Here is a 72,089-nt window from a genome sequence, read left to right as displayed (position 1 = left end):
AATGCTCTAAAGACAGTGGAGATGGTTGTGGATTTCAGGAAGAACGTAGCCCCACCAGCCCCTATCACCCTGTGTGACTCCCCCGTCCACGCGGTGGAGTCCTTCCGCTTCCTGGGCTCCAGCATAACCCAGGACCTCAAGTTGGAGCTGAACATCAGCTCCATCACCGAGAAGGCTCAGCAGGCAGCTGAAGAAATTCAACCTGCCAAAGACAATGATGGTGCACTTCTACACAGCCATTATTGAGTCCATTTTATATTTCACTTTATTTTATATTTACTTCATTTTATATTTTTCTGTAAATTTTAGTATGTTTCTAGTTTGCACTGTGTTGATTGTTAAATGTTATGCACCTCCCGTCATGTCAAATTCCTTGTATCTTCAACATACCATGGCAATAAACGGTTCTGATTCTGTTTTTCTTTTCGAGATTTACATTCTTTTGCAAAAGTGAAGCTTGGGGGATGTAGTCAGGCTGTCTGAGGCTATCTAGTGAAGCTAAAGTAAAGACCAAGTAATATATTAGTGTCCAGTACATGTGGTTCACTCAGGGCTGAACTCAAGACATAAAAACTACTTGAGATGAACTGGAACCAGACCAATTTGAAAACCTATAGGTGCGGGTTCACACCTAAAGGTCCAGCTCCTGAAGTGAACCAACCTGGAGACAACACATTGTTATAATTTTCTAACTGGTCCTGTTTGCGTTCACAATGAAAAAACTCAAACGCTGCTGAATATGTAAACAAAAGTCATGTTGAAATGTTGTTTGGTTAATGGTGATACAGTTGCTTCAATGCGTTTGATGTGCTTTCCTACATTGTGACAAGAGTGTGCATGAAGCTTTAAGTTGTAAATGTTACTGTATTTAGCCAGCTAGCATGCTAATTCCACCATTCATTCCTCCTACACTGGCTGGTGGTACTGGAGCCATGCAAGTCCACAACCCTGTCCTGCAAATATTTCAGAATGAAAGCCTTATGTTAATGAATGAAGGAGTTCTGTCCACAGAAAGACGCTAGCTTTTATTTTGAAACAAAAACAGGAAGTGTTGTGATATAATATTTATACAAATATAAAATAATGCATAAATATAAAAATAAGTGATCACACTAGAGCAGTGGTCACCAACCTTTTTAAGCCCAAGATCCCTGACCTCTGCCTTGGTGACAGGAAAGATCTACCTATTGAGGCGTTGAGAGAAAAAGACTGTCCAGACTGTACTTACAACTTGAGGCTTTTTATTTGGCCTAATTGTAATTGAATGAAATCAAACACTTTGGTCCAGCTTTCAAATTGATGTGACCAAGAACACACTACATGACTTAATTTCAGTGAAACATAAAAAGAAAATTATTTGTTAATCGCACACAATATGAACAAGAAAAAACACATTTGCAATGAGCAGGCTGGATGAACGACCAATATTAACTGTTGTATTTATCAACTGACGTTACAACACTGACACAATTCTCAGTCAGTGCAACTAATGTAAGTGCAGTTCAGCTCTGTGTCCCATCACAATGCCATCAGAAGTCATGTGACTCAAGTCAGTGTGATGCTGTGACTGAACACTGTGAGTGCCTTGTAGTTCGGCTCATAAGCACAGACAGCCAGTCTGAGGCAGTCTGTGAGGTGTCTGTCTCCTTACCTCCTTATCCCTCACTCCCTACCCTGGTGTTCTCATGTTTCCTTACCTCCTCATTCCTCACTCCCTACCCTGGTGTTCTCATGTTTCCTTACCTCCTCATTCCTCACTCCCTACCCTGGTGTTCTCATGTCTCCTTACCTCCTTATCCATCACTCCCTACCCTGGTGTTCTCATGTTTCCTTACCTCCTCATTCCTCACTCCCTACCCTGGTGTTCTCATGTTTCCTTACCTCCTCCTCCCTCACTCCCTAACTGTCCGTGCTGGATCTGTCCCCGTTGTTGTAAAAAGCTTAATAAGTTGTTAGCATGACATCATCCAGCTAGCCAAACCTGTCTGGTGCAGCTAGTAGAGAAGCTCCATGTTCTGCTTCCCTTTCCCGCTAGTCTGCTGATCTGGGATCAGCTCTTTCACTGCAGAATCTCCTCAAACTTCTCCTCTCAAACGGGTCTTGGAGGAGTAGTGCTCACGCTGGCGCTCGCGCTCGCCTGTAGAGACTTCTCCTGACGAGAACATGCAGCTTGGGGCCAGATCGTTTTGGCCCCACTCTGAATCTATTTGAGGACGCTGATTGGCTAAATTGTATGTCACTCATTTCTATCTTTAATCAGCGATTGGCTAAACTGCTTCATAGACCCGCCTCGGTGGGGCCCACTAGCTGCGCGTTCTGAGACGTGCAAACAAGCGGAGATGATGAGCAGACAGCCTGCAGACAAAATCCCCTTCAAAATAAAAGCACAGGATTTTTTTTTTTCTTCTTTTTTTTTTTTGTTTTATTTATTTTTATTTTATTTTGGAGAGCGACAGGGAAAGTCTCCGAGATCGACCTGTCGATCGCGATCGACGGGTTGGCGACCACTGCACTAGAGAGATGCAGACTGTGAATACTGTCTGGCGTATATGTGGCAAGTTATTTAATCAGGAGATGATGACTTGTCATTTCTTCACAAATAAATTAAGGTGGAAAATAAATCCATAACACCAAATAGAAGACTTGGTTGTGTTCCGACATTAATGATGATGATATATATATTATACCAAACTCTAAGTTACTCGCTACACATTTTTTCAGTAAATAAACATTAAACTTATGTAGTTATTTTGATGTCTACTTTTTTTGTAAAGTATCAGTACTTTTACTTGAGGACAGTTTGTGGCTACTCCGTCCACCTCTGGAAATGAACCGCTTCATGGTTCACTTGAAAGCGGTCCAAGACCAACCCTTCAGAGCGGACCAGAGTACCAAACCATACCCAGGAGGTAAACGCCTCCAGGGGTCAACCGGCCCAAACAAGGCATGAACGTGATTGAGAATGAATTCCAAACCGAGGAGTTGAGAAGTGTTGTGACATCAAAAGATTGTGCAGTTTGAAATGCTGGAAGATGTATTTTTGACATGCTAGATAAATGAAAAATACTGTGGTTTAATACTCTGAATGGTGACCACTACCAAACATGTCCAGTCATCAAACTACTGGAAGGACTTTATGATTTTTGTATTGATTGCCCTTCCCGATCCCACCCTGCACCATACAGAGCCCCACATTCCTATCCTCTTGGGGGAGATTTCTCACCAGGGCCGGAGAGCTGTCTCCCTGCCCTTTTCAAGTGGGAATGAGATTAAGGGAAATTTACGAGGCTCCTTTCAATGAGCCAACACTGTGGAGAAGATGCACGGAGAAGACCTAAAGCAGCATCATAAGATTTCAAACAAGCTCTTCCCAAAGAGAGAGTTAGAGGGTCACTTTGTGTTGTAATGTCCCCCGAAGGCTCTTACTGGCCATCGAATCCCATTAAGTAGCCATTGGATGTAAATTGACTGGGCCCTAAATGTGGATCATGTTCACTTTTATGACGACTCGGCATTCGAGTTCTATTGTTTTAACGTGAAATTAATACCGCAGAGGACCCGGCTTTCAAAGGATTCAATTTCGTCAGTATCTCTGGCGGCACAGACCTGTAAATAACACTTCTATCGGGGAGAGGAGGCCCTGAAGTTGCAGAGAACCGGGAGGACAAAGACGTGGGAGTTAGTGAAAAGAGGAATGAGAAGAGGAGCTAAAAACAGAAGCGCTTGGTGGACTTTGGAGAGTCCTTGACCTCGCCTTAGGGGTCAAGTCTCCTGCATTAGCTCTGTTCAGAACGTGGTAATGAGCAGTCACATACTATAAGGGTTGTTTAGAAACCAGGCCACATCAGGGGGGGAGCTCACACCCAACAAACCCCAGGAAAGACAATCATTGGAAGCGGTTGACACGCCATCCTCCCTGTCTCTGGGCCAAGGTGAGTCACACCACCAAGAAATAAAAACCTCCGGTTTGAGTTGGATATTAGAAGCAAAAGCAGGAGAATGAAAGGACACAGAGAGCCCCTCTATGTTCTTCTATCTTTCTCTGCAAACAACAGACACTTTGTTGTATAAAATATGAGATGGGTGTTTGGAATGGTAGGATTTTTTTTCTCCTTCTCGAGCTGTCACACCAGAGATTTTGAATTCATGACATGGACCCGCATAATGGGTTGCAGGGGACATGGAAAGTGAAAGGGAGCAAAAAGGAAAAATAGAAAGAGACAGACTGAGAGGAAAAGTAAACTCATTTGCAAAGGGGACTACACTTGTAATTAAATTTCAAGCTAAAAGCCCTGTTCATCATGCACTCTCATTTGCATCCCTCTTAAATATGCATGAATTTATTTTGCATGAGCAGGCACAGTGTCTACACACGAGACGTCACACACCATTTGCCGGGAAAAAGAAAGGATAAAGGGGCAATATTTAACTATTTGTTCTGATGTGAGCTATCAGAAAGGCTTTTTGTTTGTCCCACATGTCCTTACATTGTGCCTTCCATTGTAATTTCAGACCACTATTGAGTTATTTCCTTTAGGGCTACATGGATGCTTTATACTTTGTTCATGTATTGTGTATATAACATCAGGAGGTGTGCGGCTGTGAGAGATCAGTGTGCTGTCAAACAGTAGGAACATCAAACCTCGGCCTGCTATAGATCAAATTGATCTTTCTTGCAATATATATTCATGTGTTGCCATGGAACACTCTGCCCAACACCGTGCTGCTGTGTAATTTCAGGTCTCGATCTAATTTCTCACTCGATCTAATGTGCCTTTATAAGAATGTAATGAGCCCCAATTGATTTCTTCAGTGGAAGATTATCAGGGAACATATATTAAAAGACAAAAGAAGAAAAAGAAACAATATTGTTTCACTCTCGGTTAAAGCGTAGGAGTTTCTATGAGGAAAGATACAGTGGTAGAGAGAGCGCAACGCCACTGCGGGTGAAGAAAATGGACAAAATAAAAGCAGGCGATGAAAGTTATTTTGAAGTTACGAGTTATGTCACTTTGTTTAGGTTTTATTAGTTTGCATACTTATTTCAAGCTTAGCCATGATGGTTTTAATTTATTTTAACCCCAGTATTTGTGGAGATATTGCCAGCTTACTAGTTTAAAGTGTGTTCTGGAATCTTCTTTTTTGTTTGTAGGTTGTTATGACTGATTGCTACGTGTTTCTTGAGCCTATATTGCATATGTTGACATTAATGTCTAACTGATGATGCAAAGCTGTCTTTTGTTCTAATTGTGATCGATCTGTCCATCCGTCCGTCTGTCCATCCATCTGTACATCCATCTGTACATCCATTCATCCATCCATCCAGCCATTCATTCATTCATCCATCTATGCATCCATTCATTCATTCATCCATCTATGCATCCATTCATCTGTCCATCTATCCATCCAGCCATTCATCTATCTATCCCTCCATCCATCTATCTGTCCATCATCCATCAGGCTAAGATACACACACAATACTTAGGTTGGATAGGTTGGAGTCTATGCATGAAGAACAGGTTGATTACTGCCAGCCATTTTCTTTAAATTGCAGTGCGTTGAGCTCTGTGGGCCACCATAGAACAAAAAACCCAGACAGAAAAAAGACAAAGGTGGAATCTCATGCGCTGCCAGACACTGAATGAAGAGCATCCCATTGTGGAGTTTTAATAAATCACCAAAGCAAATGCTTTGTGTTCACTAAATGGTCCGCTCTCTCTCTCTATTAGTGTCACATTTTGGACCGGTGCACGTTGTGGATGAGTGCACTCGACACACCAGCATTCCACTGCATATTTAACAGTGTGGGACCAGCGGAGAGAGGATTGCACTCTGTAAATATGTGAGAGAGAGAGAGAGAGAGAGAGAGAGAGAGAGAGAGAGAGAGAGGCTGGGCAGAGTTACATGAGAGAGAGGGACAGAGGGATTATCCGTGGCTAAAAGTGTAACAATACTTCTCTGTTCCAAGTTGCATTATTCAAAAGCCATCCCCGTCCTGTTGTGTTGTGTTCTGCTCTGCTTCAGATCGGGTCCTGAGACGCTCTGCTGAGTTCTCCACGATTGAGCCGTAACTGTACAGACAGAAAGGGAGGAAGCGTCTGGCTCCGTTTTGCTCGGCCCTCGTCGGAGCAAATCACAGTTCCATGTTTACTGCGCAGCAACCTTTTTTTTTTTTTTTTCCCAGAACACACTTTGCATTTTAATGAGGGCCTGGCCCGCATACTAAGTGCACATTAAGCCGGCTCTGTGGGGGTGAGCGCGGCGATACATCACGGGTGAAGCAGCACTCTTGAAATTTTTAAATGAACAAAGGCTGAAGTTTTTCAGTCCAGGGCTGCAGGGGGGAGCGAGGGAGATGTTGTGATAATTTTAAAGAGGTTATTTGGTTGCACTGGAGAGTTTTGGGGGAGGCGGGAAGCAGGGTGAGAGCTGGTGCAGGGGGAGAGCGCTTTAAAGGGATAATAGCAGGGGTGGGGACGTGGAGAAGAGTTAGATTTCAGGGCTTCCTGAATACTTTATTGTGAGGGTGATTACAGCTGAAGTGGCTGGCAGATAGTGTTGGTGATGATGAGGAGGAGAGGAAGAGCGAGGCGCACACAAACTATATATCGAACGAGCCGTTTGACTCATCCATAAACTTGCATACAATATGTTATGCCCACTGATTGTCACAATGTTTGCAGGTATTACAAAAACAGAAAACAAAATTCACCAAGCTGCATCTTTAAGATATCACATATCACTCCATTTACACTTCATACACTTCTGTCATTTCACTATCATTTGTTTTCTTCCTCATTCTGTCTCTATAATTTAGTTTATTTTTAATTTTCAGTTGTCGCATCTGTACCGAAGCTCCTGCGTTTCCATTGTGCAATGCATTGTGGGGCCAATAGTCTGCAACAGCACATTCAAAAATCAAGTCAGCATAATGACTTGGTTGAGTGTACTTCATTATGCACTGCCCAGTGTGGACATGACACATACATAAAAGCTGCTTAGAATTAGTGTATTGGATTGGAATACAGCCAGAATCTCATATTCTGCTCATGATTTAACTGGTTTCCATTTAATCTGATTCCAGTATAGCCAGTCTACAAGCACACATTTTTTCTATTAAATTTATAAAGCACATATAAACCTTAGACCAAGATACAATGTCATCCAAAGAATAGTACTTGTTATAAAGGCACAGCATCTGCTGTCACATAATGTGAATGAGATGTCAGTAGATTTGTATTGTTTGATCCAGATCGGGCCTCATTACAGAAAGATATCCTAACCGCTTGTCCTATTTTAACTTAAGCTTCAAAGATGGATAAAATCCTGTCTCCTTATTACAGAAGCAATTCCAAAAGTCAGGACTGTATCCTGTCTTATCTCAGACCTCCCATCTTATTTTAACTTACAGATATACTAACTATATCTGTAAATGGGATTATTCAATCAGCACTCGGCCTGTCCTGTCATCTTTGATCAGATTGTACCGGTGAGCTACTCAAAGCTCATCAACTATAGCTACAAGGAGTGGGAGGCACACATGGTGTCGGACATAGCACCGTGATAAAATTCAAAATGAGTCTTTCTGGCAGTTGATATAAACCCATTACTACATGGTCAAAGAAATGTAAAGCTTCATCATAGAGTTATTTTTCAGTGTTTGTGTTGTTCTGTATCTAAATTGCAATGTTTTGTCAGTCATCATGAATTTAAGACTTCTAACTCATGTCTAACTTTCTAACAGTTCTGTAATCCCAAAAAAGATTTCGTTAGGACATTTTTTTCTATAATACCAACAATCCTAAATGTCCTCCTGAACTGAGGAAGGAGAAGATCTCAGTTTCTGTAATGAGGCCTGGACACCAAGCTGTCAGGAGTTCAAAGGTTCTGTTATTTGACAGCATGTGCGTATGATGAGTTTGTGTCCAATTTAGCCAGGTTGGGTAGCAACCTACCGACAATCACCATTTAGTCAGAACTGAAACGGGATCAGTATCAATAAACATGAATCAGCATTTGACGCAATGGGAGGAAAATATCTCTCCTCATGTGATCATCTACCAAACAATAACGCACTCGTATTTAGGCTTCAAGAAATTCCTTTAGCAGCATGAATCAATATCTAAATATCCATTAAATGTAGTTATAACAACCTCTGCCTCTCTGCCCTCCTTTCATCCACATTCCTGTTTCCCCCCCAGCTTCAAACATTTCCTAGGAATTCCCTGCACATGCTGTTTTCCATCCATCCAGCAGATGGGACCTTGTACCTGGAACCTAGAACCTGTACCTGAACCCTTCATTACCTGCCTGTCTGCATATCTACACATTTTTCCTGCTACATTCCTAATAACCTGAGGACGTTTACTTCTGTTTGAATGTTCTACCGTTGCCAGCAGGCTTGAATGCCTCTCTGCCCGGATTGTAGGCATTTGGCTCATTCCCTGTTGCCAGCAGTCAATACATTTAAGGCTCACATCAAAGCATTACATTGCAAACAGTGTTTTTATAACCCAAAGTTAGTAGACCTGCAAAGTCCGAAGCAATGCATTGTGTTTTGCTAATGCTACATTTGTTTATTTATGACTTATTGATCGCTATGTGTAGTGTGTGGATCAAGTGCAACATACTGCTAAGCCTGCTGTGTAGCAGACAGTTTCTCCTAATCTATTTCTATTGTATTTAAACCTTTTCTGATCCTACTCTGCATTACTGTCAGACATGAGAAAATGAAAGCCTCCAAGTCAATCTTTTAAAGCCCACTTACAATAAAAGAAAATGCACAAAAAGAAACACATTGTATTAGTAACCTTTCAAAATCGGTCAGCAAATTAAAACTTGAAAGAAGAAGGCACAATATGGCATGTTTTATTCCATTAGTATGACGAGGAAGATGGTTAATTAAAATGTTAGAGACAGTTAGTACATATTTATTTATGATTTCTTTTAACACCAGAGATCAAAAAAGAGAAAAATACACACATGAGATGACCCAGTTCTTACTGTAATAACTACCTCTGTGTCATGTTCACTGCTGTAGCGACTTCCTGGTTCAGTTCTTGGTTGGCATGGCGACAGCATTGACACGCGCCAGGTCTGCTCAGACTCAAGCCAAGTCCTCCGCTGAGTACCGGGAATCAAACCGACACCGATTTGTCCCGTCGCCTAGTGGGAGTCAAACAATATCAACTATTTCCTGGGGCTGTGAGAGTTGTCAGCGCTCAGGAACACATTAAAGCTAAATACTACTCAGTTCAACTCACTGTTAAGCACCGAGGCTTTCTTTCTTTATAATGTATCAGCACGGCTTGGGGCTTGCTCTGCAGCTGTCATACATTTGTGATGTCACAGAGATTGAGGGGGGGGCTGTTCTGCTATGTCAAACTGTATTTTACAGCCATCCTGTGGGCGCTGTAATATAATGAACCTCCCTGATCACTTTACTGAGACAAAATTTCAGCCAGTGCAAGACCCAGTGCCGGTGGTCTGATCCCAGACATTTGTAGGAGACCACAATGTTACGATTAACTTTCATAAGTTGCAAAATGAAAACTGACAACTCCCAGACAGACAACGCTGTGGTAGAAACCTGTCAATCACAAGGTAGCCCCACCCTAAAGCATTCCCTGCTTTATGGACTCTAAATGGACCATCATTTACTAAATGAACATCATGCTGTATTGAAGAAGACTTGAAACTAGAGATTGAGACCATAAACTCATGTTTACAATGTTTACTGAGGTAATAAATCAAGAGAGAAGTAGAGTCATTTTCTCATAGACTTCTATACAACCAGAGGAGTCGCCCCCTGATGGACATTAGAGAGAATGCAGCTTTAAGACACTACCACATCGTCTTGTTTGCACTGGCTGAATTAGAGCTGCTCCAGCTGCTGACTGAAGGTTCCTCCTCCCAGCAAAGTCACAGAGGTAGGGAGTGAGGCGGATGGACCGCGGAGTAATGTTCAGTTTTTGTTGAAACTGTTTTATGGAGATGTTCATTCAATTGTATTGCACTACACAGAGTGGTGTTTGTTAATATAAACAGGGTGGGCTAAATAATATGTAACCGGGCTAGTAGACGCCTTGGCTGGCTTTGTGTTACAGGTCAAATGTCGACAATGCCACCATGGGACTTACACAAAGAATAAAGCTAATAGTTTTTGTTCAACTCATTTTCCTACTTTTAGCTTTCCAACACTGGGGATTCCTACCGACACAGAGAATCTAATTAAGATCAAGGACGTGGATAAGTAGGTTAAACAGAACGGAATTTATTCTCAAATCATTAAAATAATAAAACGTGTCCCTCTTGTCATGATCAACATAAAGTCTTAAAATACAAATGCTAAGAAATGAAAGGACCATAAATAACTAAAACTGAAAATATACAATCTTTAAGATGGAGGGATTAGTACTTGACCTGAACCGCAGACAGCTTAGGTGAGAAGTTACTGATTCCACACATGGCAATAAATAAAACATAATGAAATAAACATAAGGCGAATGCATGCAACTAAAAACAGCGCCACTAAAAACGACGCACAACCTGCATTTAAATAGCTGTGACCACCTCTATAGGAACATATTTACAATCTAGACATTTGTTCTCAAATTAATAATTAGCTGACATTAAAATCCAAATTTCAAAGAAATCTAGTAAAACCAAACAGTAGTACAAATAAAACATCAAATTAAACTATCCAAAGGCCATTAAATAAAAACCTGACAAATATCAAGTCACACAAGTCATAAAAATGAATTCAACTTGAGGGAGGTTTTAATAAAGATTTGACCAGTCGAAGCAGCATTGGCAGTCCCTGCTCTTGGCTGTATGCAACGCTCCAATAATCTGGTAGTATGAAAGAGACACCGCTCTGCACCAGGTGGACATTCAAACCCGGGATACGGCAGCATGTGTGTCACCATGCAGCAGCTGGAGAGAGTCTGTGTTCCAAATCACCTACTAACGAGCTATTCATACCAAATATGACATCACATTGAATAGAGTGTTGACAAGCCATAGTATGTGGATTTTGTGTATGTGAGAAATGCCCGCATGTATACTACGTTATCATTTATCATTTCTAAGTATGCTCATACTGTACAGCCCCAAAATGCATTGCTGCTCTTCAGACTGCAATGACAGAGATTTTGAGCCAGAAGCTAAAAAGCTGTTAATATGTAACTTTATTAAGTTAAAATATTTGTTCATCAAGAAAGTAACATGCACATGATGTGGACAGTTTATCCGAATACCTCATCAAGTGGAGGACTAAAAACTAGGAAAGGTTTAAAGGCACGTGCAATGCTGTGAAAAAAAAATAATTAGATTTTCATGTGCATGGCTCAATATAATATTTTTACCACATGTGACATTATTTTTCATTTTTTTATTTAATCCCTGGATGCCTTAATGTAATTAGAGTACTAGTAGTAAAACGTTTAGCTAAGTATCAGATGTTCTTTGTGCATGCTGTTTTGTAGGAACTGAAGGCATTGAGCACAGAGGGAGGAGAGGCAACTGCTGCCAACTGGAAGTGGTTTACTACCATGGATGAGGTGAAACACCATCTATGAAGACCAGACCCCCATCTCCTCAGCCATGGCACCAACCCCTGCAGCATTGCTCTCTGCTTTTAAAAGTTGTTTGTTTGTCTTGTGGCCAGACCTGACACAGTATGACGTAAGTCTTTTTAAAAATAAGTAGGGCTGCAACTAACGATTATTTTAATAATCGATTAATCTGTAGATTATTTCTTTGATTAATCGATGAATCGGATAAAAAAAACAAAGCATTAATTTTCAACCGAAAAAATGGAGTGACCCAGTCGCGCGATAACCTATCAGCGTTGAGATGTTTCTGTCATCACTGACGTCCTGCCGTTGTTGAATCAGGAAATAAATGCTGTAGACGCCATGTTCACCCAGAGCTCTACGATCCCTCATATCAGTAGAGACCGGACCAAACTATGTGTAGACATGTGTGTGTAAACCATATGGTGCAAATAATGAATAGCCGCTGCCATATTTACATCTAGATGACGTTATTGTGAGTATTTATGGAGCGGCTACATTTAGCATAGAATAGCACCGATCGATCCGAGCTCCATTGAGAAAACAAGTACAAATCGGCATCATTACGTAGTTATTTCGGAGTCCCTTTTTGTCAGTTTATTGCCGTTAAATCACAGACAAGTCAGTTTATTGTGTGTTCATACAGCTGTAGTAAACAGCCGATGTGTGGCTCGCTAGACACAGTGAGCTCGATGAAATCCATGGAGCTCCTCCGGACTATGTTATGAACCAGCGTCATGTTCTCCGGCGCGTCCAGCGTGATTCACGTGAATGAACACAAATAGTCATCGCGCTTGGTGTGAACACGGCATTATTGAGTGGCGTAATAATCGCGCGACAGAACGAATCGATAATGAAATTCGTTGCCAACTCTTTTAATAATCGATCATTATCGATTTTATCGATTTGTTGTTGCAGCCCTAAAAATAAGGCATTATTATGTAGTAATATGATCCGTTTATTGCAACTAAATTACAGCATCAAGCAATTAAGCAAATTATAGCAGCAACAGTGGTTATTTGGGGCAAGATTGATGAAACATTGTCTACATGGAGGTAAGCCCCCCATGCACCTGAGGACCCTGGCATAGTGCACACAGCCAGGGAAGCCTTCAGGCAAAAGCAACCGTTGTGGTCACAGATGGCTTGAAACTGAGTAAATAAAACAATTTCTGGTTGAAATAGTCCGCCTCCAAGTCTAGGACATGGATTAGCCTCCTGACACCTTGGATGACCCTGCTGACCCGATGAACTATGTCATGACAGGTGGTGCGAACGTGATGAAAATTCAGCCGGCAGTACGACCCTCTTGCACTCATTTCTGAAATCATTTTAATTGTCCATTTATGGCATTAATACATTATTTCCAAATAATGTTTATTTGTCTGATTAATTACATATGTGTTTATTTATGCATATCTATTAATGATCACATACATATGTATCAATTTCTATATGTACTGAGGTCTTTTTCACTTTTGAATGTGCTTGATGCATGTTTTCTTTTCATGAAGCGATCACTTACAGTATGCACTACATATAGATTGAGTATGTAGTATGCAGTACATACATACTGAGTTTACAGTATGCAGTACATATACAGTACAGCTTTTTCCATTTATTTGTAGTGTATTGGTTTTGTTGTTGATGAAGTTGAAGACTGGCCAGGGTCCTATTCCTCGTACGTGGCTAACTGAGTTAGCCGGATAATTTCCAGGATGAGATTACATAAGTGAGGCTTTTCGGTTCCTCGAAGCAAGTTTGGAAAAATCACCATAGCAACACATCCATAAGCCTGAACCTGCTCCAGAGCAGGCTTGAGCTAGATCTGCTGGATAAACTGCCACTCCCCCGGAAAAAAGTGTCAGCTCCCTTCCTCAGAGATCCATCGATGAGGAAGCGATATTAGTCAGATTAGCGTTTTATAGGGAGAGAGTTCTTCGAGATCGCCAAGATCCGTTATCACATCATGACGACTTCCTGTACGAGCGCTATCGATTCTGCCGAGCCGTACATTGAACACCACACGCCATCTACTGTCTCACGGACTGTATCACAGCCTCGCGCTGTTTTGCGAGTGGTTCATGTTTGTACAGTGTCGGTGATGCGGAGAACATCGGGAAAGCCGCTCCATGCCGTGTTGTCCATAAAGTTTATTTGGCAATTAAGAAACTTATGGATGTGTTCATTACATCACCATGGAACATGTTGTATTGACTCACCATTCTGAATAATGTTTGTGTGCTCAGTGTTTACTTGCTCCCGTGTCCTCTTGATGGCTGGTTGAACTACATGTTGAAAGCACTCATAATGATATGAATTATTATTAGTACACCATAGATATCATTGTTGTAGAACATGATTAAGGTGGACTCATGATAAGAATAGAGAGAATTACACACAATTTATTTTCACTGCTTATTATGAATAATACACACACACTGATCCGCCCATACACAGATTCACACACACATATTCAAACTCCTAGTTCTATATGTAATCTACACATACATGTACACACACAAACACACACACATATATATATATATATATATAGTACGTGATACATAAGCGCATACAGTACATATATCCTCATAAGTATCTATTAATTGGTATCAGTTAGATCCTCTTTGGGCTTGTTTTTATCTACTTATTCTGAAAGAGTTGATGTAATTATTTTCGCTATAGATCTCATTGGATGATGCGTTCCATTAAGCCTACTGCCAGCAGCACATTTAAAGAAATATCATCTGATTGATTGGGGTGATGAGGCACTTAAAATTAACCCATACATTTTCCCAATACTTGCGCATTTAACGACGTCTGCGATATTTTGCCATGCTTCTTGTCTAGCGTTAGATTTTGCCATGATTATGGTCTTGAATTCCTCATATGCGTTCATGATCATCTCCTGCTCGTCAGCGGAGTAAAAAGAGGCTCTTTCTTTGAGTTGATTTGCCGTTGTACTGTTAGAAAATCATGGTTTCGGTGATCGACGCTTCCCCCTTTTGAAGTAGGACGGACACGCGCAACGATCCTGTTGACTGACGTCTGGTTCGAATTAACGAGACTGTTTGAGCGCGGATCAGCCTTTGAGGAACCGAGATAGCCTGATGTCAATCATCCAGTTAATTTAAGCTGGATAATAGGACATTTGATCGACTTAGTTGAACCACGTACGAGGAATAGGGCCCTGGCCTCATGTCAAGTAAACATGTTGACGCAATAAAGATAAATAAATAAGTCCCACCCTATAGTGCAACACATGCAATTTACAGAAGAGCATAGGATACGTCCATCAAGATCATGCTGTATGTACACACCCACACAGTCCTAAAAAGTGCTCTATTCACATAAGATAAGTGAAAACACCTGTGTGGGTTTACATGAGTGTACAGAGGTTTCGATGTTTGAGCCTTCAGGCTAAATGTCTGACAAAGGGAGTCCCACATGATAAATATATTCATGTATTCACATCATGGGGGTAAACAGGAAAACATTAATACAATTTTTTTGTTTTCAAATGTCATTCAAGCAGTGGTGGGCTGTCAGGGCCAGCAAGGCCTTCTTTGCTGGCCTAAATAGAATCACAAAGTTATAGCTATTTTATGATTTATTAATTTTTCATAAATACTAGTTATTATTTTATTTTATAATTTCTAAAAATATTTTTCCCATTATCTTATTTTCTCATTGCACAGCTACTGGTTTGTTTTAATTAGAGCTTTTATCCAATCAGATTTCACCTCTGTGTCTCTAGGTAAGAAGAGAGGCCCGAGGCCTGCAGACTCACCAGTGAATCCATGTTCAGTTTAAGTGAATGGGGACGATATTGTTGATTGTCATAGTCTTCAACCAATCAGATCTTTAGTTTGACATGTTGGGCGTATTCTTTGACGTGCCAGAGCCTGCTAGCTGGCCTACATGTACACCAGCATTAACGCAGCTGGCTCAGCATTAATGTGCGCCGTGATTGGTCAGTGGGCTAGCGTGACTGTTTTGAAGCTGAAGCAGCTTGCAGAAGTTAGTATTAGTAGAGTTCAAGTTGAAAGATATGTAAGAAGTTTTGACATTGACTTGACATTTTTAGCGTTTTGCTTGGTGTAGATGTTTTTTTAACACTTAATGGCTGAAGGAGGAGAAACGGATTTCTGGAGAAGGACATTTCAGGAAAAGCTGGACAGGGTCGATCAACCCCACAGCTAGTAGCCCTGAACCAGCATTGAAAAGGATTTGTACGAGCGGTATTTCAGCATCGGAGAAGCGTTGCACATTTTATGTCTGGGAATGCTTTTCTATTTGCAACTGAGCAACTTGGTGTTTGGAGCTACGCTACGCTAACCTGAGTTGGCTAACCAAGGCAGCAAAACGACACCATAGTAGGACAGGGCACTTACAAGCTACGGTGCTTTTGAAAACTTTTGGAGAGACCCGGGTGGATCTACAACTCAACGAACACGTTCGCAGGAGGACCTCTGGCTGGAACTGAACTGAACCGAGATTCTGTACAACCGCATCATTAAACTTTTTGTTGACAATGAAAGGAGGATGGACTTTGTCTTTAAGTGAACAGCAGCTTTGGTAAGTGAAGTGCTTTTGTGTTTTTACATCTGCAGTAGCGTTACTACTGTGTTCATTTGTCTATCGTGTCGTTTTGATGATACGGTTGATGTTGTTCCCTCTGATATACTGCCCCTTTAAATTACCCAGCAGGGTATTTCCTTAAAAGACAATATATATATATATATATATATATATATATATATATATATATATATATATATATATATATATATATATATATATATATATCTATATATATCTTCGAACTACTCAAAGCTCTTTAACTTGACACACTTATTCACCCATTCACACATTCATACACTGATGGCAGGAGCTACCATGCAAGGTGCCACCTGCCCATCAGAACTATCTATGCATTCATACACAGGTACAGCTTACGGGAGCAATTTTGGGGTTAAGTGTCACATCAATATGGACTGGCGGAGCCGGGGATCGCACCACCGATCCTCTGATTGACCCGCTCTTGTACTGCGCCACAGTTGCTCTGTATGCGAGTTCTGGCAGGAGTAATGGAGGAGGAAGTCTGCAAAGGGAGGAGTTATGCTCCTTTCACCCAGGAGACTGCTGTCCATGACCTGTGTGAAACCAAAGGACTTCTTTGAAGTTAGGTTATGCAATTTAGCACAACATATTTAACATAAGTTGCTTTACGTGTTACGTAACGTACATAACTATAACAAGCAGACTTATTCTTACCCAAACCACAATCGTTTCCTGAATTTAACCAAGTATTGTTATGTAATCCTAGTCTGACTCAGTGGATGTAGACCAGGGGTCACTAATAGGCAGACCGCGGTCCAGGATTGAGAATTATTACATTTTGACGGACTGCTTCTATTCTAACCGGCGCCAATATTCTAAAGCACAAATATTTTGCACAAACCCACTCACCCACCCACTCACATCTGAAATGAAGTCACAGATAATAAACAACCTAAGAGCTCAATGTGATCAGAATCCTAACACATGAATTCACTGACCGACAATGAAGGAGAATAGAGCTGAAACAAGTGGTTTAATAACCACAGATAAATTCCCTGCTCACACATTTATCTCATTATATGATGAGAAGAATATGATATTTGGCTTCTTTGGTTGTCATCACTTCACACCTGAATGAACTGAATTTAAAGCTGCAGGACAATTCAGTGAAATACATTTTTCTAAAAGTATGTACTTCATTTTAAGAGTCACATTTTTCAAAAGCTTTCTGTTTTTTTTTTTATCTTGCCCTTACTTTACTGGAAACGGGAGAAGATCATTTATTAGTATGTATTATTTATAATTAATACAGTTCATTTTGAAAACTGTTACAGTCTCCCCTACTATATGATTCACTCACATGGTTTAACCTAGAGTGTAAAACATCCTAAATGGCTGGTTTGCATGATGGATCTCTGTTACCAAATGTACAAATGTCCAACAGCAATACAATTCTGATGTTTTCTGACATGCTCATAATTAACGATGTAAATAATGACTCACACTGGAACACCACGTATGAAGATCTTTCACTAAGGACAGCATGAGTTTACTGGCGACTTTCCCTATCTCCACATGCTATCAAATCATGTGTTTCAGATTCCCGGCTGACAAAAATGAACACTATGAACCTGAATACTACTTTATATGAAAACAAATAGCCAGTGGTGTGTGAGTGATTGGGGCTGTAGGTGAAAAGCCAGTGAGGGGGAAGGAACCTGCACTCCCTCTTTTGCTGCCATGTGTTTTGCCAGGAGGAATATCACACATGATTTAACTCCTGAACCACTGGGAGGAAAGTCTGGACCAGAGGGGGGAGGAACTTCTTTGTGTTCGTGTGTGTGTGTGTGCGTGTGTCGATGTCTGTGGATCATATCACGTTCACAGAGAAGTTATGTTGGCCCCGTTTCATGCCTACTCTGCTTTAATCCTCTGTGACAGGCGGTGTGTAAATACCACTGCCGTTTGGAGCAGTTGGAGACGGCTGTGGGTTGAGAGGGGAAAGTTGAATCGTGAGCAGAGAGGTGACGTGTAGGCCATGTCGGAAACAGGCCAGCTCTACGTTCACACAAACTCATAGAGAAGGACAGAGGCCAAAATGGCAAAGAGTAAAAGTTGGGTAAAAAGCCTCTTATTTCTTTGCACTCATGAGGGATTTAGTGGTAATATACAAAAGGCTTCTATTCTCCTCATTTGTCTCCATCAGTGGTGCTGGCTGTGTATAGTAGCGCTCTGCTGTGCTTGCACTGCACCTCTTATAGATCATTTATCAGTAAAGCAGAGTCTTTATTACAGTAGTGTGACATGTTTCTGTGCACTTCTGAACTCCAGTGATTTTTCAATATATATATATATATATATTAGGGCTGGGCAAGTTAACGCGTTATTATCGCTTTAACGCATTCATTAATTTTTAACACAAGAACCAGGCAGCAAGTGGTGAACAGCCATTTGTGTGGCGTCTCTTCCTGTTTCCTTCACCTATATTCCCCTGGGTCCTAAGTCCCTCCTTGTACAGCTTCTTATCACCCTCTATGTACCAACGTACATGTATAACAAATACCAGACCGGTAATCAGCGTTGCATATGTGTCTGACCAAAATACCAAAAAAGCAAAAAAGCAATGATTCATTTATTTTTTTTCGAGTTTTTAAAGTGTTTCTGTTTGGAATATATATAATAAGCATATCATTTAGTTATCTCTAGTGAGAATTTAACAATCATAAAAAAAGAAGACAAAAACATGACGTAGATAGGTTTGCAGTTTGCAAGGTGTATATTTCAAATTGCATCTCTTACACACATGAAGATGAAGTTGTGAACACCGGCTGAATATCTATTATCAGAATCATAACTGTATTATAACTGCTACTGTGTAAAGAGAATACTGCTGTTAAAAATAACCTTATTTGTTTAAAGTGTTTGCAAACCAAATGTTATTGCACTTTTGTTCATATAGCAGTGCTTTTAAAATAAAAGTGTGCAATACACTACTTTTGAATTCATTATTGAATTTTGCGCATAATAATGCAATTAATCACAGAGAAATCATGTGATTAATCGCGATTAAAAATTGTAATCGTTGCCCAGTACTAATATATATTATTGTTATTAAATAAACCATTAAAACTATGCCATAATGATTATTGTTCATTCAATTCTTTCTTATTATTTACAGGCTCAGAGCTAAGATATCTCTTCGTCCAAATACAACCGAAAACTGATAGTGTTTTTTGTTTTAACTTTACCCCTTTACAGATTTACACATATAATAATATTTTCAGTGGGCTCTTAGGCCACATACTATATTATAGTTTAAAAATGTATTCAAATTGATTTTAGGAGCAGTAGATACAGGCACATCAACAAAGGTCTGTCACGTCAAACCTTAAACTGATTAGTAGTGTCATAAGTTGTTTTGATAACAAGATGAATTCTAGAAACACTGGATTAATTGCTGGTTAAATAATTATACATTCACAATGTGACTCTAATGGGAGAAAGCAAGACAGTGTTTTTGTCAGTAATTCTGACTGAATAGGGCCATCTGACCACAATTATAAACTTCTACATGAATCATTTTTTTAGAAGATAATTGACTCATTTACAAATATTTACTGCAACATTCTTGCAAAGAAGTTGTTCTGAAACACAAATTATAAACTCACCACAACACTTAACTGAAGATTTTGTTTCCGCATATTCCTTATAATTAATGCACAACTTCAGAAACTATAGACCCATAAAACTGCACCCACACTGCTGTGTGTAAACAGAGTAAAGAGCACATCTTTATTTACTTTGTGATGATTTTTACTTTGGTTTCCATGAGAGCGAGTTTGATGTAAAAGTGAGAGGAAGGGGTCAAACTAAACTAAACAGGAAGAGAGTTAGTGCCATATACATATAAATAAATGTCATGAATGCAGTGACAGGCAGGAAGGGTGATGATTAAGTACAGTACCAATTTTGTTTGGAGAACCTATCCTAAGATCTGTGTTATTGATAGTGACTGAACTCCATCTGTTCCTTCACTCTATCTCTGTCTCTCCAGCTCCAGGTGTAATTACTGTAATCAACTGGCAGCCTCACATCTCACGTCTGCAGAACATTTACTGTGACCCTGTAACCCAAAATAATGAAACGTAGAGCTCAGAAAACAACAACAATAAAAACGTTTTCAGTTTGCTTTCTGTGAAGTTTCCAAGTCATGAAATAGAAACATCAGAAGAGAGTTTTGAAGTAAAGAGAGAAAATAAAACCATATTTCCATTCATCCCACCTCCTCACCATTGAAAAGGTTACTGTATATTTAGTTGACCGTTAGAGGTCAAGGGAGGTAGAGAGACACAGAAAGAGAGAGAGAGAGAACATTCCTGCCTGGCTTTCCTCCATTTGGGATCAGAAGGCCATGAATCGCCTGAAGAGAACGGCTACGTTATCTCCCTCCACCTACGCCCCTGAACCTGCCACGGCCCCAAAACATACTGGCGGCAGCCCTGGGGGGGGGCGCAGTATGTTTTCAATCATTTTACTTCAAAATAATATTTAGAGTACTTCCTCTACCACTGCCAATACTGACATTCCTAGTTAGAGAGAGGGTGAAAAGTAAGAAACACTGTGTTTGCCCTAAAGCCCCAAATCACTAAATCCGCCCCAAAACACACCCACATCGCAGTTAATCGTGGTTACAAACATCAGGGAAATACACTCTGGTTCACAGGAGAAAACACCAGGGGCAGACTTTACATTTAAGCAAGGCAGGCAACCTGAGCCTGGGGGCCCCCATCTCTATTTATAATTGTGTTTAGATATGAAAAATATCAAATTATTTGACTATACTAACTCATGTTACCCTGAAATGACAAAAATATGCAACTCAGCTGTATACTACCTACTGTATAATGTCCTTTCACTCTTCAAACACATTTCATTTCAGGACTTTTACTGGGCGCTGTTAATAGATTTACGAGTCAATAGTTATTAGATAATTAGAGAGACTTTGGAGAAAAGACTTCACAGAATAGCACAAGTGGAAGTGTATTGGGAGTTAAAACCAACAAAGGCCTCTATGATGAACTCAAAGAAACAAGTGGAGAAGACTGATGTAATACAAGGTTTAAAATGTAGTCCATAGCCTCATCATGATCCTTCTCAAGATGGCGGATGCTGGCAAACTTTTGGCTGCCGCTCTGTACCTGATTGTAAAGTTCTGTTGTTTAATTGGAGACCAACGCTAAAACTTGGCAGAGAAAGTTGAGCTGCGTGTTTGCGGCTATATACTGCCGTGTACCATCCAATCTACACTAACATCTTCACTGGATTAGCCACACCAGGGCCCTATTCCTCGTACGTGGCTAACTGAGTTAGCCGGATAATTTCCAGGATGAGATTACATAAGTGAGGCTTTTCGGTTCCTCGAAGCAAGTTTGGAAAAATCACCATAGCAACACATCCATAAGCCTGAACCTGCTCCAGAGCAGGCTTGAGCTAGATCAGCTGGATAAGCTGCCACTCCCCCGGAAAAAAGTGTCAGCTCCCTTCCTCAGAGATCCATCGATGAGGAAGCGATATAGTTAGATTAGCGTTTTATAGGGAGAGAGTTCTTCGAGATCGCCAAGATCCGTTATCACATCATGATGACTTCCTGTACGAGCGCTATCGATTCTGCCGACAAGGAATCATTTATTTAAAGACCTTCTCGAGCCGTACATTGAACACCACACGCCATCTACTGTCTCACAGACTGTATCACAGCCTCGCTCTGTTTTGCGAGTGGTTCATGTTTGTACAGTGTCGGTGATGCGGAGAACATCGGGAAAGCCGCTGCATGCCGTGTTGTTCATAAAGTTTATTTGGCGATTAAGAAACTTATGGATGTGTTCATTACATCACCATGGAACATGTTGTATTGACTCACCATTCTGAATAATGTTTGTGTGCTCAGTGTGTACTTGCTCCCGTGTCCTCTTGATGGCTGGTTGCAACTACATGATGGTTGAAAGCACTCATAATGATATGACAGTATTATTAGTACACCATAGATATCATTGTTGTAGAACATGATGAAGGTGGACTCATGATAAGAATAGAGAGAATTACACACAATTTATTTTTACTGCTTATTATGAACAATACACACACACTGATCCGCCCATACACAGATTCACACACACATATTCAAACTCCTATTCTATATGGTAATCTACACATACATGTATATACACACACATATATATATAGTACATGATACATAAGCGCATACAGTACATATATCCTCATAAGTATCTATTAATTCGTATCAGTTAGATTCTCTTTGGGCTTGTTTTTATCTACTTATTCTGAAAGAGTTGATGTAATTATTTTCGCTATAGATCTCATTGGATGATGCGATCCTGATGACTGACATCTGGTTCAAATTAACGAGACTGTTTGAGCGCGGATCAGCCTTTGAGGAACCGAGATAGCCTGATGTCAATCATCGAGTTAATTTAAGCTGGATAATAGGACATTTGATCGACTTAGTTCAACCACGTACGAGGAATAGGGCCCAGATCAGCCTACTGTCTCCATCTGCCAAAGTTACCTCCGTGCTAGCCCCAGGACTCCCAGGTTTGGTCCACAGCACTACTTCGTTGTCCTGCTACTGGAGCGGTCAATCTTCTCATCCTTGCCTGCCACATCGCTAGTCGGCATGAGCGGCCAGCACGAGACCACCTGTTTATCCTGCTGGGATCTTTTTGTCCCGGTGTTACGTCCCTACTGGTTTTCAAACCTACTGGTTTCCCTTCCGTGTATGTGTTGTGTTCGCTCAGCAGCAGCTGTTTTCTGTCTCTGTTGCCAGATTCGTCAAACATTCACAAACATATTGCTGGAGATCTATAAACCACATCTCATGTCCATTGCGCGGATTACGATTGTATAAGTGAGCACTACATCACAGCCACGTATGAAGAAATATATTGAAGAAAATATATTTATGGAAAGATCGCATCAACCTGGATTCGAACTCTGTCGAGCAAAATAGTAATATATCTAAAGGCAGTCGATATATGCGTTCTGCCATTTGCTCTTAATGAAGTGTTAGTCATTCACTGATTTATCGATTAAGTCATACCTCGTCAGTGTCCAGGGAACAACTGGTTACCTTTCGAACACTTTAAAACATGTATCAATAAATTGTATTATTATTATCATCAAAATGACCTAACTGTTGGACAGTAGGTCTACCAGCGACAGGGCGGAGTTTTAAAAACGTGGTTAATGTTGTGAACTGAACCCAAACAACTTGGTTCGGTTTAGGAAAAGATCATGGTTTGGTTTAAAATAACTATGTTTGTTACTTACCACATAACTTAGGTTACATGCGAAAGTTAAGTAAGTTAAAATAAGTCAAAATCAACTTTCAGTTTCACACAGGACAATACTTAACAGGAAGTTTATTCTTTGCCAGGTATTTGAATTCAAGCGGGAGTGTTTTAATAGCCAATTTGTCAACTGCCCAAACTTTAGCTGTAGCTAGCAAGGGATGTACGCACCAATGTGTGTTGACAATAAATTATAGAACCACAGGATGAGCTCCACTTTTTCACTCAAGTATTTTTTTACTTTAGGATATTGTAATGAATGTTAACATAATCAACGGTTGCACCTTTATGAATACAGATAACAATATGGACAGTTAAAACAGCCACAGTAAATCTGTTTCCCTGGATCTAACCACATTAAAGGTAGAATTGTGTATAAGATATGTTCAATCTAGCAGATCTTTACTCTCCGTCAGTGACATCTTCCGTGCAACAATACAACCTTTAGTGACACCCATTCAGCAGTAGTTCAGTGAATTTACCTCTGCAGCTCTCTGTATTACTGTTGCTTAAGTGTATGTGTGCTTCCTCAGAGGTAATTCCCTTGTAACTACTTTGCCTCGGGTTCACTAATTGTTCCAGGCAGCAATGTCAGCCAGACTGATCTCCCAAACCAAACTATTACCTGAGAGTTTATCACCATCTATTTCTACCAGAAACCCTGTAATCCTCCAGCTCTTTCTGCTCCTCAGTGGCCCCTCTGGTATGCTAGAAACAATGGTGTGTGTGTGTGCGTGTGTGCTTGCACAGCTTCGCACAATGCTTCTCCCTCTCTCACTTGTTGATGAATAAGCAATGAAGTGCTGAGCCCATCACCGTGGGGAGAGTTTCCCCAAGCAGACCTTCCTACTTGTGTCCATACACACAAACTAGCACAAATGCACAAACAGGCATTTACATGCATATACAGATTCTCACGCACGTGCAAACACAAGCACACACACACACACACACACTGGAGCCTGCTCTCAGGTGGTAATTATGTGAACACTAAACTGTCTCTCTGATGCATCCTGGGGATTATTTAAATGGTCAAATGAAGTGATGTACCACGGACTAAGAAGTAGGCTCAGGGGAACTTTTGGAAACGACAGCCTATGATAATGTCTGTCTGTCTGTCTCTGTGTGTGTGTGTGTGCGTGTGTGTGTGTGTGTGTGTGCGTGCGTGCATGCAAGCAAGCAAGCAAGCAAGCAAGCAAGCAAGCAAGCAAGCAAGCAAGCAAGCAAGCAACCAACCAACCAACCAACCAACCAACCAACCAACCAACCAAGTACAAGCTGCATTGTGTGTGTGTGAGAGTGTCTCTTTGTGCCACCATTTATTTTAAACGAGCAGTGGAGAACATGTTTCTGTCCTCAGGTCCCTGGGGCTCCTCCGTTGTGTTTTCTTTTACAAACAGTGGCCTCTGTTGGTTTCTGCCTCTACTCAGGGACTGAGTTATGACATCATAAAGGAAATGTGTGTGTGTCATACTAATTGGACCGACAAGGCCCATGTTGACCTTTCGTTCAGCTTTTGCATATGGTTCCCATAAGGGCCATCTACCACTGATATGATGGCTATGAAGCAGCAATGGACTGCAGACCCATCATGATGAAAGATATACTTGTTGTCTTTGGCAGTTTTTTTTTTAATTCTGACTTTGTGGGACTAAATTGATACAGCTGCACCTCTGAGCATGGAAATGTGGCTGAAAGGAAGGACAGAGAGGCAGAATGGACCAAATAGGACCAAGGCAGACATTGTGAGGACATTGTCTATGGCAAAGATAATTAATAGGCAGACTGCGGTCCGGATCCAGACCCAGACGCCGTTGTATCTGGACCCTGGACCTAAAACCGATAGATAATTGAGAATTATTACATTTTGATGTAGCACTTCTATTTTCTAGCCTTTACGGCAGTCATTCAGCGATCCAGGAAACACACCAACCAATTACATGCGTTGTAAAACACATCACGTGATGCTGCTCAGCCAATCAAATATGTGTATTATTAATAAGTTTCCCGACTCAAGTGTGACTTACACACGCAGGGGAGAGACGAGGAAAGAGAACGAAGAGTAGGAGAATTACGTGAGTCAGAGAAGTTATTTCACATGACGTTCTCCAAAAAGAGAAAAGTGGCCAGAGAGACCAGAGAGACCAGAGAGACCAGAGAGACCAGAGCCTTTAACCAAGAATGGACAGACTCTTATATGTTAATTCTTCCTACAGGCAGTTTAAAACCAGTATGTCCCATATGTTCAGAGACCGTAGCAGTTAATAAAAGCATTAATGTGAAGCACCACTACGAGACAAAGAACAACTCTTTTTATCAAACGTACCCACTCACATCTGAAATGAATTCACAGATAAACAACCTAAGAGCTCAATATGATCAGAATCCTGATTCAATATATACAGGACTAAATCATAGGACAAGTTAGACATTATTTTGAGTAAATTCTGTCTAACTGGACCTCGTTGGACTTTAATTAAATACCCCTGGTCTACTGGAACACCTTTACAGGAACTGCTTTTAATGAAGCATGTTGTCTCACAAATTAAATATTGGCCTTTAAAATCCTCACATCAGTCAAACCCCAAGGAGTGTTTAAGAGAAAGTGACAGGAAGAGCTCACATTGCAACCAGTGTTTGTGTTAACTGTCATTTAGTTTTAGGAGTGTTGACAGACTGTCTGTCATTGTGACGGATTAGAAAAAAATAACTGCCACTGTAACACGGTTACTCACGGTAATCTGTCTTTAACAGAATCAAACTAAGCAGCATACTGCCCCGGAACTTCCTTTTCGGGATAAATACTTTAGGAGCACGTGGACATTTCAACTAGGGCAGGCATGTCCAAAGTCCGGCCCGCGGGCCAATCACGGCCCGAGGTCAGATTTTATACGGCCCGCGCCTTCTCTCTTAAAATGCATTATTTATGGCCCACCAGCACAGTCAAAACGGAATGAATAAATCATACAAATTCAACATGCAATTCCTCTTTTCACCTCATGGTGGCAGCACCACTCTGTAACTGTCTGGCTTTTTTTAATTGTCTCTGACCCTTCAACTGTCATGGCTACGGCAAGTAAAATAAGGAAAGTCGATACCGAGGGCCGCCGCTTTCATATTAAAACCGAAACAACTGTGTCTGCCTAGTTTGTCATGAGACTGTTGCCTTGTTTAAGTGATATAATGTAAAGAGACACTACGAGAAAAAACATGCTAATACTTCAACAAGCTATCAGAGAGCGACCGTGCTAGAAAAGTGAAGCAACTCCAAGATAACTTGGCCACACAGCAGCGGTCTTTTTCGAGGGCCCACGAGTCAAATGCATACCTGCAAACTTGTTGCTTTTCAGCGAAATTAGCCGTTTTTAATGAAAATATATCATCCACGTGATCCGTAGATGTTTTCTCTTTAGGGGGGTTGGGGGTCATCTGGCCAGCCAGCGTTTCTCAGATTGGATTGAGACGAGGAAAAAAGGTGATGACGTGATCTTCGCAATAAAACATCTTTGATGTGTGGAGTCTTGGCCAATCAGCGTTAAGATGTCTACACCATCTTTCCCTCCGTTACAGTTCAGACTTGCTCAGTTAAGGATAACGTCCACTGCATGCGGAACTTTGTTTGTTAACATTCGTCATTATCGCGATTTAGGAGGAAAAAAAACGTAACGCGATGAAACATGCCCGGTTCAGTTCACGTGGTCACTCGTTAACGTTAAACCGGAACACCGGCGGATCTGCTGGCAGGTTGTTTTTTTTAACTCAAAGTAGAATGAGGATGATTTCGTGGTGACAATAACTTTTAAGACCACGATGATGAGGCCCAGATACTGATGAGATGATGAGGTCAAAGAGCTTCAGGGAGAGGACGCTGTTTGTGTAGCGCAGCTTGATGCAGGGCTGAGATGTGAAGGAGCTGGGCCTGGATAAAGGTGGAGGTGGGTCTGGATAAAGGTGGAGGTCTACTCTAAACAGACGTGAGTACAGCTTCCTGCTGTCGCAGTGTTTTAAGGCAGGGTATGCTAAATGCTGCCTCTGCTCCAAGGAGATCAACTACAGTAACAAGGGCTCACGTGCCCTCTCATCACACTGCCAGACACTGTTCACTGTGATGACCACAGCCAGGGTACTTCCGGTCCCAACAGGGCCCTGAAGTAATGATAGAGAGGGTTAAGGTGCCTGTATCTTCATTTCAGCAGGTTGCTAATGCAGAGGTGTGTATAGATCACAGCTATTACTTTACTCTTCATTCTAATTTAAATAATTTAACTGGATTGAATGCATATTATTTGCAAATAGAAGATAGGCCACAATTCTAACAGCTTTACAGTAACAGTGGAAGTTAATACAGTAACGGGGTTCAATGAAAACGAATCACTTTATTTGTACAGGCGATGGTTCTCGCTACTCTTGCTATCTTTGTTTTTAAATGACAAACTTTTGAAAATGAGACCTCGTTCTCAATGGATTTTGTCTACATTAAAGGTTAATAATAATAATAGATTGAAAAAAACTATCCAGCTGTTCAACCAGAGCTGAAATACTGATTAATAACTAAATAATAAATTAGTTTTTTGCTTAAAGTAAATGTCTTATCACTTAATTTTCTTCTCAGAGTACACCAGAATGCTACATTTTAAAGATCATATTTAAAATAAAATTATCCCTGCTGTGTCATTGAAAATATAATTATTAAATAATAGTGTATGTATAGGCAACTTGTATTGTTTAAAATAATGTCAGCAGGGACTGTTGGCCCTTGAGCATCTTCACATTATCAAATCTGGCCCTCTTTGAAAAAAGTTTGGACACCCCTGAACTCGGGGAATCATGTTCCATTTCTAGGTCTAGGGCTGGAGTTCTTCTCAACCCAAAAAGTAAATACTGTGCAAGGCTGTTCTGGACTTGGTCCTTGGCTATTGGGCATCTAGCACTTCCTGAAGGCAGCATTTTGATGTCAGCAAGTAGAAACTCCTCTCGATGAGCTTACAGAAATCAACTCAAAGAAACACTCAATTCCTCCTGTGTACTCCTCACCAGCACGGTCTGGGTTCCACAAATGTTCCAGTCCTATTGAGTTCTCCTGTTTATTGCATGTGCTCCCATTCTGTTACACCAAGCTGTGTGTAGAATGAAACAATGGATGACTGTAGTTGAACACATCAAAGAATTCATCTAGAGTGTAAGTATTAACGAGTGCATCTGAATGTGTGTTGAATGTTCTTGTGTGTTTTTATATTATTAGAATTGATAATGAAATACCTGTAAAAACAGCTGAAAGACAGAGAACTTGGTGACACAAACTCTACAAAGGAATGATAATGCGGCTCCATAACGGTTGGGTGTGTAAATGAGCAACTGTTTTTGTTTTCCATATGAAGTTGGAAGGTGATAGCATGTCAATGTTGTGATCTAAACATTGAGAGTGTGGTGCTTCCTCATAGCGGCCCCTTGATCCAGGCACATTTAAAACACTATTGTAAAAGTATTCTATCAGCCAATGACCTTAAACTGTAGAATAATTATAAAATAACAGCAGCCACTGATGATGTTTTATGTCATGCATTGATACAGAATTGTATTCATTTCTAAGTTAAACCACACTTTTGCTTTGCCCCATATGACCCGTTGCTTCTACATATATTCATTAAACTGAAAAAAGTGTTTTTTCCCTCCTCCCTCTCCTGATCCTCCTTCAAAATTTCAAAGTGATACAAATCAGATTTACCCGCCTCTCCCCCTCCAGTGGCCTATTACTTTGCCCATATGCTGCACATTTCAAGGCAAGCTTTTAGCATTTGAAATTGTAATGGCTGGGCCCTCTGTTTATAATGACAGGCCCCTGTCACTCACGCTAACTGACAGACGGCCAGCATTAGCATAACATCTGTTCCACTCGATGATCACTTTCTGTGATTATCAGGGGACCTCGCTGGTCAATGCACACTTTCAGTGTCGTGTCAGTTGTTGTGATCAGATTCAGCCTGAAGTTGGGCCATCGAGAAAAGAAGTTGTTCGAGAGCAGGCCAATTAAAGGGGCCCTGTGGAAAACAAAACTTGTTACATTAAGTGTTACTCTCCAAAACTGTATCTTTGAGGTCTAGACAGGCTTCACCCCCCCCCCCCCCCATAACTATAATGAACATTCATCAAATGCCTTCAACAGTTAAAAGGAAGCTAATGTTCTCTTTTCAATATTCAGTGCGAACTCGTACTACTTCATTTGGTTTTGATTTGTCAACCAACAGCTGGACACCCGGCTCACAAGCATATGCTAAAGGTTATGGCCGCTCCACAGGTCTTTCCACAGGTCTATCCACAGGTCTGTCCACAGGTCTGTCCGCAGATCTGTCAACAGGTCTGTCCACAGGTCTATCCACAGGTCTGTCCACAGGTCTATCGACAGGTCTATACACAGGTCTATACACAGGTCTGTCCACAGGTCTATCCACAGGTCTGTCCACAGGTCTATCGACAGGTCTATACACAGGTCTATACACTGGTCTGTCCACAGGTCTATCCACAGGTCTATACACAGGTCTATCCACAGGTCTATACACAGGTCTATACACAGGTCCGTCCACAAGTCTATACACAGGTCCGTCCACAAGTATATCCACAGGTCTATATACAGATCTATACACAGGTGTATACACAGGTCTGTCCACAGGTCTATCCACAGGTCTTTCCACAGGTCTGTCCACAGGTGTATAAACAGGTCTGTCCACAGGTCTATCCACAGGTCTTTCCACAGGTCTGTCCACAGGTGTATAAACAGGTCTGTCCACAGGTCTATACACAGGCCTATACACTGGTCTGTCCACAGGTCTGTCCACAGGTCTGTCCACAGGTCTATACACAGGTCCGTCCACAAGTCTATACACAGGTCTGTCCACAAGTATATCCACAGGTGTATACACAGGTCTATCCACAGGTATTTCCACGTCTGTCCATAGGTGTATAAACAGGTCTGTCCACAGGTCTATACACAGGCCTATACACTGGTCTGTCCACAGGTCTGTCCACAGGTCTGTCCACAGGTCTATACACAGGTCCGTCCACAAGTCTATACACAGGTCTGTCCACAGGTCTGTCCACAGGTGTATACACAGGTCTGTCCACAGGTCTATCCACAGGTCTTTCCACAGGTCTGTCCACAGGTGTATACACAGGTCTATCCACAGGTATTTCCACGTCTGTCCATAGGTGTATAAACAGGTCTATATACAGGTCTATACACAGGTGTATACACAGGTCTGTCCACAGCTCTATACACTGGTCTAGCCACAGGTCTATACACAGGTCTGTCCACAGGTCTATACACAGTTCTATACACTGGTCTGTCCACAGGTCTATACACAGGTCTATACACAGTTCTATGCACTGGTCTGTCCACAGGTCTATACACTGGTCTATCCACAGGTCTATACACAGGTCTGTCCACAGGTCTGTCCGCAGGTCTATACACAGGTCTATCCACAGGTCTGTCCGCAGGTCTGTCTACAGGTCTATACATAGGTCTGTCCACAGGTGTATACACAGGTCTGTCCACAGACTATACACAGGTCTACCCACAGGTCTGTCTACAGGTCTATACACAGGTCTGTCCACAGGTCTATACATAGGTCTGTCCACAGGTGTATACACAGGTCTGTCCACAGACTATACACAGGTGTATACACAGGTCTGTCCACAGACTATACACAGCTCTACCCACAGGTCTGTCCGCAGGTCTGTCTACAGGTCTATCCACAGGTCTGTCCACAGGTCTATCCACAGGTCTGTCCACAGGTCTATACACAGGTCTGTCTAAGGGTCTATACACAGTCTGTTGTATTTGCAGCGTCATGCACATAAGTATAAACCAATGTGTTACTACCATTGTTTGAAACAGATTATTAGGGTCCATGTTCGAAATATGTTGGGGTTGGCAACATCGGAGAAATCAGCAAAAGTGAGCTCGATTTAGCCAACCTAAAAACCCAGCCCAGTGTTGCCAACTTTTTTCTGATGAAAGTAGCTAGCAGCACTAGCTCCAACAGACCATACATCTAGAGAGAAAGTCTCCAAGGCAGCATTGCTGTCTGCCCATCCCTTCAGGCGTCCCTTCAAACCCACTCCCCCAAACTGATCATTTTGAGTATGAACAAAAGTCAGATGGGTAGGCAGATAGGTAGACAGGTAGGTAGGTAGACAGACATACTGTATATGTAGACAGGTAGGTAGGTAGATAGGTGGGTAGGTAGAGTAAGATGGGAAGACAGGCAGGTATGTGGACAGGTAGGTATGACAGGAGAGTACGCAAAGAGAGAGTACACAACTGCTACATTGACAGGTAGGTAGACAGTCAGCTATGTTTGTATACAGGCAGGTTGCTTCAATTCAGTTACTCCTCTTTTAAGTTGACTGCATTAAATGTGCATTTGTTTGCATTTCCTGACAGTCCATAAGCTTCTGCACAGTAACATGCAGTTCATTGTGACTTGTGTTTGGACCGCAGTGTGGCATCTCTTTTGCTTCCCCCTCACTTAATAGACACCGTTACTCTGTTTGGGACTTTGGGATGCTTTGAAAAACTCAGGGAAGCAGCTGTGTGCTGCAATTTAATCAGAGGTGGTGAAGTCAACACAATAATACGCCAATAACAGGTCAATAAGCCAGTGAAAAGTGAGATCTATGCCTGTTAGTTTGTGTTTTCCACCTCCGATGACACAACCGCTTCCCTCAACACTGTTTCTTGGTTACGGCCACTAATAGACAGTCCTGTGTCACAGTAACGTCAGGGAGATTCTGGATACATTTCACATCATTGCCATGAACCTCACCAAGTTTATAATCCCTCTCTGATGCCATGACTTTGGTCTCAGCTGAGAAAACCAGGTCCCTGCATGACTCCAGCTGTGGCTTCAAAACACATCTGGTTATTGACTCATACATCGACTGGTAACTGGTTTGATTTCCTCTGATAATAAGATAAAGTCAACCTTCTGTTGACACACAAAAAACAGACTGCTCTCATCCGTTTACTACAACAGAGTATTCAAATATGAATCCTAATATTTGTTCCCAAAATATTTCAACTTTGTTCTCTAAATCTCTTTTTCCCCTCTATGTGGCCCTACTAGTCTGTCATAGTTGTTCTATACACATGTGTTTGAGTGTTTGTTAGCGTAACAAGCTGGAGGATGATTTGAGTTGCCCTCTATTACTGATCTTTTTCTAAACTAGGTCTGGAGTCATCGGTCACTGAATTGTGTCGTGAACCGACCAGGTTTATTGTGTTGTTGGTCACGATTGATGGAGGTAATTCGAAAACAAAATACAGTTGTAGCCCATTTACTACACAAGACAATCTTGACAAAAGAAAAAAACAGTACTGCATTTTTGCTTCAGGAGAAATGTAAAAAGCAACAACCAAACAGTTCTCTTGGCAGATAATGATTGCCGGCTGGGTTAGCTTAGCTACCATCTCGGCTCTCCTCCCTCTCCTCTTGGGCGGTCGACGCTTTGGTGTTTGCTCCGGTAGGTCTGCTGGGTGGACGGCCTGTCTTAATCCATAAGGGCTCCAGTAACGACAAAAAGAGATACATTTAGACATAAATGTAGCGCAATAAGGGAGCTACCGTACAACATGTAGCTGCTGCTTAAAAAGTTCAAACTGAAAATACACAGAAATGCTTACCGTTTGTTTTTTAAAGAACCTGCTCTTAAACAAACTGCATGTCAGGTGTGTGCGTATTTGGTGCTAGAACAACACAGCCTTAGTTCCCAGTCCAGCATCATAAAACATTAGCCACTGAAGTGCTTGATTTAGAGTCCTTGCCCCCAAAAACGACCCCAATATCATTATTACAAGCAGCGTATTCCAGTTTATATTGAGGTTTATTGGTAGGCGGCAGTGGCAGGCCGTGCATTTTATACCTGGGCCTTCACTGCTGTCCTGCAGCTGAAACACAGCTACGGTTATTATTTGTTTCGTGTCAAAATATAGCCAACACCTGTAGATAGAGTGTGTCTCCTCTCTGCTCTGACTGCAGTGCGAGGAGCCTGTGTGTGCTTTGGGGCGGTGGAGGGGCTCACGGCTGCGAGGCTCAAAAGCACTTCACTTACCAGAGCTGCTGTTCACTATTTAAAGACAAAGTCCTCCTTCTTTCTTTGTTAATAAAGAGTTTAATCTCACGGTTGCTCAGTACATCCATGCATTTTAGTTCTAGTAAGAAGTCCTTCTCAATTCATGGTCGCCAGTGAAGACAGTCGATCCTCCCCAGTTGTATTTCTTGAATACGTTTTAATGCGTTTGAGGGCTGAAAATGTCCGCTCCACAGAGGCAGCAGATATTGGGATTGTCACCGCCCAACATGTCACGCTAGCCCACTGACCAATCACGTACATGTAGGCCAGCTAGCAGGCTCTGGCACGTCAAAGAATACGCCCAACATGTCAAACTAAAGATCTGATTGGTTGAAGATTATGACAATCAACAATATCGTCCCCATTCACTTAAACTGCACATGGATTCACTTGTGAGTCTTCAGGCCTCGGACCTCTCTTCTTACCTAGAGACCCAGAGGTGAAATCTGATTGGATAAAAGCTCTACTTAAAACAAGCTGCACTGGAAGCAGAGCAACTGAGGAGCACAGTAGCTGTGCAATGAGAAAATAAGATAATGGGAAAAATATTTTTATAAATTATAATACATGTAGTGTATTTAAGAAAAAGTATTACATTGTAAAATAGCTATAACTTTGTGATTCTGTTTAGGCCAGCAGAGAAGGCTTTGCAGGCCCTGACGGTCCACCACTGGTAGGCGGTGACCTCTAGTGGCAGTTATGACAGGAGCAGAGGGAAGTCAGGTGACGAGCAACCAATCCCCTGCAGCGAGGAAAACATAGGACTCTCACCCATGAGACCACTGTACATGTCCCACAGTAAATAACTAAACATAAGAAATGTACTTCAATTATGTCATGTACACAACATAGGTTAACGGCATAACATACATATTTTTGTTATCTATAACATTTGCAATGAAAAACAATTTCTGTTATCAACAATAGTAACATGTATTATGTTCAGGGTCAATTTGACCCCAGGAAAAACAAACACAATTTCAAAAATGTAGAAGGATTTTTTTTGTAAAACAGATCATCATCATCAGAACATCAGTACGGAACACATAACAGTTCTTTATTTACAAAAAAACTATAAAAAAGTACATTTGAGCATTGTGTCAGGGATTGTTCTATGCTACTCTAAGTGCTATTAATGCGAGTATGTACTGTATGTGTGAGATAGTAAAGAACAAAGTTACATAGTCACTCAAGTGAGTTTGACAGAATACGAACAGACAGAATATGAACAGCATATTATTTTTCCTTCAGGCCACCAGAAGGTACATTCCAGCCTTTTGTATGCACTACTGTACACAGGATGTGCAGAGAGTGCATGCATGTTCCTTGCAGATGTATTTCTTGCATTTCACACAGGTGTTGCTGGTATTGGAGACATTTCTGTTGGGACAGACCTGGCACCTGCCACGTTTCCTGACTGCAGTTTGAACCACTGGAGGAGTTGGGGTGTGTGTCTCTGTTTGGATGTCCTTCACAACAGTTGCAGCAGCTGTTGATGCTCTTGGAATGCACCATCTTCTCTCGATATCAAGTTTCACCAACGCGTAACCCAGCTGCACCAGGAAAATCCTCCTTCGACTCAGATTTCCGCTGTTCCAGTCCTTGTTTATTTCACTTCATATTACAAAGGCATTGTAGACGCTCACATCAGTGATGTTGAAGAAAATTACAAGGGGCCAACGGGCAGTGACGCGTCGGCAGCTGTATGTGGCTGTGACCATGTCCAGGTTATCAACCCCTCCCTTTGTCTCGTTGTAGTCCAAGACCATTTGTGGTTTTCTGTCTTCTCTGGTGCTCAGGACAGCATCTTTGTGCATGGTGCTCATCAGCAGGACATTTTTCCCTTTCTTGGGGCAATAGGAGACGACAGTGGCTGTCAGTGAAGGCAAACATTGAAGATGTTACCTTCCCGTTCTTCATCACAAGCAGCTCAGAGGGAAGCTCCGGCTTGTTTTGTCTCACTGTCTCCAACATGGTAACCTGCCTTTTCAGCAGTTCTTCACCCAGGGAGTACAAGGGGAAAGAATTACCACATTTAATGTTATGACCATTCAGTCATTCAGCCATGTCAAGTACCACCCTCATGCCCTGATTATTTTCAGGTGCTTCCCCAGGGGATTTACCAGTGTACACCTGCATATTCCAGGCATAGCTGGACTGTGCAACACATGCTGCCCATATTGCGCCATGTATACGGCGTTTGATATGGTTAAACATCAGATCCTCCTCTCCACCCTCGAGGGGATGGGCATCTCAGGCTCTGCACTCTCCCTGTTTGCATCCTACAATCCTACCTGCCGTGTAGGAACCACGCATGCTGACTACAGGGGTTCCACAAGGTTCAGTTCTGGGCCCCCTTCTCTTCTCGCTCTACACTACACTCTGGGTTCTGTTATTCGCTTGCATGACTTCTCTTATCATTGTTATGCCGATGATATCCAGCTGGTCTTGTCATTTCCTCCTGGTGACACTCAAGTGGAGGTACGCATAGCTGTGTGCTTGGCTGACATCTCGAAGTGGATGGCGACACACCACCTCAAGCTCAACCTGGACAAAACCAAACTACTGTTCCTCCCGGGAAAGGGTTGCCCGCACCGAGACCTGTCCATCACCATGGACGATACCGTGGTGACGCCAATTCAGACTGCGAGGAACCTGGGTGTGACCCTGGACGACCAACTGTTGTTCTCAGCAAATATTGCATCGGTTACACGCTCCTGTAGATTCCTGCTCTACAACATCAGGAGGATTCGCCCGTTCCTCACTGATGAGACGGCGCAGGTGCTCATCCAGGCTCTTGTCATCTCCCGCCTGGACTACTGCAACTCTCTACTAGCCATGGCATCGGCCATCAGACCTCTGGAGCTTGTCCAGAAAGCTGCAGCTCGTCTGGTGTTCGAGCGCCCCAAGTTCTCCCACACAACTTCCCTTCTCCGTGCTCTACACTGGCTACCTGTAAGAGCTCGCATCCAGTTTAAGACTCTGGTGCTAGCCTACAGGGCAGTGAAAGGAACAGCTCCTTCCTATCTCCAGGCCATGGTCAAGCCCTACACTCCCGCACGACCACGCTGCTTGTCGCTCAGAGGTCCCTGCGGCCGATCAACCCTTTCACAGCTTTTTTTCTGTCCTGGCCCCACAGTGGTGGAATGAACTCCCCACTGACATCAGGACAACAGAGTCGCTGCCTATCTTTCGGCGCAGGCTGAAAACTCACCCCTTGTTGCAATTATTGTATTCATATTAGATAAACAGTTCTCTTGTATACCTATGTTGAATACACATATTGTAAGTCGTTTTGGATAAAAGCGTCTAAATGACTGTAATGTAATGTAATATTTTGATACCGTATTTTGCCGGTTTGCTCGGAATGTATTGTCTGAAGGGACAGCGGCAACGAAATGCAACCTGACATTCATCCACATTCACGTGGGGGCCTGGAAGTCCCATAGATCCCGTATTGCTACGAGTTTGTCACGCTCTCGTCGGCCCTGCCTTTTTTCTCTGCCATCAAAGCGTATGAGACGGGAGAACACATGGAATGTGTTTGGAGACATGGCTGGAAATATTGCCCTTCCAGTGTCAGCAGCCCAAAGGCTCGCTGTTGCTTCGCCTTTTGACTTGTACACTCCTGTCAAAATGAGCAACCCAATGTAAGCCTGCAAGTGGGACACATCCAAGTCTTTCCAACTGTCCCCATACACACACTTCCCCTCTAAATTTGTCATCTCAAGTATATCCTTTTCGATTGACGGTGTTATGAAGAGCTCAAATGCAGATTTTATGTCTTGGACATGGCTGAAATATCTGGTGGGGCCTGGAACCATTTTGATGACATTTGCAGCATAATAACTTTCCATTTTTGGAACGTAGTTCCCAGCAGACCTTTTTGCTGGTGGTTGAGAGACAACACTGAGGGTCTCATTCTCATCAGAGGAGGATGCCTCATAATCAGGGTCCTCCTCAACATCATCCTCTGTCTCAGACACATTCTCCTCTATGTCACTTTCATGGTCAAAGAGATGTGACAACACCTCATTGACAGAAAACCTTTCCTTACAATTCATTTTTAGTTGAGAGAGAGCAGAAAGAGAGAGCACACAGAGCACCAAGAGAAATGGTTTAGAAGGCTGCTGTGCCAGCTTTTACATGTTTGCTCCACCCCCATGTTGTGTGAACTATCAATATCTTCACGGGAACCATATTTTCCTGTATTTCCCATATTTCCCCTGAATTTACAGTTGAAATATAACTAAATGTTTCTAGAGCAGCAACCTTAATGTTTACAACAACAAGGTCACAAGATAAACTCAATAATATCTCTTTGGAAACAGATCTCAAATGTGAATAACTTAAGAAACATTCCTGCTTGAAGTTTATAAAGAATGTAGGTAGACGTCTCCTCCTGTCCTTTGATGTGATTCGCTGGCAGAGGGAGGAGGAGCTGCTTTGTCTCAGCCAGCAGAGAAGTTAGCAAACTCAGATAAACAGTGAGACAGTCAGACGACAGACAGACAGCTTCTGTTTCAGCTGGTTTGTAGCAATGTGCTATTAGCCGAGCTAGCGTGCTGTGCTCGTGTAAACATAGCGGCGGTGGATGAGAGACTGCAGATGGAGCAGATTGAGTTATTGATTTTTCATCATGTTCACATGTTTATGCTTGTTGAACAGACGTATTGATGAAGTTTTGGATTTTTACTGCGTTTACAGTAACAACAAGCGTTGCTGTGGAAGTTATCTTCACTTCACTGTCTCCGCCACGACCACTCTGATCTGCTGTTCGCTGACTTGGCTCACTGTGTGTGTGTGTGTGTGTAGTTGGAGAAGCTCAGCCTCGACACAGACAGCAGAGGAGATGCTCGCTGCAGCGTGATACAAATGACACCAAAACATAAAAAAGTACCAGTAAAAGAATCGATAAAGTCAGAGCTTATCAATACTTCGGTATTTAATCATTTTGCACTAGTTCCAATTTTAATACTAGATTTCTGTACAGATACCTAGGTAGGAGGACTTTTTTTTTTATGTGCAAAGTGGTAACAGCACAACTGTAATCCAAAACATGGTGTTGAATGACGGAGGTGGAAGTAAATTAAATAAATAATCCGACAATTAAATGAAACCAAACCAAACAAAAAGAGAAAACAAACCAATGAAAAGAGAGAAAACAAGCATGAGGACACGATGATCTCCTGCCACCAGTAGGGGGCACTAGGGACGTTTCAGAGGGTGGAAACACACGACTTTACTTAATGCAGTGAATTTTAGGGTTCTGCACCCCCCCCAACGCATTTGTGTGGAAACCCATTGGTAAAATTCCAACCCACTTGGAAACATTTGCGAAGCAGATATGTTTTAGTATTTTAAATCTAGCATCCTGTATGTCCATGTTTAATAGCTCGCTGTCTTCTTCTTCCCTGCCTTTGCTGGCGTCTTGCAGCGTATTGCGGGGCGTTCCGGCCACCTGTTGATCAACGGAATAGTGTGATACCGGCAGTAGAACTGTGTATCATGTCATCCATGTGCATGCATGTGTGTCCTCGTCCACCTGAGGTAAAGTCAACGTAGGCTCCATGGCGCTACTGAAGGTCTAAAACTCCACACTGAACAGAGCAAGGCAGCTGCAATTAACTGGAGAAACAATGCACTGCTACACATGCAATGTCAATGCCTTCATGTGGATTTGTGCATATTTCATGTACAGTAAATGGCTTCTCAACGAGATGTTTACATGCATGTGTGTGATTTAACCTCTGTGGAAGCTTGATTGCTCACATTAGTATACGAGTTTGAGTGTGTGTGTGTGTGTGTGTGTAAACCCTCCTCCAGAGCAGGGATTAACTAAACAGCATCTGGATGCTCACTAATTGGCTCTCCTCTCCACACAACCATGAACAAATAGCACACCTCACCTCCTTGTGTTTATGTGTGAGACACACACACACAAAGTGCCAGTAATTGGGGATTACCATGGTAATATGGTAAGCCATGTTCACTGAGAAAAAAAACGACAATTATGGCAGGTAAATAGCGCACAATTGTTAGACTTGCCTGAATGGTCACTCCTGGCACTTGCTGCATTTATTGTCATCTCTTCTGTATTTTTTTACTGCTGATTAACATGGCTGTGCTGCTGCTATTGTCTTCTGGTAAGTAGCATCGCCACTTAACAAAATAATGGGCCTGCTGCCAGTATTATTACACACTGGTTGCTGCAATTAAAAGGCTGTTATCGAGGCTGACTCTCTGTCTGTCCAAACTAAAGGCCAGGATGAAAATCAGTACAGATGGAGGTGCATCACATTATATTATCGGCAGTGAAGGACACAGAGCCAGAGATGTGGAGAGCACTGCATGATTTTCACATGCATATTGATTTATGTATAGTGTATACAAAAACACTTTTCAATGCAGCCATCTTTACAGCATGCTGCAAATGTGTGCGGGGGAAGAGGGGAACCGCCTAATGCAAGGCTAAATGTAATATGTGAATAATATTTCCATTATTCACAGGGTCAAGCACATTTAAACATTTGATCTCATTAAAATCCAAAATATGTTTTCCCACAGCTGCAATGAATTTACATTCCTGAGTTTTTAAGTGACATAATTCAACATCACATTCATTTAATTGCCCTTGTGTACCTTATTAAATGGCAGCATGTTGATGCACTTAAAACAAATCACAGCAAATGGTGGCTGCATGCTTTACCTTCTGAAACCCTGCAGGCATCATTTTATTGATGTAGACTTGTCTTTAGCAAGCTTCTGATCAAGAAAATAATCTGGTTTTTGAAGGATTTTGTGAAAATGTGGGTAGTATTGACACATATCACCACTTTAATTTTAACAAAGTCCATAGATTTAAAAGCATTTATGATTATATGACATCAAAATGTTCATCCTAAAATGGATTTTATAAACATTTTTATAAACATTAAACTGTTAAAACACAATTAAAACCCATAAGGACCCACGATGACACAGTTGTCACATACACTTTAAATATCCTGGAAAGTTCCTTATACAGCTGTATCCTTGATTTTGACTATTGAAGTCCCTAAGTGAGGTCATGTGACGGTGAGTTAATTTGTATACCAATGACATCACTTCTAAAATGGCTGCCTGGCTGGTCAGTACATTTGGTTTTCGCTGCTAAAGGTAAGTTTCAACACATTTAACAATCCTAATGCTTTGATAACTTGTTCTATATTACATCTAAACTGTTCTAACCATGTTTATCAAACTAATTTATGTCTACAAAGTTATGAAAATATCATTGTGACAGATATCTCACATCAGGCTTTTAAACTTATAATAGTCTCAGAAAATCCAATGTGACATATTTGTCACAATAAGACAAACAGTGATGAGCTGCTCAATTGATTTAGCTGATTTTTTATTTATATATGTTCCTTTGTTCAATTTAAAAGACATTTAAACAAAGAAATATGTCAAATTGATGAAATTACTAGTCAAATGAATTATAAAATTATGAAAGAAAAATGTACAATCTAGATTTAACCATCCTATTTTGGTCCTATTTCAAAGTAATTTCATTATCTGTTTTGCACTGAAGATCATCAGGAGAAGACATTTTTGTTTTGTAAAACGAATCTGAAAAAGATTTTTGGGTTTAATCTAACCAGAAAAGTTATAATTTTGATAGGTGTTGTGGAAATGTAAATAAAAAGGCAAAACTTTGTTACCAAGCACAAAATAGGCCAAGTTGATGAGGTTTTCAAATGAAAACATTTATACGTAAACACCCATTGTGACATATATGTAACATTTTAGACCTTTGGCACTAGGAGGTAGTATTTAGAAAATATTTTCAGAAATGTGTTGCATGTGGTCCATTTAGTGTCTTTTATATCCCCTATCATTTTGTAAGAAGAATGGGTTTGGGTTCTTATGGGTTATAAAGCACATGAACCTGACCAGTGAAATCCCGGTATATCAGCCGTCTGGTGGCAACAACCAAGCCACGTTCACAGTCCCTTCAACCACCTTTCTCTACCATTCTGATGCTCGCTTTGAACTTCAGCAGATTGTCTTGAACATATCTACATGCCTGAATGCTGCCACATGATTGGCTGATTAGAAATGTGTGTTAATAAACAGTTGAAGAGGGGTACCTAATAAAGTGGCCGGAGAGTGTCTGTTGTCTGTTAACCACAACCTTATACTACTTATATATGGTTTACCCTTAACCCTATACCCCATACATACATATAGTATATATACACACTCTATATTGCCACATAGAAATGATAGATTCATATCATGATGGGGCCTTTTGTGTGAACAAGTGACGCCGATTGAAGCCCAGTGTTGCGTTTTTGAACATTGAAAAAAATCCCCCCAAATCATGTGAATTATACTGTTTTTCTAATTGTCTAAACATTTTTAGAATGAAGGAAGAAATACGGCAGGTCCAATACTCACCAGGAAGAGTGTTGAAATGAGTCCAATGGAGAGAGCAGTGTTGTTTGATTTTGAAAAGGGTTATGTCTTCTAGTATGACTATTTTCCTGTCCAAAACGTGGCTATGATAATAGCCCCTACTATCAGTGTGTGAATGGGTGAATGATGACATGTAGTGTTAAAGAGCTTTGAGTGGTCAGAAGACTAGAAAAGAGAAATATGTTCACATCCTTTTTGTAAAGTAAAAAGTGAACAGCGTTCTAATTTTTTTATCTGAATCTGCTCTTTGATTCTTAGGACAAACATTTCCAAAATAATTGAATCTTTAGAAGGCTGTGATATGTGTAAATAATAAAATAATGATTTCAACTGTAGCAAATGTTGTCTTTAGTAATAATGATGGCGCAAAGTTATGTAGAATTGCATATGGTTTAAATCAAAAACCTTTACATGTTCTCAGGGGAGGAATCCCAAACCTAATATCTCCTCGTGTCTTTTATTGACTGTATAAATTCACGGTGTATTAATGATTGCTGACACACAAAGGGAGCACTGGCACCAATTATTTCTTTCTGAATCAAGCACAGTTGTGAAGTGATCATCATATCCATCCTATAGATTTATTTGTTTTGATCACCAGTTTTAAATATTTTAAATTCATCTCCAAGAAATGGTTAAAACATACTATAATACCCACGAGCTTCGGCCGCGTTCCATTGTGGAAAGTCATAAACTACAAAACAAACAAAAAAACATTCACATAGATATTAGGTAAAAAACATTCGGGGTGATTGGAGCTAACTGATTGTATGGCTGTGTAATCAGAGGAGATTGTGATGTTATGGAGTTGGCTTTAGCTACATCAAGTCCTGTCACCAAACAACCCGTCTGTGGCCCATAAAGCTTTTAAAGCTCCCCTATGAACTGATCACCAGCACCCATATCTCATTCCCTGTGATTCTTCCTGACCCAAATAAGTACAACAATCTATTTGGGTTTGTGTTGCATGTATTCCCCCCTTATTCTTCTCTCTGTCTATTTCTTTATTAATCTGTCATCCGTGCATGATCCTTTTAGGGAGAGCCTCCTCTGATTCGATTAGATGGGCTTTCATTATGGTAATGGTGGATTAGGCAACGAGGGAGATCAAAGGGGATGTTTGTGCCTGATGCTGCTGCCCTCCACTACAGACAACACAAAAGATGCATACATTCCATGTATGCGTGTGTGTTCTGGTGGGCTGAGAGCTTTGTGTGTGTGGGGGTGCATGCTATACTCTGACTCTGTAAATGTCATCACTCGCTAATCTTTGTCGCACATGCTGGGTTTTTGGCACACGTGAAAAGGTGCGGAGGTGAGCATGCATGTATTGTTCACGTTCGTTCTGCTCTTTAATTTAGCTTTGCATTCCGTCAGCTAAACGCCAGCAAGCTACAGTTAGCTACAATCTAGGAGTTTGCTATTGTCACGATACCAAAATTATGACTTCGATACGATACCTGCCATGAATATCATGATACCCGATACTTACGATACGATACCAGAATTCGATAAAATACCACAAATACGATACAATACCACAAATATGATACGATACTGGTATATTTATCTATAATAGTAATAAATAAAACATCTGTATGGTTCCCTTTTTTACCAGCTTGTTCCTGCCCAGCTTTTTGAACACTTAACAAATGGCATTAATATTAGTATTAGCCTACAGCAAGATATTAATGAAAACTACCTGTCATTCTTTGAACTCTTTGAACAGTTGGGGTGTCTGTCTGAAAGGTGCTTTGCCATGTTTGATGTGTTGCCTCTCTTGGTCTGTGGGGCTTTGAAACAAGTTTTGCAGACGGGTCTCTGTATATGTTGTGAATTGTTTTGATTGCATAACATAATTAATATAGTGTAACACTGTTTATGTTGTTAAGCTGTAGATTTGAGAAGTTTAATTGACCTGATTTACTTTTATTGTGAATAGCATGAAACAGGAAGTGCTTTTACTTTGAAGTGCTAGGAAGTAGCTTGATACGTGCTTACGATGAGAATGATAGTATGAAGAAATCCACACGTCGAGTTCACTTTAACAGTTTGTTATACGCAGTTCAAAAGTAAAGTGATTCCGTTCAAAGCTAGACGTGTCTTGGTCCTCATTAGAAGCTCCACTTCACAACAGTATGTCAGTGGGCTTTCCTTCACTGTCTGCAATGGAGCCAAAGTACTTCCAGATTTCACTTCTGGCATCTTTTTTTCCAACAAGCCGAGGACGGTCGGCAAAATCTCCTGCACTTGATGCCATGTCTCCCCTGCGATCAGTCACTGTGAGTGAGTGTTGCCTGTTGCGTGTGTGAGCGCTGGGCAGCCCCGCCCCCTTGCAGTCACTGCATGCCGGCAGCATGACAGGAAGCGGAACAGTATGTGCGCTCTGATCGCGCGCTATTTTATATCGATACTAAAAATATGCAAAATCGAATCGTTTTTAGTAACCTTTTTAGTATCGATACACCGTGCAACATTGGTTTGCTAGCAAAAAAACAACAAAAATACTGTGTGCTGTTTGTATTTGTACAGAAGGACATGATGCTGTGTCCATACTACCAATATTAAACCAAATCCTAAATCAATACTAAATCAAAAGAAAAAAATCAAATTAACAACACAGCATTTAATTATATTGCTGATATTTGTATTCATGTTTAACGGATGTCTAAGACAGGCATGATCCAAAGCATATCCACAAACATCCAGCACTGACAGTTGTCATAGACAATGTAATCTAGATGAACTACTTGGACTTGATACGGTTTTGTTTTGGTATTGCATTATTACACATGGATATAGTACTTTGTGTTGTACCTTGTTTTATCTGAACAATATTCTTCAATGCTATTCTTTGTACATTTGTGCAATCAAATTGTTAATTGGAGAGAATAACTTAAGACATATTAAGACAATGAATCTGTGCACATCATTATTATTGTTAGTATCTCCGCAGAAGGACCATGCGATCGCTTGTGTGTGTGTGTACGTGAGTGAGTATGCACCTCTGTGTCTGTCCACCAATGTCCCGTTCTGCTGCAGCAAACTACATAATCCATAATGTCATCTAGTGGTGAGCTTTGCAGATTGTAACCAGTTGAAACTTCTTCTGTGTGCCAAGCGTGGAGAAGAACTATGAAGGCCGACGCGCAAAACCTAAAAAACACGTATGGCCCTACCCAGAGCTAGTGCTGTAAGAGCAGCAGTGGTGACGAGAGAGAGAGAGAGAGAGAGAGAGAGAGAGAGAGAGAGACACAGAGAGAGACAGAGAGGAGTTGGCAGTGAGGCAGAGGAGAGGTCATTTAGTGGTGAGGATTTCAAACTAATGTACAGTGGAAGAAATAAATGCTTCAGCGTGTCTTGTTTTCCGTCCCCGGAGACCACACCAACAGAGCCCCATGTGTTTTGTGTGTATGCTGAGACAGGTTGGTTTGTCCACTCTGACTATTGGCTCCGTGAAGAGGACCTGCTCCATATGTAGATATAAACGGCTCACTCTAAGGTAACAAAAACACAATGATTCTTATTTTCAGATGATCATACATGCTTATTCACATTATATTCTATTTCTGCTAATAGATCCCTCTAAATGTAACACATTGTTCCTTTCAAGGAGTCTCTCGTGATGTAAAATGACTGCATTGGGTCACCTTCTGTTTGCAGTTGAGCAACATCAGTTACAGTTATTACTCATCCTTTGTACTCATGCAGATCTATAGAAAGTGCCAGCCCACACTGACACTGCTACCACTTGCAGAGCACTGACCAGAGCACATCAGCCCATGCTTCACCCTCTCCCCTCAGATCTGCAAAAAACACACTTCAGGAGGAGTTTAGTGCCATCAGCCATACGTGCTTTAACTAGCCTGAGCACACTGTAATAAACTTGTGATCTTTTATTTTTAACAAAATGCATCAATCACACAAAGCACAAAATGGACCATATCAAAAAACAACAACAATCATGTATCTTTGTTGTGTATAGTCCACACTCAGTGAACCGTGAGAAAGGCGTGGAAAACGACTTTAGAGGGATTTCTGTTGATGTGCAGTATAATCAGCAGCCCCCTGGCATGCTCTGTTTATTTGACTTGTCAGTTTGTATTAGTGAAAGCACATTCTTGGATGTTGAGTCCAGCAGAGGACCAGAGGTGAGAGCAGAGGTGAACATTGTGCTCTGGAAACGGCAACAATCCGTTTCCGTTAATGCTTTCGTGAAAATCTGTTTTCACTCCAAGAAATTGGATGTTTTTTTGGTGGTTATGGAGAAAAAAAAAATAATGAGCCCTGAACACAAATCAGGACTCCTAAAAAATACATAATCATTATGATTTTGCACCACAAATCCTTCCCCAGACTCATTTTGTAATTGAAAAGACCACTTGTTTTGCAGGGTAAAGCATTGCTCCCTGCCACGTCAACAGCACATATGCTTCTGTGTTTTCTAATCTTTTATTTTCCGACCTCTAAGTGGAGTTCATTAATATTCCTAATGGCGGGTCCATTGTCTTGATTGCCTGACCTGGTGCATAAGGGCAGGCCCCTGAAGCTCAGGGAGAGCACGGTCTTAACCGTGCAAGTCACAATGCCAGTGAGTACACACTCCACATGTTCACACACACAATCAGAGCAGCTGAACAATTTCACCGCTGCAATTATCAAAGTGCCCCTCAACCTCCAAATTGAGGAATACATCTTAATTCAGTCAAATGGCAATTCAGTGACAGAGGCTCTAGCCGTGCCAGATTATGGATTAAAGTAATCCCAGAGGACCTGGGAGGGAGGGACATGAGGAGGAGATTCAAACATTCATTCAAGCGAGTGTGTCTGGGGTCTGAACTAAACAATCACAAAAACAGGCTTTGTACTGATGCTGCTTCTTTCCTGTCAGACAGACTAGATTCTTTCTTTTTTTTTGCTCATTGTCCCTCCCCCCTCAGTTAACGCATATAAAATCCACTATATTCATTATTTTTATTTTATTTGACATAGAAAATGATTTCAGTAATACTTTACATTACAGCTGGGTAGTGAGACATTTAGGATTACTAAAATCCTAAACTATTCATGATTGTAGTTTGTATATAGTTTGCATATTTTGGTAACAATATGGTAACCTACTATCAGGAAAGGGGTTATACCAGTGCAATATTTGGAAGTCAAAAATGGTTATTATAAGATTATAATCCTCCTTTATGTTTCAAACAATACTGCACACGACATGTTCAAAGCTGTGACTTGTTACCTGGAAACCAGTGGCGGGCCGTGGATTTTATACCTGGGCCTTCAGTGCTGTTCTCCACTTCTAATAACCTCATTATGACGTCACAGCTACGGGTTATTATTTGTTTCGTGTAAAAGCCGCATATTCACGAAACACTGCAACATTTGACAAATGAAATAAAATGTTACATGAAGCTCAACACCTAGCATACAAAACACGAAATGCAGAGTGCAGATACATGAATACGAGCATGACGGGAAGCTGCATCATTAACGGACAATATAGTCCAAATCAATGTAACACAATGACAAACTCACAAGAGCAGTCGCATATATTCATATGACAACAAAGCAACAAATCAATCCAGCAGACCTGCAGCAGATCCACGCATTCCACCACCAAGAGCACGAGCCATTCACATATTATTAATAAAAACACCACGATAGACAAATGAACAGTAGAGGTAAACAAACGAGCTTCACTTACCAAATGCTGTCTATCCTCCTTTCTTTGTTGACAAAGTTTAATCCCAGTACATCAGTTCCAGTAAGAAGTCCTTCTCCATTCATCGACGCCAGTCGAGCCTCCCCAGTTGTATTTCGCCGGTCGCCGTCGGTCTTCCCGCCGCCGTGCGGTCGTCGTCTTCGACCGCCGTTCGGTTGTCTTCCGCTGCCGGTCGGTTGTCTGTATTCCGCCGCAGGTCAATTGTCCGTCTTCCACCGCGGTTCGGTGGTCGTCTTCGGCCGTGGACCGGCGAAGGGCGGGCCGCGGTTGTGGAGCTGTTTCCCTGCGAACGTGGTCGTTGAGTTGTAGATCCACTCGAGTCTCTCCAAAAGTACCGACTCTCAGTTAAAATGAAACACATTCCCAGCCATAACATGTGCAACGCTTCTCCGACGCTGCATACAAATCCTTTTCCTGGCTGGGTCAGGGCTGCTAGCTGTGGGGTCGTTTCTTACTGTCCAGTTTGTTCAGAAATGTCCTTCTTGAGAAAAGCGTTCCCAGTAACTCCGCCACTAAATCCGTTTCTCCTCCTTCCGCCATTTCATATTAAAAAAACAAAGCTAGGTAAAATGTCTTTCAAATATTTCCACTTGAACTCTGTCTGCTACAACCAAAGCTCTGCTAGCAAGCATTATGTTTCGGGGCACATAGTCACGTGCCCGCCCACTGACCAATCACAGCACACTCTGCACCCTTGCGGGAGAGAGGCATCTGGACTCTGAGCTGCAGTAATGCTGACGTCACTGTAGGCCTGCAAACCGTTCTGGTATGTTCATGAATCTCAAACTAAAGATCTGATTGGTTGAAGAATATGTCAATCAACAATATCGTCCCCATTCAATTTAAACTGCACATGGCAGCACTGGGTGAGTCTGCAGGCCTGGGGCCTCTCTTCTTACTAGAGACACAGAGGTGAAATCTGATTGGATAAAAGCTCTACTTAAAACAAGCTGCACTGGAAGCAGAACAACTGAGGAACACAGTAGCTGTGCAATGAGAAAATAAGATAATGGGAAAAATATTTTTATAAATTATAATACATATAAGAAAAAATTAAATGTATTTAAGAAAAAAATATTAAATTATAAAATAGCTATAACTTTGTGATTCTGTTTAGGCCAGCAGAGAAGGCTTTGCAGGCCCTGACGGCCCGCCACTGCTGGAAACACTTGTGCTAGTTTGTGTAATAACTATGAATCAGGACTGTAATGTGTCTCTATTTAATTTCATGGTAATATTAGATTAAAGCAAACATCAAGATAAACATAGTGATTATCTGGAAACACTTATGGTAGTTTCTGTGTCATGGCAACAGAATCCTGCTTGTGAACATACGTAATGTTTCCATAGTAAATGTATGGGACACAGACAACTTGCCTTCACATATGTGTCAAGCCCACTAACAAAAGCAGGCCGTTTCTAAATTGTATCATTGTCCCTCAGTCTGGTTTTCTGTCTAGCTCTCTCTCTGTCTCTCTGTGGACAGGATTCAGACACATGTCACGTTACATCATTGTCTCCTCCTCTCTGTTCCACTTACAATAACATCCCTCCACCTCCTCTCTCCATTCATATCTGTCCATCCAGATTTCTGTCTTTTCCTTCACTGTCGACCTGGCTCTGTCTCTCTGCCCGTCTTTCCCTTCACTTGAATACCAGGAGATTCCATATTGACATATATTGAGTTCAATGAGTGGAACTCTTTTGAGGATAAAGACATATTTTAAAGGGGCAACCTCCAGTTCTGAATAGTAAAGCCAATGTGGAAGTGCTCTAAACCTGAATTCTCTTTAATGTCCATCAGGGGGCGAGTGTATAGCGAGTGTAAGTCTATGAGAAAATGACTCTACTTCTCTCTTGATTTATTACCTCAGTAAACATTGTAAACATGAGTTTATGGTCTCAATCTCTAGTTTCAAGTCTTCTAATACAGTATGATGTTCCAGCAGTCATTACATCTCCGGCCTCTGAAATGACTGAGAGCCTCATAATCAACATTTAGTCTCTCACACTCTCCCCAGGTGTGAGATGTGGCTGCTTGCCAGTCTGTCAAACTGCCTGATGGAAGATGAGATTCACCAAGTCAGAGGTAAGGTTTTTCGGGTCAGAGGTATCAGAGAGAGACAGAAAGACTCCAAATATGGAAAACACTGTGAATGGTAGATGTAGCTGGGTCTTTATCTTGATATAATTCTGTCAGAGTCAGGTTGTTCTTTGCAGGGCACAGCATATCTGCCTGTTTGATTGGGGTTAAGAAAGAGGTGGTTAAAACAGCAAGATCGCACAGATGAGTGCTGAGGAGCATAACCTTTCCCATCTGTCCCATCTCTCTCTCTCTCTCTCTCACATCTTTGCTCACTCACCCAGCTGACCAGTGGAAGAGACGTACATGTTTCCATGTTGGTCGCAACCTTTCTTTACCTTCGTCTTAGCTCCTGTCATCCTTCATCACCCAACATCAGGCTGCAACCACATCATCTGAGAGTGGCTGGGACATTCACCATTTTATCATATTCACCATGAATTTGGCAATTACTAGTTTTATTTCTAATGTGAGCATTGGGTGACTTTCAGAACATTATTGTTTAAGTTACTACATGGAACTTTTAGCCGATTGTGAACCAGTCTCAGTTTAGTCCTGATCCTCTATTTGACCTCCATCAGTAAACATGACCATAGAGAAGATGGTCTGTTTCTATATAGTTATTCTTAATGCTCGTCATCGGAGCCACCCAGTCTGATTCTGGTGAAATCAGATGAAATCATGCAGGTTCACCAGAAACTCCTTCAGCTCAGACTCCAGCAGCGATCAGCCCCTTGTGGACAGACCCAGATACGGCTTAGCTGCCAACTTCAACCTGCAGTTGGAGCTCTGGAGGGAGGAGGAGAGCTCAGCTCCTGGCAGCAGCGTCTCCTCCTCCTCCTCCTCCTCCAGGAGCAGAGCTTCTCCTCGCTGCTTCTCCAGTCCCCTCTGGGAGCCAACACCAACACCACACTGCTGGAGACCGAGGACGTATTGCTAGACCTGCTGGAGGAAAGGAAAAAGGGGATACAAAAGATTCAATGCTCCTATCATAACCCTTGTCCACGCTTATACTGTCTCTGCCTTTTGGGCCCCTTCACCGCTCTCTTTCCTCTCCCTTCATCTGACACTCTCCTGGCAGCTTGACCTGCATGCTGACAGAGCCTCAGGGTTGCTGGTGCAATCTTCCACATGGACAGGGGGGGAAATATTTTGCGAGATCTAATGTTTTGATGGCCATGAATAAATGCATAGAGAGTGAATTTGCTTAGGCGATGTGTAAGTGTGTGCAAGTATACCTTATGATGAAGAATACATAAAACTAATCTGGATTTGTGCAAGTTAGGCAGCACAATGTGTATTTCTATAACAACACCCTCCTCTCTGCCTGCATTTATTTCATTAACCTCACACACATTTTTAGAATCACAGGAGAACAATTAGCAGTGATGGAGCCACCACCTGACATTATCAATCGCTAACTTCATCTGTGACAGTGAGCAGCTGAGTACCAGAGCTCACAGAGTGTGTGCAGACAAGCATAACACACAGTGCCTCCTCATAACCTCATTTCTCCCCACACGACAGCAAAGCTCTCTGGCAGCAAGTGTTGAATTCAAATGGAGCCCAATGGCAACAATCTTAAAGGGCAAACGAGTGGCAAGCAAGAGAAAACATTAGCAGCAGTTGAAAGGCATTTAGAAGCTTTGAAGGCTTGGCTGAATTAAAAGAGGATCATGAATTTCAAATGTCTGTTTATTTGTAGTTGTGGTGGATGCAGAGAGTCTAGTGCCACTAGGGGGTTGTGAAAGCCACGCTGGAGAAATCAGCTCAGTATTATTCTGTCTGAGAGTGTGTGTGTGTGTGTGTGTGTGTGTGTGTGTGTGTGTGTGTGGGGGGGGGGGGGGGGGGGGGGTATGTTAGTCAAGCCGATCCCAGGTCAGCAGGATGGAAGAATAGTCTGTCGGATCAGGATGGAGGGGCTTGACTCAGAGCAGCCTGCACACGAGGTGTCCTGTGAGACCGAAGCAATGCATCCTGTTCTTAGCTAGTGGGGGAGTTTAGAATGAAAAGTTGGAGTGAAGCTCCACAGCAGCATGAAAGCCATCAGAGGCAGTCGGAGGAGGTGCACACTGCAGCACAGGGAAGATACGCAGAAAGAAAACTGAGAACAGCACCAGGCCTGAAGTGATATTTCAGAATATATTTGATATACGTATATATTTTATAGAATTACAAGCAGTGCTGAATCCAGCCATTTGGAAAGGGGACACTAGTTAGCCTGGCTTGCTAGTGTTAGCAGCTTTTCCCACCATACGATACTAAGCTCACGGAATCTTGTCGTCAATGTAAGGTTTCAGACAACCAGCTGAGCCAGGCTAGCTGTTTCAAGAATTAATGCAAAAATAAGCTAAGCTAACTAGAGTGCTGCTCAGACTCCAGCAGGGCCTCGACAGACAGACAAAGATCCATTTTCGGAGCTGCAGCGTGAAGTAGATAGCTCTGCACCCGGCAGCAGTGTCTCTTCCCCCGGCCAGGAGCTGAGCCTCACTGGGAGACAACACTAACACCACGACCCTGATATATAGTCCAAAATGTTCATTTTCTCAAGGGGTTATATAAGTTAAGTGGGTTATTTATTATTTTAAAACAATGGAAACTATATGAACCAGTCAATAGATAATGCTTGCAGTAATACATTTTGCAATATTTGCACACTGACGGTGCCAGCTGGGAGAGAATTGTTATTGTAATGCTATGTAATGCAAAAAAAACAAATTACATAATTCCTTTTACAGTTATATGGACAGAACAAATGCACCTTGAAAACACACATTATATTACATTGATGAGTCAATAAAAATCAAAGCATTGTTTTCTTCAAATTGGCTTTTTAATTGCCTGTTAATGATAAAAGAGTTCAGGTAGTTTACTTTTGTGGCACATCAGCACTGAGAAGAAAACACTATATTAAAGCCAGTGTAGATGTGAATGTTTTCGCTGCAGGTTTAACAGTTAAAATATGGAGAACCTCCTCAGTGCTCCTGGTTTCTTTTGAATTAGTAGCTGCTGAAAAGCTGAAAGGTTCCAATGTGAAATGCTGCTCTACAATGCAGAAGTGAGAAGTGGTCCAGCCCTGCGTGCCACAGTCACAACGCTGAATGAGTTGAGTACAACCTTGAGTGAATAATGCCTTCCTCAGTGGCACCATGTTCCACTATACACTGAGGGTCAAGAGGAGAAGGGAACAGCATGGAGAAGATGTTTTATAACTTTTTTGTAGTGTAGAGTAAGACAGATTTTAGTGCTGGTGTAGGAACACGCTTTCATAGTCTTTGAACAGAAAGAAGACTGAATCTTCATCCATCACAGTGCAAAATCTGAGTGGAAATACATTTCATCTGACTGTGAAACTGCTGTGCTGCTCTATTTGGAATAATGGAATAACCATGATATTTAAAAAGATGAAATATTGATGTAATGTCAAGAATACATTAGACAATAACATGTAAATAATCCAGCACTTCTTCCTAAATCATGTCAGTTTGTTTCCATTCTTGCTTTTTGCACTTGTTACTGAATGGATAGAAACTCTCTCTCAACCTCACTACACTCATATTTTGAGTGCAATTCATTCGCCCGAAAATAGACAGAACGCACAATGAACGAAGTTAAAAAATAATTTCACTAATAGCATAATTAGTATTTGTTTATTTTAAAATGTTCTATAGATTTTGCGATCATTTTGTTTTCGTGAATTAACTGGCTTGTACAGGGGATTTAGGAGTTCTCCAGCTAGGAGTCATGATAGTCTGCTCTCATCCAAAATAAGCTTTTCACTAATGGACTGTATATTCCATTACTTTAAAGCAATTTGCGTTAGAAAATCCTTCACTAATAATTATGTTGACTTTTTCCCTTTTTAATGCAATTTGATGAGGATTTGAAGAGAGCATGTATTTAGACAGTGTTCTGATATTGGCAGAGACAGATGGATGGTTCTTCATACATATGAAAGATATGATACACATAATGAGAGTAGTAATAGCAGTTGAAGCAGTAATAATATCAGAAAAAAGATTACTAATAATAATTACAGCAGCAGTGGATATACTAGAATGATAATGATAACAAATGTAGTAATAGTAGGAGTAGTAGTAGTAATAGAGTAATAATAATAATAATAGTAATAGCAGTCATGCAGGACCACGGCAGGAGGCATCACCATGGTCCAGAACCACGATCCATGGAAAACCTGTGAGGAGAGAAGTCACAAAGACTGAGGAAGAAGCTAAGTTAGTAATGTGCATTAATGGGAGCTTTAAACCTGAGCCGGCCCTAACTATAAACCTGAGTCAGCCCTAACTATAAACCTGAGTCAGCCCTAACTATAAACCTGAGCCAGCCCTAACTATAAACCTGTGCCAGCCCTAACTATAAACCTGAGCCAGCCCTAACTATAAACCTGTGCCAGCCCTAACTATAAACCTGAGTCAGCCCTAACTATAAACCTGAACCAGTCCTAACTATAAACCTGTGCCAGCCCTAACTATAAACCTGAGTCAGCCCTAACTATAAACCTGAACCAGTCCTAACTATAAACCTGAGTCAGCCCTAACTATAAACCTGAGTCAGCCCTAACTATAAACCTGAACCAGTCCTAACTATAAACCTGTGCCAGCCCTAACTATAAACCTGAGTCAACCCTAACTATAAACCTGAACCAGTCCTAACTATAAACCTGAGTCAGCCCTAACTATAAACCTGAGTCAGCTCTAACTATAAACCTGAACCAGCCCTAACTATAAACCTGAGTCAGCCCTAACTATAAACCTGAGCCAGCCCTAACTATAAACCTGAGCCAGCCCTAACTATAAACCTGAACCAGTCCTAACTATAAACCTGAGTCAGCCCTAACTATAAACCTGAGTCAGCCCTAACTATAAACCTGAGTCAGCCCTAACTATGAACCTGAACCAGTCCTAACTATAAACCTGAGTCAGCCCTAACTATAAACCTGAGTCAGCCCTAACTATAAACCTGAGTCAGCCCTAACTATAAACCTGAACCAGTCCTAACTATAAACCTGAGTCAGCCCTAACTATAAACCTGAGTCAGCCCTAACTATAAACCTGAACCTGTCCTAACTATAAACCTGAACCAGTCCTAACTATAAACCTGAGTCAGCCCTAACTATAAACCTGAGTCAGCCCTAACTATAAACCTGAGTCAGCCCTAACTATAAACCTGAGTCAGCCCTAACTATAAACCTGAACCAGTCCTAACTATAAACCTGAGTCAGCCCTAACTATAAACCTGAGTTAGCCCTAACTATAAACCTGAGTCAGCCCTAACTATAAACCTGAGTCAGCCCTAACTATAAACCTGAGTCAGCCCAAACTATAAACCTGAGCCAGCCCTAACTATAAACCTGAGCCAGCCCTAACTATAAACCTGAGCCAGCCCTAACTATAAACCTGAGTCAGCCCTAACTATAAACCTGAACCAGTCCTAACTATAAACCTGAGTCAGCCCTAACTATAAACCTGAGTCAGCCCTAACTATAAACCTGAGCCAGCCCTAACTATAAACCTGAGTCAGCCCTAACTATAAACCTGAACCAGTCCTAACTATAAACCTGAGTCAGCCCTAACTATAAACCTGAACCTGTCCTAACTATAAACCTGAACCAGTCCTAACTATAAACCTGAGTCAGCCCTAACTATAAACCTGAGTCAGCCCTAACTATAAACCTGAGTCAGCCCTAACTATAAACCTGAGTCAGCCCTAACTATAAACCTGAGCCAGCCCTAACTATAAACCTGTGCGAGCCCTAACTATAAACCTGAGCCAGCCCTAACTATAAACCTGTGCCAGCCCTAACTATAAACCTGAGTCAGCCCTAACTATAAACCTGAACCAGTCCTAACTATAAACCTGTGCCAGCCCTAACTATAAACCTGAGCCAGTCCTAACTATAAACCTGAGCCAGCCCTAACTATAAACCTGAACCAGTCCTAACTAAAAACCTGAGTCAGCCCTAACTATAAACCTGAGCCAGCCCTAACTATAAACCTGAACCAGTCCTAACTATAAACCTGAACCACGCCTAACTATAAGCCTGAGTCAGCCCTAACTATAAGCGTTATCAAGGACGAAAGTCTTAAGCCTACTCTTAAATGTGGTGAGTGTGTCTGCCCCCCGGACTGAGACTGGAAGCTTGTTCCACAGAAGAGAAGCTTGATAACTGAAGGCTCGTGGTTTCTAGAGCTTAAAAAGTAGGATGGGAGCCAAAGTAACCCTGAATTTAGGGAGCGCAGCTCTCTAGTAGGGTAATATGGTTCTATAAGCTCTTTAAGATATGATGGTGTCTGACCAATTAGGGCTTTATAGGGGAGGAGAATGATTTTATTAAATTATATTCTAGATGTTACAGGGAGCCAGTGCAGAGAAGCTAATACAGTAGTAATATGATCTCTTTCCATAGTTTTTTTTAGTACACGAGCTGCAGCATTCTGGATCAACTGGAGAGATTCAAGAGATGTATTAGAGCAGCCTGATAATAAGGAATTGCAATTATCTGGTCCCGAAGTAAAAATACATGGACACATCTTTCTGCATCGCTTTGAGACGGGATGTGCCTGATTTTCACAATTACTACGTAGGTGAAAAAAGGCAGTCCTTGAAGTTTGTTTTATGTGGAGTTAAAAAACATATCCTGATCAATGATAATTCCAAGACTATTTATGGTGCTGCTGGATGCCAGGGCAATGCCATCTATAGTAACCGTGTTATTATCATTGTACCAATGTTTTGGAGGTGTCGTAAGTTCAGTTTTGTCTGAGTTTAACATCAGGAAGTTGCAGGTCATCCATGTTTTTATGTCCTTAAGACATGCTCGGAGTTTAGTGAACTGGTTGGTTTCACCTGGCTTAATCAATATATATATTGGAGTGTTTTCTGATAATATTGCCTAACAGAAGCATATATAAGGTGAATATAATTGGTCAAAGCACAGAACCTTGTGGAACTCCATGACTAACTTTGATGTGCATGGAGGATTCATTGTTTACATACAAACTGAGATTGATCTGATAAATAGGACTTAAACCAGCTTAGTGCGCTTCCTTTAATGACAATTTAATGTTTTAGTCTCTGTAACAGGATGTAATGGTCAATGGTGTCCAACGCAGCACTAAGGTCTAACAAGACAAGAAGAGAGACGAGTCCTTTGTCTGAAGCAATTAGAAGGTCATTAGCAATTTTCACCAGAGCTGTCTCTGTGCTATGATGCTTTCTAAATCCTGACTGAAAATCCTCAAATTGTTATGTAGAAAGTCACACAACTGATTTGCGACTGCTTTCTCAAGGATCTTAGAGAGGAAGGGAAGGTTAGAGATCGGTCTATAGTTAGCCAACACCTCTGGATTGAGAGTGGGCTTCTTAAGAAGAGGTTTAACTACAGCTACTCTGAAGGACTGTGGTACATGGCCTGTTAGTAAAGACATTACTACTGAGGTCTAAAGGAATACACGGTTCAACAGAGCTGTGACTTTGTCAGCCTGGCTACAGTGCTGAAGAGAAACCTGGGGTTATAAAGGATTATAAAAGAAAAGGGTTGACACCCCACTCCCAATCAATACTTTTTTCAGCAGTCCACTATTCAGCAGGCCATTAGGATGTTATCTTACCATTCACCATGTTGAACTCTGAGATAATTGATTATGTTAAGAGTTGCAGGGCCTCATTGTGTATTATTACAGTCATTCATTTGTCTCTCTAACAGTTACACTTGTTAACTAGCAACTCATGGTTAAGATGGGGGTGGTTAGATAAAGTAGAGGGTTTTAACCAATTGTAAAATGAAACCATTTTATGAGTCATATATGATGTTGGTTTATGTTTTGATTTTTATTGTTCTTTATGTGTGTGTTTTTTTGCAATCGATCTTGATAATGACCTGGCATTTAAAAGTGTCCTTGTCATCTGGATTATTCTGGCATCTTTAATCTGAGACACTTTACTCAAGAGACAACATAAATTGGCCTAAACACTATATTGAATAAGATCAAGAGTTATTGAAATTCTTAAAAAGATGTCTTAAAAAGAAAAACTTTGTTTGAACCCAAGCTAGTCTCCATTCACCCAATATTATGAATAGACATTTCACATTTTGCATATACCTTCTGTGCACTGGCTTTCACTGACATAATTATGAGGAATTAATTATTTTGCAAGTGTACCAAGTAAACATGGTCTACTTTCCCATGAATTAGTCCCAAACTAAAGAGTTCTCCAGATATTAAAAGATTCTGAAATGACGGCCCTGTAAAAATGAAGTCTAATTGTAAATGTCCCCACTGCGGGACTAATAAAAGATGATCTTATTTTATCTTATCTTCTCTTATAGATTGACTTTACTTGATGTATTGCACATACACAGTGACCTGAGTGAGGTGAAGACAGCTGAGAGACAGAATCATAGAGTCAGAAATAAATAGATCATGCATGTAGACCAAGAATAGCCATACAGAATCCACCTTCAGGGACATAGGAGAGACAAACACAAGAGCAGGAATCCAACAGAACACTGCCAGGCTGCTGTGGAATCCAGCAGCAGTCGATATAATAGAATAATAATGACAATAAAAACATTTTGCATATACCTTCGGTGCACTGGCTTTCACTGACATAATTATGAGGAATTAATTATTTTGCAAGTGTACCAAGTAAACATGGTCTACTTTCCCATGAATTAGTCCCAAACTAAAGAGTTCTCCAGATATTAAATAGTAGCAGTTATTAATAGTAGCAGTAATAGTAATAGAAATGTGACTAACATTATCAGTAATGTGCATTAATGGGACATAAATATATACAGATGGAGAGGAGGTGAGAGGAGCTCGGTGTATCCTAGGAAGTCCTCCAGCAGTCTTACTAAGGGCTGGGTCAAGGCAAACCTGAGCCACCCCTATCTCTGGCTCACATTATACTGTTGTAGACTCTAGGAACCACAAATAACCCTGCATTCTGGGAACGCAGTGCTCTAAATATAGACAGTAGAGGAAGTGGGGCTACACACACCATTCCCTCTCTAATATCTATTTATGTTGTTGTCAAAACATCTCCTTCAAACTACTGTAGTTATTCTAGTTTCTCACCGAAACTACATTTTACAAAATTACATTTGAACACATCATGATAACGTTATAATTCAGTTTTGTTCAATAGACATTTTTACTGAATGGATCTTAGACGCACCACAATGGAACCAAATGGAACCTCCAATTAAACTTTTTTTCACACTATGATGCAGTGGCGGGCCATGCATTTTATACCTGGGCCTTCTGTGCTGTCTTACTACAGTTGATTTACCTCCTAATAACCTCATTATGACTCATCAATCCAGCAAACCTGCAGCGGAGCCACGCATTCCACCACATAAGAGCACGAGCCATTCAAATACTATTCATAAATACGACACGATAGACAAATGTACAGTAGTAACGTTACTAAAAAAACTGATGCAGTTTGTGACTTACCGAAATGTAAAGAGTTTAATCCCAGTACATCGTTTCAGTTCCAGTAAGAAGTGCTTCTCGATTCATGGAGCCAGTGATGACAGTCGAGCCTCCTCAGTTGTATTTCGCCGGTCTGCTGCGGCAGGTTCACAGCAGGGCCGAGAGCCCGCTGGCCGGCGCTGACCGCACGTCGGGCCGCGGTTGTGGAGATGTTTCCCTGTGAACGTGTTCGTTGAGTTGTAGATCCATTCGAGTCTCTCCAAAAGTTTTCAAATGCTATGGTGTCCTCAGGTTAGCGTAGCATAGCTCCAAACCCAGCCATAAAATGTGCAATGCTGTCAGCAAGAAATACTGTTCATACAAATCCTTTTCCTGCTGAGTCAGGGCTGCCAGCTGTGGTGTTGACTGACCATTTCTTACAATGTCTTTTCAGCTTTTCCTGAAATGTCTTTATTGAGAACGATGTTGTCAGTAACTCCGCCACTAAATCCGTTTCTCCTCCTTATTCAGCTGTTGAGTGCTAAAAAAACAAAGCTAGGTAAAAAATAAAATAAACTACACCAAGCAAAACCCTAAAAATGTTATTTCTTTCAATTTGAACTCATACTCCTCCAACTAAGCTCTGCTGGTAAGTTAAGTTTCGTTTTCCAACCGTCACATGCTCGCCCACTGACCAATCACAGCACACACTGCACCTCACTCCTGCAAAGTGAGCTGCAGTAATGCTGACATAGTTGTAGGCCTGCAGACCGCTCTGGCCGTCTAAGAATCTCAAACTAAAGATCTGATTGGTTGAACACTATGACAATCAACAATATCGTCCCCATTTACTTAAGCTGCACATGGAGGCACTGGTGAGTCTGCAGGCCTCGGGCCTCTCTTCTACCTAGAGACACAGAGGTGAAATCTGATTGGATAAAAGCTCTACTTAAAACAAGCTGCACTGGAAGCAGAACAACTGAGGAAGACAGGAGCTGTGCAATGAGAAAATGAGATAATGGGAACTATATTTTTATAAATTATGATACATGTAGTGTATTTAAGAAAAATTATTAAATTATAAAATAGCTATAACTTTGTGATTCTGTTTAGGCCAGCAGAGAAGGCTGTGCAGGCCCTGACGGCCCGCCACTGCTATGATGGTTAAACTGTAATTAATCAGCGGTCCACATGACTCCCAGGTCATATTCTATATACAAAATGCTCCCTTACTGTTGCGGATATAAGGCGTTGGTTCCCTCTGAATTATTTACGGCAATGCTTCAGGTGAGAGGCAAGACTCTGAAACACACAAAACAAACCGGCACACGAACGCGTGTGAGATTTCACCGCACACACAAACAATGTGTCTCAATGCAGGAATCAGAACACAATAGATGGTAGTTTTTAGCAATCCGTATGGTTATGAAACTGTGATTTATATGACCGCAGTTGATCGGTTAATCCCAGCATTCCTAATTTCAATATTAATAGCGTATAAAAGATCGATACTTGGAGTTTGTGGATCGATACGTTATTGCCAGGCAGAATATCGACATACTATACTGTATTGATTTTCTCCCGACCCTAAGTTTTAATATGGTCAGTGTCTCTGATGTGATGCAATACTTGCATTATCACCTAATTAATTAGTCTCACTGAAAACATTAGGTAAGCAACCAGGGGCAAAAATGAAAAAAGGGCTCAGCAATGAATTCATTAAATGTCAAAAGTTCCAATGAGAATGTGGCCAAGGACATATAAACATCATATTTCCATGCTATGCTTCATCACACACTCACTGTCAAACACATACACAGACCCATTCCAACAGCAGTGATTGAGAGGAGCAGACAAAAGGAAGAAATCCATCCCCTTGGCATCTAATTCTCCTCTTGGAGTATTACACAGATTAGTATATATTTCATATGAATAAAGGCCTGTCTTTCAGACTACAGCTTCACTTTACTAAACCGTAGAAGCAAGCGTCCCTGCCTATCATATGCCACCAAAACCTCTGAACCTGCTTTTGCTGACTGGAGTTTTGTGTACAAAGAAGTGAGATGACTAATGACTGACGAGACACTATTAAACTGTAAAATATATATATATATATATATTTTCCAGGAAAGTCAAAGCGCATGGTTAGATTTTTAAGCTGTAAAATTGGGAGCAAACGAAGAAGTGCACATTCTATGAGGAGTGGACAGACAGTCCAAAGAGATGGAAGAAAGGATATCAATATATTTTTTGACCTGTTGTTTTTGTCATACGCTGTGAAAAAATATTTTTTATGTCAATTTTTCATACTTTTTTGCAGAGCAAATAAAGGCATTAACCGATCACGTTGAGTGGAACGGTCATATTCAATACGTACACTAGACGTAGGAGCTCTGTAGTCCGAACAAACACGCCTTTAAATCTCCTTTTCAAACATGTCAAAGGCGGCGCAGACCACTCCTTCTGTTCCAACACTATCACAATACACTGCGTACCTGTTCACCAGAGGGAACTCAAATTCACTGAAAGCATTTGCGAAAAGGAAACTCAATACTGTAGCTTTCAGTAGCTTGGGCTGAACAACAGTTAGCTCAGACTGTCTGGTCAGGCTGGTCTGGGTCAATAGGTTCCCGGTAGTTGGTCCTCTGCCTGCAAGAATCAATTTGAACATTTTAATGAAAGAGTGCAACATGTTTATCCGACGGGGCACATATACAATACTGATATAGTGGGGTCAATAAGGCAACATTCAAATTATTAGTAAAATAACTTACAAAAATATTGCGCCTCTTTTTCAAACACAGACAACAGGCGATGCGGCATCAGTCCTTGTCTTTGTAATTGTCTCAGTCTTCAGTCCAAAAGTAAAGACAATATTGACAAAAAGATAAATGTAATAATTTCTCAAATTTATATCTGACGAAACATTGTGCTTCAATCCATTTATGCGGATATTTAATTTTTCAAAAACAACAATTTTGTTCCATATGCTACAGTATTTTTGCTTCGCCATGGACTATTACTGCTCCAGGTGGTAGCATAAAAATAGTTTTTCTAAAAATAGTGCCCTCATAATATTAAGCCTGGACCCCCTCTGAAAATAACTGTTGCTTGTTTGCTGTTTGGATATTGTATGTTTGTCTATTCTGTTGCTTTTATGTTCACATGCAGCTTCTTTATCTGAATGAACTTGTGTGCCATGTTGTATTGCAATGTGTTCAATCAAGTATTTATTCATGCCAACTCTGTTTTCCATTCATATTGTAACTGATGAGCATGCACATGGGTATGGGCGTGCACGTGGATATGGGCGTGCACATGGCCATGTATATAGGCATAGGTCTGTGCACTTAAGCAAGTGCTCAAAAGTAACCAAAATGCACAAGTTGAATTGATGAACGTGCACAGAGTATGGGTGTGCATGTGTATGTGAGTGCCTTGTTCCATGAATTGATGTGTGAAAGTGACAAGTGAGTATAAACATGTCAAGATAGATTTGTTTCAAAGCTCATGATTTATTTTAATCAATACCTTAAAATTGAGTGCAAAGGTTTTTTCATAAAATCACGGCTTGATTTGATGTATTGTGATGTGTGTTATTTGGAGTACAAAAACAATAATAATGTCAATAGAAAGCTAAGAATCACTTTTCCAACAGTGTATACATCTCTAAATGTGTTTCAGGGTCATGTGACTGAAAATGATGAAATGTATCCCAGTTGATTAAATTAAGAGGCATTATCTAATGCTAACTTTTGGTGAATTTAGGAGAATTCTACAAAGTAGTGAAATAAACACCCAAAGGGGTATGTTAAAAGATCTCTTTCCACTAGTTGTAAAGAAGACATTTTATGAAAGCAAAACCTCCAATGTCCCATTGTAATTGTAGGTTTGAACCACAGATAAGCAGAGTCCTGATGTCCTGATGGCAGTCCATTGAGAGAACTCAACAGACGCAAGTGATAACAATTCCTTTCATATGTTGCAACAAATTACCTGACAGCGTTCCCAACATGGCTGAACCAGCGTAACACAGGGATTTGTGACACCTACAAGATTTCACTGTGCACCCTACTAGAGTCTTAATTGTTTTGGTTGTTTGACGAACACTCTTGAGTTTATAAGAAGGTAAAGCTGTGCTGTGTTGCTTCTCTATCCTGCAGCTTTTTCTCTCTTCCTTCATCCCTCTGCATACTTGTCCTTTCAACACATATGCACACACACAAACATGCACAGACCCACACGTGCACACACACACACGCATAGAAATGGAATGCAAAAAATGTAAGTCCAGGTCATAAATGTTGCATTCCATTGTCTCTTCTGAGATTTGACGCAATGTTTTGTTTGAGTGCTTTTCTGTCGTCTTTTGTTTTCGAGTGGGTGCCTGAGTGCCTCGGGGTTGTCCCTGAGTGTGTGCATGTGTGTGCGTACATGTGTTTCATAAAGATCTTTGGGTAAAAGGTTGAGTGCAGAACGCCTACTTTACAGAGAAATACAACTCTGGCGATGTGCAGTCTTTGGACTCCCTTCATCAGAAGAGCACAAACTCTGTCTCGTATCCGTCTATCTCTCCACATCTCACTGGTTTCCCATCTTTTTTTGCTTCCCTGCTCTTTATCTTCCTTTCCTTCCCCGCCCTGCGATCCATGTAGACTGAGTACAGACATTACAAAGACCTGTTTGATCTTCTCTGCAGAGCTCTGCCTCGTTCTTGGCTTTGTTTGACATGCACTGGTCTCTGGATGGGACAGATGGCGTCAGCTCCGGCTTTGGATGAAGGCTCAGAAGCCGGCAGGCGTAGGCATATCTGCAGGCTTTATTTAAAACCCTGTTTACCTGGAATTAAAGTTGACAGGCATTTGAGGTGACTCATATTTCAATAATAATTTAAATTAATTAAAACATTTGAAAAAAGAAAGAACATGCATCGATGTTAGCAGGCTACAAGCTGAAGAGAGGAAAGGTCTCAGGGCCTCACGATTAGCTAATGCTCAAACTATACTTTCCATGTCATGGGTCGGCCATGTTCTATGCCACACAAAATTATAACATATTTTACCTCAAAATAAATAAAGAATATCTTTGCCATCCACTGAAGTAAGTAAGTTTTGTTTTAAGAACGTTATTAAAGCATAGCAATAAGCCAATTAATATCCTGTGTTCAGGTGGACAATTTGGCCTCAAGGTGGTATTTAATAAAACCTAGCCCTATTTGTTGGCCTCTGCTCAAAAATATCATACCCATACCAAAAAGACTGTAGTTCTGTAACTACAAGGTCTATTTTAATAATTTGTATGTTATAATAACAGAAACACTTGTTGTTGTTCAGATGCGTAAATATCAGTGTATATGTTACTGGTTAATACTAAATGAAGATGGCACACAGCTCAAATTGAAAATGTAATGAAAAAAAAGCACTTGCTATTTTGTTCTTGAAATGAGGCCCTGACTAGCCTAAAAACTCTCCCAAATCATAGCACATGTCAGTAGTCTCAAAAAAAATGTGGCTTTGATAAAGTGAAGCAGGCCAAAGTTATGGAGGTTTCAGTACGGAGAGGTCATGCGAGGTCAAGCCAAATTCTCATTTTGGAACCAGCTGTTGCAGCTGTTCTATTCTAATTGTATCTACTATATAACTATATATTTCACTTGTTTTATCACTAATAGTATTCAATGTTTCCTAATACAGCAGTTTGGCTTCATGTTGAGAGCCAGAATCCTCTCTAAGGCTGTAAACCATGGATGATTCTCGTCTGAGCTCCAGTCTTCATGTGTGTGTTGGAAGCTCAAGAAGCCTTATGATTGGTCAATTTTAGAAAATGACACCATTTTAGACGCGTCAGAGTCTTAGGAATGCGGAAGTAAAAGCCTGGTGTTGATTGACAGTCTTTAGCCAGTAAAAATCGAAAAAACGCTGTGCACCCCCAAGCCTAAAATTCCATTCGCCAAAAGTCTGACCCCCTCCCCCCGGGTCCCACAAGTTAGGTTGACCCCCCTTTCACCAGGAAACAGAGGAGAGAGACACAGGACATACGTAGGAGCAGTGTTTAGCAGGCAAATGGGGAATTATGTCGGTCTTTTTGTGATTCAACGTAAAGGTAAGGTCCTGCTTGGATTTTTTTTCGGTGAAGCTGTTTGTTGTTCAGCCATTTCTTTGCTCTGGTTTCACGGAGAGAAATTCTGAAGATATCTCTGGTTTCTGTGTCGAATGCTCATGCTCTGTATTGCTCGGCCGTGTAGCCGTTAGCTTTGTGATGGAAAATCGAAGCGGAGTGCATAGCTCGCCGACTCGTGGCGACAAATACGTGATATTGTGGTACATCTTCTAGTTGCTTGTATTAGTTGTGTATAATTGTGTTTGGAGTGTGTCAAAAATGACTTACATGGTATTATTGCCCAGATGTTGATGTTTAATCTGGTATTTAGCATGTGTGTAGCATTTATTATATTCGTTTCTGAAAAGTGCATTCTATGACACTCTTTGCTAAACTGTCTTGCTGGAGGACCAAATGGTCCTTGGTCAGTATCTAATGGAAAAAAGAGAGCTGTAAATCTGAGTACATGTTAGGAAGTAAACTAATTCACTTTCTTTCTGTGAGATGATGAGAGGGATATCAAACTCATGTTTGTGTGTTAAGTACAGTCGTGGAGTCTGGACGTGGTTAGCATAGGTTAGCATACAGATTGGACAGGAAACAGCTAGCCTGACTCCGTCCGACCTTAAAAAAACACCTACTAACACACCACTCAGAGATTTGAATCCATACTCGCACAAGAATGAAAAACAAATGTTTTGGTTTTTTGGTTTGGTGCGAGAACTGCAATTGGAACATGTATTCTCACCACAATAATGCTGTGCAGCCCAGCTTGTAACTGAAAACCTCAAACAACAAATCATAATTTTTACTTTACCATATTGAAAGTAGAATACTTAAAGATTGAAAAAGATTTGACCAGAAAGTCGTGGTAAAGGTCACAGGTCACAGAAATCATTGGACAATATCATTTTAACACCATGAGCTATATACACAAAATATTGTGAGGCCAAAAGAAGCTCCTAAATAGCTGACAACAGAAAAATGTCGTTTCAGCACTGATGGAATTGACTCAGTTGTCTATTAGTAATATTCAAACCTAAAATGCTCTTCAGACCCTACTTTGTTCAATAGTTCGCTGTTTCCCCTTTTCCGCCAACATGGAATGGGTTCTGTTCTGGTTTGCACAACTCATTTTGAACCATTTGTAGTATTCAGACCAAAAACAAATTGGTTCAAACCTCAAAAAGTTGAAGTGTGAACCCGGTTGACATCAGTGGGCGTGTCATATTCATAGTCTTACATGTAGTAGTTTTTTATGATATCATTAATAGTTGGCCAATGCTTGTTTTTGGGATGAAAACAGATGAAATGAAAGTGATTGGCCATTCGTGATTACAATGGTTCCGCTCAAAACTGGTGGAAACGTGTGCAGGTTCAGTAGTGCTTCTGTGTATTGAGAATTATTGTGTTCACAATGACTATAACAGATTGGTCCTAAGAATGAAATGATCCCTTCAGTCACTTCCAACCATCTGCAGCAGAATATGCCTGTTTTTCATATTCCAAACCTGAATCTTTTCAGGAAACATGAACACTGTGTTCATTGACATTTAACAGTGATGATTCAGATAGCTGAAGAACTCCTCCAAACACCAAGCTGCCATTCACCTGCGAGGATAGGAGATATATATATATATCAGCAAACAACTAAATATAAAGCATGCTCTCACCAGCATGTCCTTTCAATGTGTGTTATGGTGTAATACTTGTCAACCTGTTCGCTCTTTGTTTTCGGCGTGCTGGCCGAGTATTCTACTGCACACCAAAAACCTGAAAAGGTCACACTTCTGTTTGATTGGCAGCCTGCATGCAGTTGCTAATGTGCAATTTGTGTTAAAATTGGTGAATGTTTAGTGTGGGAAGGGATTGTGTGTGTATCTGTGATTAGATGGAGGATGCTACATCTGACAAAGTGAGAATGGCTCCATGTCAACCTCTGCCAGCCATCCCCAAACAGACCTCTTTTCAGTACATTACACATTGCATCGTCAATTAATGTGTTCAATTTGACACGTATCAATGGGAAAAAATAGACACAACCACATGCAGTTTGAGGAAGTGCTGCAGCTCTGACGTCGTAATATGGCAGAGCAAGAAAAGTTGGTCTCTAGGTATGTAGATGTGCACATTCTTCTATATTGTAATCACTTTGTTGATTTCATCTAGCGCTATGGCAAAATGTTATTTCAATTATTTGGTTTATGACTAAATACCTCCAAAAATAATGGCATTCATCAGTCTCAGCTGTACTTTGTGTTTAATGCTAATTAGCACATTTTCACAGGATGAACTGAGATGGCGAACAAGGTATATATCACCAGCCTAATATTCATATAAGAACTAGTGATGGAATAATCTCATATTCTGTCAAATGACAAACGACACCAAGTAAGCCTGAGGCTGAACATCATTCCACCAACAGGATACTGTATATTGTTTGGGCTCTAGAGAATATATAATTACATGCATTTTCACTTGAATCTCATAAAAAACTTAAACCAGAGTACACACACAGATATTTCCCCTGGGCCCCTCCCCAGCAGGTGCATCCAGGCCTGGATCCAGACACACACTTGTTTGAAGCATCCATTCAAAGAATTTCTGGTATGTGGTGGTCAATGAAGACGAAGGGGAATGGTGATATATTAATACAGGCTATTGTATTTGAGCTTGCTGGCAGCAACTAATTGTCTCCTTTTGTGTGTGTGTGTGTGTGTGTGTGTGTGTGTGTGTGTGTCTGTGTGTGCAAGTGGAGAATGGGGGGTGTATTTATGTATCTTACAGCACACACATACAATGGCTTTTTTTTTTTTTTAATCCAGCAAGGTGCAGCTGGGTTTCCGAGAAGTGCATGGCACCGCGATATATTTGGTTCAATATGATAGAGTAAACTGATCAGCTTTGAAAGGAAGACGGGAGTGTGTGTGTGTGTGTGCGTGCGTGTGTGTGCGATCATCAGACATCCCAATCTGCCCTGGAGACAGTGTGTAAAGATGTCTATGATAATTCATCCACTATAAATGAATCTCCATTTATAGATTTTAATGAAATCCTAATTGCCAGTTTAATACACTCCCCCTTCTTTTATGGAGACATAAGTAATCTGCAAGGGGACATGGAATTATTTTATTCTGATATTTATTACACCCATTTGACTCCTTTGCAATAAAGTTCAAAATTAGATCCAGGCTGATAATTATCTAACAAATGATATAATTTTAATCACCTAATTAGATGGGACAATGTGACAGAGGAGGTATAAACTTCATAATAAGAACGACATTTTCAAAGTGATCTTTGATGGGAACCGGTCCAGGTATCATTAGATAATCCGTAATTCATTTGTAATTCAAAAAGAAGAAAACGAAATGCGACCAAAATAAAGTCCAAAATAAAAGATAGTCCAATTCTGTTTTTTGCTAATTACTTTTCTTTGTTAATTTTTCCTTTTGAATTGAAGAATAAAGTGCTGCAGTAGTCCTAAAACCCCAGAATGTTTTTTAGCACTTCTTCTAAAAGTCAATGGGGTTTTTGGTTAGATGCTAGAAATAAGCTCTGTGGTTTACACAAGTTTAAGAGATTTTAACATTTTGTTCTACAATACAAAATTGGTCAGTAGATAATCCTCTCATGAATTCTGAAGCTTTTGTGGCTGAAGACAAAATGAAACATCGACTAGTCCGCCTTTACCTTACCGCCTTGTTGTGTATACTCATGCTCATATACTCGTTTATGTATGAAGATTAAGTTGCTGAACAAAATGTGTAAGAATCATAAACTTTTAAAATTTGAAGAGTAACATAATGTAATTTCTGTAAGAAAAAATGTTTTACCCAGTTGTCTATTTGAGAGGTTTAAGTACTAACTTTTACATACACATTTGCAGTATGCATTTTTCATTGTCCTTGGCTGTCAGCTCCAAGATTATCGGTTCCTACTGCAGACATACATCTTTAAAAAACCCTAACAAATGTAGTTTCATTAAAAAAAAGGCACTGCCGTTTCCTCAAACAGCTGTGCATTGAAGTTTTAACAGACAGGAGGAAATACGACATTTGTTGGAACTATTTTCAACTGTGGATTAACCCATTTTTGGTGCTCTAATTACTATTTAGGGGACATATTGATGTGATTTTGGACAACAATGGAGCTCTATGAACCAGAGGAAGAAGATATCAGTTTTTGATACACACCATAGGAAAATGAACAGAAAGGACATTGACCTGTTTGTCATCATACAAGGACAAAAGAAAATTGGGATTTTTCTTAGTTGTTATGGTGAAAACACACGGGCTGTGAAGTGTGTTGCTCTGGCACTAAGCCTGCAGTGGAGGTAGTCACACAAAGACACAGAAGATTAAGACCAATGCATACTCTTTTTCTGACTTACTTATAGAAGGGAGAGCAGGAATGGCAAGACTACACACACACACACTCACACTAGAAAACAATGTTGTGGCTTTACAAGTCATGTATTAGAGAGTCAGTGACTTGCCGCAGGAAGGTACAGAAGTTAACCTGCTACATTCCGAATGGCAACGATACACAATAAAATAACCACCGCTCAGACCATCCTGCTATGTTGATTTGAATGAGAATGTTCATTCTATTCCTATTCTATTTCTATGATACACACAGTACTTGATTATATAAAGACCTTCATTGTTGTTGTTTTTCCAATGGGATTTTCTTTAAATATAGAAAATATAGAATTTTGCCATCTTTCACCCTTCAAATAAATGTTAAACTTTATTATAATCATCATTATACATACATATACATATATATATATTGTAACCTCTGCATTTAACCCATCCCAAGCATATTTGGAGCAGTGGGCTGTTGAGAATCGGGTTCAGTGTCTTGCTCAGGGGAATGTGGATATGAGGGAAATAGGATGGGAACTTCTCCACCATGACAGTTGAAGCCACTACAAAACCAGCCTGACCTTCACACTCTCACGTTCCACCTTAAGAATAATGGCCAAACTACTTTCTGTATTTGCAGAATGGACCAGTAAGAATGTACAATAATTCCAGTGAGGACTTTGCTGGCATCTGTCTTTCATTCATGTCACACAGCTGCATTCATAGATTTTATTTTAAGCATAGGAGCACAATAATTGTAAAATATACAAGTGTATATATAAATTAAAGTGGTTTGTATTTAGCTGGTCGTTTCCTGATTTTTAAATTACACATTTAAAAAAGGAGAACAATGGTCTTATCACTCATTTACACATCAGAGTTTAGCAGAATTATGACAGAAGCATAATTGTAGAAACAATCAGCAGAAAGGTTGGCGGCCTCTGTGGAGGCCGAGGAAATAATTGCTCACTGTGTTTATGCTCCATAAGACAGAGGAAGAGAGCAATGGGGTTTATGGTAAATGTTGTCTAATTAAGTTTAGATTAGTTTTTATATGGACATCACAGTAGCAATAGAATTGTAACATACATTTACGCACAAAGACCAAATGCACTGTTTAGTGTTTGTGGCAAAACACTAATATACACCTGTCCACAGAAAAGAGATATCAACAAATACATACACAATATATGAAAAATAGGTGTGTCTACAGGGTACCAGGCATGAGAACAACTATGGTTCTCTTTAAGCCATGATTTAATACCTCTAAGAAACATGTCCAAATGAAGTTTTGTGTAATGCAATGTACATAATGCAACATATTGTTACAGTTTCTTTGAGGCCTGTGTTGGAATCTGACCATGTGCTTTCGACATGTGCTGTGGAACAAAGAGAGAATCAGGCCTTTCCTTTGGCAAGCAAAGGTTTCATCTCGATTTTAGTTTGAGGAGCACCAAACCCCCAACCAAGAAAAGTTCACACCCAGGTACGAACCCGCCCCCAAACGCACCCCAGCTCTCATTGGACGAGAGCAGGGATGCCGAGGCGGGACCTCCGGTAAGACGACCCTGCTCCCCCAAAAAACTATGCTTTCCTGAAGTTACCTGAAGGCACTGCTGCAATCTAATTGGCCGAGGGCCAAGACACCCCAGGACCCCTGTGGTTCAGCCTCTGTTTCTACAAAACCAACCTGTGCCCCCACCTCAAGGCTTTTCCAACGATCAACCTGATTGAACAGTTTCATATTCAAGGGACAACTTCATAAACTGTCTCATCTTATTTTATTTAGTTTGCATCCACGAGGACGAACCATTTGTTTCCTGCAGAAGCTGAAGAAGCTTGACTGTTTCTTCAGAGAGAGAAGGAGCGTAATCTCCTCTCCACCCCTCCCACTGCATGCAGCCGTGCTGCCTGAGGTCCCCCGAAACTCATAAGTATCCCCCGAAACTCATAAGTAAGACAGAGATTCTGGGCAGAGATAAGGTTTAGAGAGAGTTTCATTTGTGTTTATTTATCTTGTTTGTGTGCTTAAAGTACTGTTCATTTTTATAACGTGGTGTATGCTTTATGATTGCCGACGCTGACGATTTCTGAGACCACCAGTGTTGTGTAGAAGTTATCGTGTATTCCATACTACTGTGATTTGTGTGTTGAGATAGCCGCAGTGAGGTCGGAGACTGCGACTCATCGGTCAAAGGTCAGAATCGCGTCTGAGACAAAGAGCTTCGGTTCTTGCCCCACTGACTGAGAGAACAGTTTTCCGAACTCCA

Source organism: Pholis gunnellus (genome assembly GCF_910591455.1).
Source record: "Pholis gunnellus genome assembly, chromosome: 10".
Taxonomy (NCBI): Eukaryota; Metazoa; Chordata; class Actinopteri; order Perciformes; family Pholidae; genus Pholis; species Pholis gunnellus.
This window is presented reverse-complemented; position numbering follows the sequence as displayed.